This window comes from Macaca mulatta, chromosome 2, assembly GCF_049350105.2.
Source record: "Macaca mulatta isolate MMU2019108-1 chromosome 2, T2T-MMU8v2.0, whole genome shotgun sequence".
NCBI classification, from domain to species: domain Eukaryota; kingdom Metazoa; phylum Chordata; class Mammalia; order Primates; family Cercopithecidae; genus Macaca; species Macaca mulatta.
The window spans coordinates 29,943,676-30,015,764 of record NC_133407.1 but is presented as its reverse complement, the minus strand read 5'-3'; the positions used below and the strand labels follow the sequence as shown (position 1 = coordinate 30,015,764).

The 72,089-nt window shown below is 37.8% G+C and overlaps 1 protein-coding gene and 2 pseudogenes across 2 annotated transcripts in view; all 3 read left to right on the top strand.

Annotated features, from left to right (window-relative positions):
- The window catches only part of LOC106997133 (uncharacterized), a 74,096-nt gene extending 68,767 nt beyond the window's left edge, over positions 1 to 5,329 (top strand). The window contains exon 6 of the mRNA XM_077994091.1: positions 3,175 to 5,329. The gene's annotated coding sequence lies outside the window, so the exon portion shown is untranslated. The remainder of the gene's footprint in view (positions 1 to 3,174) is intronic.
- On the top strand, positions 4,075 to 15,112 carry LOC144339457 (uncharacterized; annotated as a pseudogene).
- Positions 15,113 to 26,127: 11,015 nt separating this feature from the next.
- On the top strand, positions 26,128 to 39,602 carry LOC144339506 (UV excision repair protein RAD23 homolog B pseudogene; annotated as a pseudogene). The gene is made up of 2 exons (XR_013414514.1): positions 26,128 to 26,390; positions 28,446 to 39,602. The product of XR_013414514.1 is annotated as a UV excision repair protein RAD23 homolog B pseudogene (transcript).
- The last annotated feature ends 32,487 nt before the right edge of the window (positions 39,603 to 72,089 follow it).

Below are 72,089 nucleotides of genomic sequence, written 5' to 3'. Positions count from 1 at the left end.
GGGATTATTCTATGGCCAGGAAAAGAGAAGACTGAGGAAATTTAATAATGATCTTCAAGTTTATGAAAGGATTTAACATAGATTGGCCAGCTGTGCTCGAATTTCTACATAGTGAATTTAAAAAGAAAACTATTTGCTGTTACAGTACGAGGATTTTAGGTTGGATTGAAGGAAGTGTTCCTTGGCCAAAAGGGCTATTGAGCACTACAGTGAAATCATATAAACTCAAATTAGAAAGAAAAGAGAAAAGAAAAGAAAAGATGTGAGCCCAGTCTGTCACGCTGTGCAAATGTATGAGATGTTACCTTGAACACAGCTGCTTCACACCTGCAACCTTCCACAGAGGGAGAACCGTAAATTAAAAAAATAAAGCAGCAAACTTCATTGTAGCTGAGGATGCCAGGAAACCTGAAGGCCTTCTAGAAACTATCATATTAATTGTTGTATCAGGGCAGAAATATGTCCTGGTCTAGTTTAGTAGTTTGCTAATGAGAACTCTCTTTTTCACTTTTGTCCTTTCTTCCCCAAAGACAAGCATTTCTAATGCCATTGTATATATGTAAAAGAACATTTTATGTAGAAGTACAAGAAAAAACATTTGGTGATGCAACTATGCGGCACAGAGTCAATGACTGTTCAGATAACAAAGGGAATGGACTTTGACAGTACCTTGTGAAGTGGCACATACCATTGAATAATCTGTTGTTTTGATGTCCTCTATGCACCCATAGACCCTGCCCCCGAAAATTTTCTGCATAATTCAATTTAGATTTATGTATGTGTGTGTGTATATATACATACATATATATATACACATAAATCTAAATTACAGTGATATTCTGCCCCCAAATAATTATATCTACACCAGGATTTCTATGGGGAAAACACATTTGTAAGTGACTTCAAAATAAATTTTTAGTATACACACCATTATAAAATAATGAGCCAGTTTAAAGTCTGGCTGCAGTACATACCATCTCAACACATCATTGAGCATGTTTATGTATGTATACCTATATATGTGTGTGTATATATATAGATATGTGTATATATGTGTATGTGTATGTATATATGTGTGTATATATGTATATATGTGTATATATGTATATATGTGTATATACATGTATATATGTGTATATATACACACATATATACACATATCTATATATACACACATACATATAGGTATACATACACAAACACGCTCAATGATGTGTTGAGATGGTATGTACTGCAGCCAGACTTTAAACTGGCTCATTATTTTATAATGGGGTGTACACTAAAAATTTATTTTGAAGTCACTTACAAATGTGTTTTCCCCATAGAAATCCTGGTGTAGATATAATTATTTGGGGGCAGAATATCATTGTAATCACACCAAATTTACCTGTGCAGTTACTATTTTTCAGCTACACTGTGGACTAAATTAAATGTTCTGAGTTGCTGGAGGAACTCGATCATCAGATCACTATTTCTCTGGAAAAAATGAATTCCATTTTGAATTTGGAATTCCAGAAATATTTCCATCCCAATGTGCCTCTCAGTAGAAGTTTGTTAGAGGATTTTCTACACACTGGGTAAAGCCAACTGTCCAAAGTCAGTTGCTCCTGGATATTGCTTTTCCTTTAACCAGAGTGGTGACTTGTGCTCTGTGAAAGATAATTTTCCATCCTTCCATTTTAATAGCAGGCTTTCGTTGGATTGAAGAATTTGTACAAGAGCAACAATTATTGTTACTCTGTATTGGACACTATATTATTCATTGTATGTATATTGTCTTATGTAGCCTCCATAACAACCTTGGGATGTTACATTATTATGACCATTCTACAGAATAGGAAACTGATGTAAACAAGTCAGTTTGCTGGAAGTCCTATAAATAATAAATGATAGAATTCCATTGTGCTGAGGTTTGAATGTCTCCTCCCAAATTAATGTTAAAATTTAATTGCCATTGTAACAATATTAAGAGGTAGGACTGGTAGGAGGTAGATTAGGCCATGAGAGTTTCACCCTCATGAATGGATTAATCCAGCTTTCACAGGAGTGAGATCATTATGGAAGGCCAAGTTTTGTCCTCTTTCTCTCTTGCCCTCCTGACTTCCACTATGGGATGATGCCACAAGAAGGCTCTAATCAGGTGCCAGCCCCTCAATCTTGGACTTAGTGTATGGGACTGTGATAAACATTTTTTTTCTTTTTTTTTAAATTTATTTTTTATTATTATTATACTTTAAGTTCTAGGGTACGTGTGCATAACGTGCAGGTTTGTTACATATGTATACTTGTGCCATGTTGCTGTGCTGCACCCATCAACTCGTCAGCACCCATCAACTTGTCATTTACATCAGGTATAACTCCCAATGCAATCCCTCCCCCCTCCCCCCTCCCCATGATAGGCCCCGGTGTATGATGTTCCCCTTCCCGAGTCCAAGTGATCTCATTGTTCAGTTCCCACCTATGAGTGAGAACATGCGGTGTTTGGTTTTCTGTTCTTGTGATAGTTTGCTAAGATTGATGGTTTCCAGCTGCATCCATGTCCCTACAAAGGACACAAACTCATCCTTTTTTATGGCTGCATAGTATTCCATGGTGTATATGTGCCACATTTTCTGAATCCAGTCTGTCACTGATGGACATTTGGGTTGATTCCAAGTCTTTGCTATTGTGAAAACATTTTTTTTCTTTAGAAATTACTCAGATACTGGTATTCTGTTATAGCAGCACAAAACAATCTAAGACAGGTTGTGAACTCTGGACTGTCTGAGCCTAAATTCAAAGCCTTTTCATGGATGTTGTGGTGGACATTTGTTGGTTGTGTGCCTGACATCCATTCTCCCTTACCATTATTTTCCTTTGGGAAATTTTATCTTCACTCCCTGTCCCCCATATCACACCACATCACAGACATTTAGTTTGTATGGAATTGACCCCACCGCCTGTCTTAGGAGAGAGCCCAGATTGACTTAGGCCAACCACTATATTATATTCCTCTCTCTCATTTCCCCCTCCCATACTGCCTGGCTCAAAGATAAGTAGATAGCTCAATCAGAGCCAATGAGATAGAAGGAGATATTTCCTTGTCACCTTGGAATGAGAAGCTGTCTTCTTTAACTGTCTTGCGAAAAAATGTGAGTTCTGAAATGGTGGAAACATTTTTTTTTTTACCTATAGGAGAGAGCCTGTTTCTGGTGTGGCGACCACTGTGTAGAGCCTCAGTTTGAAGTCACTGGGGCAGAAGACAGAGGGAATTCAGGGTCATAACAACAACTTTTGGACTACTGGATCAAGCCTTACCTGAAGTAAAACCTGCTTCTGGACTCAATTGTAAACATATTTGCTCAAACAACAACTTGTGGTTTGAGCTACTTTATGGGGTTCATGTCAATTTCAACATGGGAGTTGTAAGTAATATAAGGCACTCCCCAGGACTGGTCCTTCATTAAAAACATTTATATCTTCCAAATCTCTGGTATGATGAGACTTGACTTCCACAATCACACTCCTGAAACAATTCAGCAACTAATTAATCAAATAAGATTACGTTCAGGCTATTCTTCTTGCTAAGTGAGAAAAGTTGCCCACTTAAAATTTACAAAGATTCTGAACAATACAGAACAAAAACAAGAATGTTTTGGTTAATGATTTTAGGTTAGGCAGAAAAGAAAACTAATTAAATGATGCCTTTCTCTGATAATTCTAGTTAATTGAAGTTTTAATTCCAGTAGGAATAATAAAAACTGGGGTCTAAGTTTGATAAGTTTTCAAATTATTTATATATGCTTAATTTAGAAAAATGTATGTGCGCATTCATTTCCCTGTGAAACATTAAAATATGCTAACATAGATTAAGCAAAATATATTTTCCTTTATTGTGATAATTCCTTGTTATCTCCAGTCTTTCCCCTAAATGTGATAAGAACACATAGCTATGGTTTTCAAGGTGTCATATGTATCACATATAAATCCAGATCCCTATCAGTATATCCTGAGAAAATTGAGAAACTGAGGAATCACTGTAAAGAAAAAAGTAAACAGTACAGACAAAATAAGAAGGTGTAGGAAGAAGTAATAATGACTCGTTTCAAAGGTAATTTTACTGTGAAACTAAGAAAGATTAAGCTTTAAGATCCCTCCGTTGGAGGGGCGCTTCCAAGGCTTTGAGAGAGACCCTAGCAATGTGTTCATGTGGTTATATGATTTTTCACAAAGATGAAAAGCTAAATATTTTAACTGCAGTTGGTCAAGACTACTGTATTTTTCCCCACTCTAATCCTCCCCGGCCCATTATATTTTTGCTTGGTTTGGATAATAGGGGAATGATCGCAGAAATTTTTGGACTCTGGCTAAGGGAAAGTTCTATTGTGAATGCAATTAAAGTGGGGTATATTATGCATGTCATAGACACTCCCATATTTATTTAAGATATTGGTAGACATCTCAGTGTAGGATTGCCTTCTAGGAACACATATTCTTTCAACTGTGCCAACTCACCTGGCATCGTGACAAGAACCTGCTTGGTCAGAGATTTTATCAGGATATGAATGGATACTAAGGTGTCTAGCACTAGAAGTATATGTGTAGTGAGGAGAAACCTCTGGTGAAATGTAGAGACAGATGCTACTCTATGGAAATTGTTCCAATTATCAGAAATATAAAACTGCCAGCTGACGATTCAGTTCTGATCAATATGAAGTGAAAAAGGAAGTTTCCTGTCAGGAACATAACAAATAATACCGCATATACAATTATTGATGCTGTGTGTGTGTGTGTGTGTGTGTGTGTGTGTGTAAGAAAGAATGAATTATCTTTATATTTTCTTATAGACAATGTTATAAAAATCATCATCATATGAAAAGGTTATCAAAGAGTTTGCATTAAAAAGTGTTAAGAAGTAGATTAACAACTCATCCTCTGGAACCCTCCATTCTATTTTCTGCTTTTGAGTTCTTTAGTGGGTATAAAGTTATAGTTATACAAGATAAATACGTTTTAGAGATTTGCTGTACAGCATAGTGCCCACAGTTAATAATGTGGTATTGTGCACTTAAAAATTTGTGAAGAGGATAGATCTTACATGAAGCGTTCTTATCACTTGCAGAAAAGCAAAGGGACACAAGGAAACTATTGGAGATAGTGGATATGCTATATTACCTTGCTTGTGGTAATGGTATCATGGGTGTATGTGTATTTTCAAACTCTTCAAATTGTATATATTAAATATACAACTATTTTATAAGATGCAGTTATTTTTTATTCATTGTACTTCAATAAAGCTGTAAAACAGTGTATTAAGTGGTTAGGTAATAAAATATTATTTTATTTTTCATGAATTTTGTGTTATTTGTAGTTTTTGTTGGTCTTTTAATGTTTGAAAGATTTTCTGGTTTAATATTCTATATTAATCATCACTTTTGTACTCAATATCATATTTTTCATTTGGATATCTTTTCTTAAAGATGAACCCTGAAATAAACATTCAGGCTCCAGACACCTAGATACAACCTTACCTATTTTAGCTTTTGGTAAAGAGGAATTAGTTGTACTTCTAGATGAACCTTGTTTCCTCTCAGGGTTTCTGCCTGAGGATTATTTGTTGGGTCATCAAAGACACCACTTCAATCTTTATTCTTGTATAAAAGGAAGAATCAATTCTACTTATTTCATATTTAAACTTTTTATCAGCATTGTTGAGGAATAACTGCAATAACGTCAATAGTACATATTTGAAGTGTACAGTTTGCTAAGTTTTGACCTATGTTTACACCCACGAAATGTCAACATAATCAAGATAATGGAAATTTCCATTACCCCCAGAGCTTTCCTCATGCTCCTTTGTATCCTTTTCTTCTGTCTCTCCTCGTGGCTCCATCCCAGCCCCAGTCAATCACTGATCTGTTTTTTTCCCCAAAATCTTGTAAAGTTTTTATTTTTTATTTTTAAATTTTGCTGTAAGTTCTTGGATGCATGTGCAGAACGTACAGTTTGTTACATAGGTATACATGTGCCATGGTAGTTTCCTGCACCCATCAACCTGTCATCCAGGTTTCAAGCCCCGCATGCATTAGGTATTTGTCCTAATGCTCTCCCTCCCCTTGCCCCTTGACAGGCCCCAGTATGTGATGCTCCCCTCCCTGAGTCCATGTGTTCTCATTGTTCAACTCCCACTTATGAGTGAGAACATGCAGTGTTTCGTTTTCTGTTCTTGTGTTAGTTTGCTGAAGATGATGACTTCCAGCTTCATCCATGTCCCTGCAAAAGGTATGAACTCATTCTTTTTTATGGCTGCATAATATACCATGGTGTATATGTGTCACATTTTCTTTATCCAGTCTATCATTGATGGACAATCGGCTTGGTTCCAAGTCTTTGCTATTGTAAATAGTGCTGCAATAAAACTATGTGTGCACGTGTCTTTATAGTAGAATGATTTATAATCCTTTGGGTGTATATCCAGTAATGGGATGATTGCTGGATCAAATGGTATTTCTGGTTCTAGATCCTTCAGGAATCACCACACTGTCTTCCACAATGGCTGAACTAAGGAGGCTGGGAGGTCTGGCCTGGGTGCAGCAAAGCAGCTGTGGTCAGACTGGTTCTCTAGATTCCTCCTCACTGGGCAGAGCATCTCTGAAGGAAAGGTAACAGCCCATCAGGGGTTTACAGACAAAACCCCCATCTCCCTGGGACAGAGTTCCTGGGGGAAGGGGTGGCTGTGGGCTTCAGCAGATTTAATCATTCCTGCCTGCCAGCTCTGAGGAGAGCAGCTGATCCTGACGAGAGATTCTCACAGCACAGCGCACCAGCTCTGCTAATGGAAAGACTGCCTCAAGTGGGTTCCTGACCCCTGTGCCTCCTGACTGGGAGAAACCTCCTAACAGGGGTCAACAGACACCTCATACAGGAGAACTCCGGCTGGCATCAGGCTGGTGCCCCTCTGAGACAAAGCTTCTGGAGGAAGGAGCAGGCAGCAATCCTTCCTGTTCTGCAGCCTCCACTGGTGATACCCAGGTGAATAGGGTCTGGAGTGGACCTCCAGCAAACCGCAGCAGACCTGCAGAAGAGGGGCCTGACTGTTAGAAGAAAAACTAGCAAACAGAAAGCAACAACATCCACATCAATATAAAGGACTCCCCTACAGAAACCCCATCCAAAGGTCTTTAGCCTCCAACATCAAAGACCAAAGGCAGATAAATCAACAAAGATGAGGAAAAAACAGTGAAAAAACGCTGAAAATTCCAAAAACCAGAATGCCTCTTCTCCTCCACGTGATCGCAACTCCTGTCCAGCAAGGGCACAAAACTGGACGGAGAATGAGTTTGATGAATTGACAGAAGTAGGCTTCAGAAGGTGGGTAATAACAAACTCCTTTGAGCTAAAGGTGCATGTTCTAACCCAATGCAAGGAAGCTAAGAACCTTGATAAAATGTTACAGGAACTGCTAAATAGAATATCCAATTTAGAGAAGAATATAAATGACTGATGGAGCTTAAAGACACAGCACGAGAACTTCTTGAAGTATATACCAGTATCAATAGCTGAATTTATCAAGCAGACGAAATGATATCAGAGATTGAAGATCAATTTACTGAAATAAGACGTGAAGACAAGATTAGAAAAAAAAGAATGAAAAGGAACAAACAAAGCCTCGAAGAGATATGGAAAAGATCATATGTGAAAGACCAAACCTGTGATTGATTGGTATATGTGAAAGTGACAGGGAGAATGGAACCAAGCTGGTAAACACACTTCAGGTTATTATCCAGGAGAACTTCGCCAACCTAGCAAGACAGGCCAACATTCAAATTCAGGAAATACAGAGAACATCACTAAGATACTCCTTGAGAATAGCAACCCCATGACACATAGTCATCAGATTCTCCAAGGTTGAAATGAAAGTAAAAATGTTAAGGGCAGCCAGAGAGAAAGGTCAGGTTACCCAAAAAGGGAAGCTCATCAGACTAACAGCAGTCTCCCTGCAGAAACCCTACAAGCCAGAAGACAGTGGGGCCAATATTAAACATTCTTTTTTTTTTTCTTTTTTTTTTTTTTTGAGATGGAGTCTCACTCTGTCGCTCAGTCTGGAGTGCAGTAGTGCCATCTCAGCTCACTACAAGCTCTGCCTCCTGGGTTCACGCTATTCTCCTGCCTCAGCCTCCTGAGTAGCTGGGACTACAGGTGCCCCCAACACGCCTGGCTAACATATATATATTTTTTGTATTTTTAGTAGAGACGGTATTTCACCATATTAATCAGGGTGCTCTCGCTCTCCTGACCTCATGATCTGCCCACCTTGGCCTCCCAAAGTGCTGGGATTACATGCGTGAGCCATCGCGCCTGGCCACAACATTCTTAAAAGAATTTTCAACCCAGAATTTCATATCCAGCCAAACTAAACTTCATAAGCGAGGGAGAAATAAAATCCTTTCCAGACAAGCAAATGCTGAGGGATTTTGTCACCACCAGGCCTGCCTTACAAGAGCTCCTGAAGGAAGCACTAAATATGAAAAGGAAAAACTGTCACCAGCCACTGCAAAAACACCCAAAAATGTAAAGACCAATGATACAATGAAGAAACTGAATCAACTAATATGCAAAATAACCAGCTAGTATCATGATGACAGGATCAAATTCACCCATAACAATATTAACCTTAAATGTAAATGGGCTAAATGCCCCAATTAAAAGACACAGACTGGCAAATTGAATAGAGTCAAGACCCATCGGTGTGCTGTATTCAGGAGACCCATTTCACATGCAGAGACACACTTAGGCTCAAAATAAAGGGATGGAGGAATATTTACCAAGAAAATAAAAAGCAAAAAAATGCAGGGGTTGCAATCCTAGCATCTAGTAAAGCAGACTTTGAACCAACAAAGATCAAAAAAGACAAAGAAGGGCATTACATAATGGTAAAGGGATCAATGCAACAAGAAGAGCTAACGATCCTAAATATATATACTCCCAATACAGGAGCACCCAGATTCATAAAACAAGTTCTTAGAGACCTACAAAGAGACTTAGATTCCCACACAATAATAGTGGGAGACTTTAACACCCCACTGTTGATATTAGACAGATCAATGAGACAGAAATTTTTTTAAATCACAGTATGCTAGTTTGTGTTTTCTAGAAACATATGAATGGAATCTAACAGTATGTATTTTTGGAGGGCAGGAGAGTCTGGCATGTTTCAGCAGCATAATTATTTTGAGACTCATCTATGTTGTCGCTTGTATCATTAGTTCATTCTTTTACCATTGATGGGTATTATTCCACTGTGAGGCTATATGACAATTTGTTTTTCCATTTTCCTATGCTGAACACTGTGCTGTTTACAGTTATGGGATTTGTGATGGTTAATAGTAAGTGTCAACTTGATCGGATTGAAGAATGCAAAGTATTGATCCTGCATATGTCTGTGAAGGTGTTGCCAAAGGAGATTAACATTTGAGTCAGTGGACTGGGAAAGGAAGACCCACTGTTAATCTGGGTGGGCACCATCTAATCAGCTGCCAGCAAATATAAAGCAGGCAGAAAAATATGAAAAGGCTACACTGGCCTAGCCTCTCAGCCCACACCTTTCTCCTGTGCTGGATGCTTCCTGACCTCAAACGTCAGACTCCAAGTTCTTCAATTTTGGAACTCAGACTGGCTCTCCTTGCTCTTCAGCTTGCAGATGGCCTATTGTGGGACCCTGTGAGTTAATACTTAATAATCTCCCCTTAATATATATATATCCTATTAGCTCTGTCCCTCTGGAGAACTCTGACTAATACAGATTTTGGTACCAGGAGTGGTTTTAGAGGAACCTTAAGGATGGAGTTACTTTGTTAGTTTTGGCGTTTCTGGAGTTGGCTTCTTAATATGATTAGACCCCAAAATGCTAAGGACTCTACTTCTAATAGTGTAGAGAACACTGATAGTCCTTAGCATAAACTATTTAGAGAGTTATGCAAAATAAATGCGTTTGATACTCCTAATTCACTGCTCATGAGAGGGAAGGAGTTTATTGACTCTATACATAATACCTTTGACCATATGTGGAGAACCAAGGAACATAATGAAGCTGGTTTTTTCCTTGTAAGTTCAGTGGACAAAGTGATGAAAGAAGATGATGTACTCAGGGATTCCAACTCCCGGCCTCAGAAGCAGATACTGAGCCTCATATCTGCTAAGATTTCCCTGAGCGAGAGTCTTATCTCCTGTAGAGAAAGGGCTGAAATTGTGGAAAAACAGACACAGACTCTTATCATGAGAGTGGTTGATCTGCAATGAAAGGTACATGCACAGCTTTGCCAGGTGTCTACTGTTAAAGTGAGGGCATTGATTAGAAAAGATTGAGATCCTGCAACTTGGAATGGGGATGTGTGGGAGGACCCTGATGAAGCTGGGGACACTGAGTTTGTAAACTCTGATGAACCTTTTTTGCCAGAAGAAACAGCTTCCCCATTCCCAGTAGTGGCAATATCCCCTCCCTGACCCATGCAGCCATTAGCCTTTCCACCTTTGTCTGAGGAGATAAACCCTGCGCTGCCTGAAGCAACAGTGATGGCCTCCCCTGAGGCAGTTTCCCTGTAAGATAATGTTTATTCTCCTCAGGAGCCACCCCCAACACCCCTGTTTGCTTCTAGACCTATAACTAGACTAAAGTCCTGGTGGTCTCTTAGAGGTGAGGTTGAGGGTGGGACCCATGAGGAGGTGCGCTACACTGAAAAAGAACTACTTGAGTTTTCTAATTTATATAAGTGGAAATCTGGAGAACAGGCATGGGAATGGATATTAAGTGTGTGGGATAATGGTGGAAGGAACATAGAGTTGGACCAGGCTGAATTTTTTTATTTGGGCCCAATAGGTAGGGATTCTGCATTAAATGTTGCAGTTCAGGGAGTTAAAAAAGGTTCTAATCGTATATTTGCTTGGTTAGCTGAAATATGGATCAAAAGATGGCCCACTGTGAGCAAGCTGGAAATGCCTGATCTCCCCTAGTTTAATGTAGAGAAAGGGATCCAAAGGCTTAGGGAGATTGGGATGATGGAGAGGATTAGTCATTTTAGGCCTACTCATCCCAGCTGGGAGGGTCCAGAAGGTATACCCTTGACCAATGCCTTGCGAAATAGGTTTGTGAGGGCAGCACCTGCATCTTTGAAGAGCCCTGTAATTGCTCTTCTCTGTATGTCAGATCTAACAGTGGGAGCTTCAGTTGCTCAACTACAAAATTTAAATAGAGTGGGAATAATTGGATCACGAGGTGGCAGGGGCCACGTGATAGCACTCCACCATCAAAGGCAAGGTGGGCATAGCTACTTTAATAGACAGTAGGGGGAAAGCAGCAATCAGTATAGTCTGACTCGTGTAGACTCCAGCATTGGTTAATTAATCATGGTGTTCTTAGATGTAAAATTGATAGGAAGCCTACTGCATTCCTACTTAATTTATATAAGCAGAAAACTTCTAGGTCGAGTGGACAAAAGACTAATTTGAATTATAAAAACAGAGAATCATGGCCCCTCAATCAATTTCCAGACTTGAGCCAGTTTACAGACCCAGAGACATTGAATGAAGTTCCCTTGAGGAAGGACCTCACTACACTACTGATAATTTATGCTGTTAGTCTTTCTCCCATCCTTCCCCAAGGAGACCTCCAGCCTTTTAGTAGGGTAACTGCACTGGGGAAAAGGAAATGATCAGACATTTCAGAGACTACTGGATACTGGCTCTGGGTTGACATTGATTCCAGGGGACCCAAAATGTTATTGTGGTCCTCTAGTTAAACGAGGGGCTTACAGAGGTTAGGTAATTAATGGAGTTTTAGCTCAGGTCTGAATTACAGCATGTCCCTGGACTCAACCTGTGGTTGCCAGAATGCATAATTGGCATAGGCATACTTAGCAGCTAGAACCCCCACATTGGTTCCCTGACTGGTAAGGTGGAGGCTGTTATGGTGGGAAAGACCAAATGGAAACAATTAGAGTTGCCTCTACCTAGAAAAATAGTAAACCAAAAACAACATCACATCCCTGGAGGGACTGTGGAGATTACTGCCACCATCAAGGACTTGAAGGACGCAGTGGTGGTGATTCCCACCACATCCCCATTCAACTCTCCTCTCTGGCCAATGCAGAAGACAGATGGATCTTGGAGAATGACAGTGGATTATTGTAAGCTTAACCAAGTGGTGACTTGAATTGCAGCTAGTGTACCAGATGTGGTTTCATGGCTTGAGCAAATTAACACATCTCTTGGTACCTGGTATACAGCCATTGATTTGGCAAATGCCTTTTTCTCTATTCCTGTCCATAAGGCCCACCAGAAGCAATTTGCCTTCACCTGGCAAGGCCAGCAATATACCTTTACTGTCATACCTCAGGGGTATATCAATTCTCTGGCTTTGTGTCATAATCTTATTTGGAGAGATCTTGGTCGCTTTTTGGTTCCACAAGATATCACACTGGTCCATTACACTGATGACATTATGATGCTTGTATCCAATGAGCAAGAAGTAGCAAACACACTGGACTTATTTGTGAGACATTTGCATACCAGAGGACAGCAAATAAGTCTGACTAAAATTCAGGGACCTTCTACCTCGGCAAAATTTCTAGTGGTACAGTGGTGTGGGGCCTGTTAAGATATTCCTTCTAAGGTGAAGGATAAGTTGCTGCATTTGGCCCCTCCTACAACCAAGAAAGAGGAATGCCTAGTGGGCCTATTTAGATTTGGGAGGCAACACCTTCCTCATTTAGGTGTGTTACTCCATCCCATTTATCCAGTGACCTGAAGCCAGTTTTGAGTGGGGTCCAGAACAGGAGAAGGTTCTGCAACAGGTTCAGGCTGCTGTGCAAGCTGCTCTACCACTTGTGCCATATGACCCAACAGATCTAATGGTGCTTGAGGTGTCAGTGGTGGATAAGGATGCTGTTTGGAGGCTTTGGCAGGCCCTCATAGGTGAATCACAGTGGAGGTCTCTAGGATTTTGGAGCAAGGCCCTGCCGTCTTCTGCAGATAACTGCTCTCCTTTTGAGAGACGGCTGTTGGACTGTTACTGGGCTTTGGTGGAAACTGAACGTTTAACTATGGGAAATGAAGTCACCATGAGACCTGAACTCCCTGTCATGAACTGAGTGCTTTCTGATCCATCTAGCCATAAAGTGGGTCATGCGCAGCAGCATTCCATCATCAAATGGAAGTGGTATATACATGATTGGGCTTGAGCAGGTCCTGAAGGCACAAGTAAGTTACATGCAGGTCCTGAAGGCACAAGTAAGTTACATGCCTACATGCATTTGAGGAGGTGGCTCAAATGCCCGTGGTCTCCACTTCTGCCACCCTGCCTTCTCTCCCTCAGCCTACACCGATGGTCTCATAGGGAGTTCCCTACGATCAGTTGACAGAGGAAGGGAGGACTAGGGCCTGGTTCACAGATGGTTCTGCATGATATGCAGGCACCACCCAAAAGTGGAGAGGCGCAGCACTACAACCCCTTACTAGGACATCCCTGAAGGACAGCGGTAAAGGAAAATCTCCCTAGTGGGCAGAACTTTGAGCAGTGCACCTGGTTGTGCACTTTGCATGGAAGGAGAAATGGCCAGATGTGCGATTATATACTGAGTCATGGACTGTAGCCAATGGTTTGGCTGGATGGTCAGGGACGTGGAAGAAGCATGATTGGAAAAATGGTGACAAAGAAATTTGGGAAACAGGTATGCGGATGAACCTCTCTGAGTGGTCAAAAACTGTGAAGATACTTGTATCACTTGTGAGTGCTCACCAACGTGTGACCACAGCAGAGGAAGATTTTAATAATCAAGTGGCTAGAGTGACCCATTCTATGGACACCAACCAGCCTCTTTCCCCAGCCATCCCTGTCATTGCCCAACAGGCCCATGAACAAATTGGCCGTGGTGGCAAGGCTGGAGGTTATGCATGGGATTAGCAACATGGACTTCCACTCACCAAGGCTAACCTGGCTATGGTCACTGCTGAGTGCCCAATTTGCCAGCAGCAGAGACCAACTCTGAGCCCTTGACATGGCAACATTCCTTGGGGTGATCAGCCAGCCACCCGGTGGCAGGTTGATTATATTGGACCTCTTCCATGATGGAAAGCACAGAAGTTTGTCCTTACTGGAATATACACTTACTCCAGATATAAGTTTGCCTATCCTGCATGCAATGCTTCTGCCAAGACTACCATCTGTGGACTCACAGAATGCCTTATCCAGTGTCACGGTATTCCACACAGCTTTGTCTCTGACCAAGGCACTTACTTTACAGCTAAATAAGTGTGTCAGTGGGCTCATGCTCATGGAATTCACTGGTCTTCCTATGTTCCACATCATCCTGAAGAAGATGGGTTGATAGAACGGTAGAATAGCTTTTTGAAGTCACAATTACAATGCCAACTAAGCGACAGTACTTTGCAGGGCTGGGGCAAAGTTCTCCAGAAGGCTGTGTATGCTCTGAATCGGCATCCAATGTATGGTACTCTTTCTCCCATAGCCAGGAATCAAAGGGTGGAAGTGGAAGTGGCATCCCTTGATCATCAGCATTCACCATCACCCCTAGGGATCCACTAGCAACATTTTTGCTTCCTGTTCCCGCAACATTACGTTCTGCTGCCTAGAGGTCTTAGTTCCAGAGGGAAGAACACTGCCACCTGGAGACACAACAATTCCATTAAACTGGAGGTTAATATTGCCACCTGGACACTTTGGGTTCCTCCTACCTTTAAGTCAACAGGCTAAGAAGGGAGTTACAGTGTTGGCTGGGGTGATTTACCTGGACTATCCCAAGATGAAATCATTCTACTATTCCACAACAGAAGCAAGGAAGAGTATGCATGGAATACAGGAGACCCATTAGGGCATCTCTTAGTATTACCATGCCTGTGATTAAAGTCAATGGGAAACTACAGCAGCCCAATCCAGGCAGGACTACAGATGGCCCAGACTCTTCAGGAATGAAGATTTGGGTCACTCCACCAGGAAAAAAATCTATGACATGTTAAGGTGCTTGCTGAAGGCAAAGAGCATACAGAATGGGTAGTAGAAGAAGGTAGTCATCAATACCAGCTACGACTACGTGACCAGTTGCAAAAACGAGGACTATAATTGTCATGAATATTTCCTCTTGATTTTGTTAAAACCATGTTTATGCATGTACACTTTGTACTAAGAAAAACCTTCACTTTCTTTTTCCTTTATTATGTGACATAAGATTTTGACTTCCTATCAGCATTTAAGTGTTGTTAACTTTAGGTAATAGGATCTGGGTTGAGGATTGGTGCATTTCTGGCTTTATGAATGGTAGTACTATGAAGGATAGTTGTATTATCTTGAGCATAATTATGACCTATTTCAGTATCGTTATTTGAAGAGTATGTATGATCTCAGGAGATGTGTGTGGGTCAAGTTGACAGGGTGGACTTGTGATTGTTAATACTGAGTGTCAACTTGATTGCATTGAAGGATGCAAAGTATTGATCCTGGGTATCTGTGAGGGTGTTGTCAAAGGAGATTAACATTTGAGTCAGTGAACTGGGAAAGGCAGACCCACTCTTAACCTGGGTGGGCACCGTCTAATCAGCTGCCAGCAAATATAAAGGAGGCAGAAAAATGTGAAAAGGCTAGATGGCCCAGCCTCCCAGCCTTTCTCCTGTGCTGGATGCTTCCTGATCTCGAACATCGGACTCCAACTTCTTCAATTTTGGAACTCGGACTGGCTCTCCTTGTTCCTTAGCCTGCAAACGGCCTATTGTGGTACCTTGTGATTGTGTGAGTTAAGACTTAATAAACTCCCCTTTATATATATATCCTATTAGTTCTGTCCCGCTGGAGGCCCCTGGGTAACCCAGGATGTTACATATAAGTTTACTATGAACATTTGTGTACAAATCTTTATATTGACAGATACTTTAATTATCTTGGGGGAAATACTTGGAAGTAGGTTGCATGGATTATATGTATGTGTATGTTTTGCTTTTTAAGAAACTGTAAAATGGTTTTCCAAAGTAGTTGAATCATTTTACATTTCTATCATCAGTGTATGAGAGTTTCAGTTGCTCAGAATTCTTGCTAAAACCAGATATGGTGTATTTTTTTTAAATTAGCCATTCTGATAGGTCTATAATGCTATCTCATTGTGATTTTAACTTAATGGTGTTGAGAATCTTTTCATGTTTATTGTTTTCTTTGATGAAGTGTCTATTCAAATCTTTTGTCCATTGTTTTATTATTACTGAATTTTAAGAATTTTAAATATATATATAAATATATTTTGGATATAAGTCTTAAATCAGATATGTGGTTTGCAGGTATTTTCTCCCAAATATCTGGTTTGTCTTTTCATTTTGCTGGCAGTGTATTTCAAAAGGTAGAAGTTTTAAAATTATGATAATGTCCAATTTATCTATATTTTCTTTTACAGATTATGATATTGGTATCATATCTAAGGAATCTTTACCTAATCAAAGTTGCAGAAGTTTTCTCCTAAAAGTTTTATAGGTTTAAGTTTTACATTTAGGTCTATGATTCATGTTGAGTTAATTTTATGGTGCAAGATATAGATCAAAGTTTATTTTTTTTCTTGCATATATATATATATATATCCAATTATTCCAGCACCATTTGTTGAAAAGACTAATCTTTCTCTACTGAATTGCCTTTGAAACTTTGTCAAAATCATTTGTCTGTATATGTGTGGGTCTATTTCTGGACTCTCTTCTGTTCCATTTGTCTATTTGTCTATCTTTACACCAGTACCAAACTGTCTTGATTATTGTAGCTTCATAATAAGTGTTAGTTCTCTAAATTTGTTCATCTTTTTTTTTTTTTTTCAGAGTTGTTTTGGCTATTCTGGGTCCTTTGAATTTTTATATCAATTTTAGAATCAGTTAATTTCTACAAAAACCCTGCTAGAATTTTAATTGGGATTGGTTTAAATGTATGGATTGGTTTGGGAAGAGTGCTTTCTTAGCATTATTGTGTCTTTTGACTAATGAACACAACATAGGTAGAACATTACTAATCTGAATATCTGAAATTTGAAATGCTCTAAAATCTGAAACTTTTTGAGTAATGACATGATGCCACAAGTGGAAAATTACACATCTGACACCTTTGCTTTCTTATGGTTCAATGTACACAAACTTTGTTTTTTGCACAAAAGTATAAAAAATTTTGTATAAAATTACCTTTAGGCTGTGTACATAAGGTGTATATAAAACAAATGCATTTTGTGTTTATATTTGAGTCCCATTCCCAAGATATCTCATTATGCATATGCAAATATTCCAAATCCAAAAAAATGTACAATCCCAAACACTTCTGGTTCCAAGCAGTTTGGATGAGGAATACACAACCTGTATATCTCACCATTTATTTAGATGATATTTAATTACTTTCAGCAATGTTTTATAGTTTTCAGTGCACAGGTCTTTTACAATCTTTTGACATTTTTATTTCTAATTATTTCATATTTTTGAGGCCATTTTTAATGGCATTGTTTTCAAAATATTAACTTCTGGTAGTTTATTGCTAATATATAAAACAAAATAGATTTTTATGTATTGATCTTTTTATCCTGCAGCATTGCCTCAACTCATTTAATAATTCTAGTAGCTTATTTCAAAAATATAGATTCCATTGGATTTTCTACATGAATAATTGTGTCATTTGTGAATAAAGAGTTTTATTTATTTCTTTTCAACTTGGATATCTTTTATTTCTTTTTCTTGCTTTATTGCATTGACAAGAAATTCCAACATAATGTGAAAGACAAGTGGTGAGAGTGGATATCTTACTTTGTTCCTGATCTGAGCTATTCCTTATTTTTTTAAGCTATGTTTTTGTAGAAGCCCTTCATTAAGTTGAGAAAGTGCCTTTTTTAAAGCAGTAAAATTCATTTTTTAAAGCAAATAAAGAATGTACATTGATATTTGTCAAATGCTTTCTTCTACATCTATTGAGATGATCATATAGTTTATAAATTTCTTTTGTTTTTTATTATTGTGGATTACATTCATTGATTTTCTATTGTTAAACCAACCTTGCACACTTGGTCATGATATATTATCCTTTAACCTGGCGTTGGATTTAATTTGCTCAAATTTCAGTAACAACTTTTTCATCAATGTTCATGAGGGATGTTGGCCTGCAGTTTTCTTTTCCTGTAATATCTTTATCTGTTTTGGACATCTAATTCTGGCCTCATAGAGTGAGTTGAAGAATGTCCTCTCCTTTTCAATTTTATGCAATAATTTGTGTAGAATGGACACTATCTCTTCCTTGAAACTTTGGTAGAATTATCAAGTGAAGCCATCTGGACCTCAGCATTTCTTTGTGGGAAATTGTGTAACTACTGATTTAATTTCTTTAATAGTGGAGGGCTGTTTATATTACCTAATTTTTTTCTTGAGTAAGCTTTGGTAGTTTGTATCTTTCAAAGAATTTGTCCGCTGTATCTAAGTTGTAGAGTTTATTCGAATAAGGTTGTATATAATATTCCCTTAGTATCATTTTGATATTTGTAAAATTTACCCTGGTTTCACTTCTGTCATGCCTACTACTGACAATTTGTATCTTCCTTCTTTTGCTCTGACTAGTTGGGCTAGAGATTTATTAATTTCATCAATTTTCTCAAAGAGACTGACATATTATTTTGCTTTTATATGTCTCAAGTCTTTATTTTGCTTTCAGTTTTGAAATTTTTTTTTCAGTGGGTATAGAATTCTAGAATAGTTTTATCCTCCCAATACTTTTAAGATATTGCCCTACTGTTTTTTACTTTTACATTGTTTGTAACAGAAATTTACTGTGGCCCTTATTTCTGTTTCTGTATATATATTTTTTCCTTCTACTGCTTATAAGATTTCCTATTTATCACCCATTTTGATAAATTTTATTATTCTGTGCCTTAGTATTCTTTTCTTTATGTTTCTTTTGCTTAGGGTTTGCTAAGCTTCTTATATGTACGGGTTTGTCATTTTTGTCAAGTTTGGAAAATTTTCATCCATAATATCTTCAAATATTTCCCCTCCATTATGACTTCAGTTACTCATATATTAGGCTGTTTGAGTTGTCCCACGCCTAACACTTTGTCCAGTTTTTAACAGTTATGTCTTCTATGTTTCATTTTGAGTTGCTTTTATTTCCATGCCTTCAAGTTCACTAATCTTTTCTTCCTCCATGTCTAATCTACTGTTAATTCTGGAAAGTATATTTTTCATCTTACACATTTTAGTTTTAATCATTAAAAGTTTGATTTGGATCTTTTTATGCTTTTCATGTTTTTGCTTAACTTTTTGAACATATGGAATACAATTATAATAACCATTTTAATATCCTTCTCTGCTAACTCTAACATCTGTGGTTAGTTCTTAATCAGATTCAATTGATTGATTTATCTCCTCATTATGTATCATATTTTTCTGTTTTTTTGTGTGTGTCTGGAAATTTTTGATTGGATGCCAGACATTGTAAATTATACCTTGTGGGATGCTGTATATTTTTGTGTTCCTATAAATATTCTTGAGCTTTGTTCTGGGACACAGTTAAGTTACTTGGAAACAGTTTGATCTTTTCTACCCTTGTTTTTAGGAATTACTAGCTAGACCAGAGTAGTTTTAGTCATGGGCTAATTATTTATTACTACTGAAGCAAGACCCTTCTGAATACTATACTCAATGCCATGTAAATCTTGAGGTTTTCCAGTCTTCATGGTGAATGGCAGCCACTATTCTCTCCAGTGAGTGCTCACTAGGTACCATTTTGGGTGGTCCTTTCTCTGGTTGTAGGTAGTATCTCTACATGAATGCATTTACCCATACTCAGAATGAGTATTTTTCAGAGATCTGAAGTTCTCTCTCTGCCCAGCTCTTTCCTTTCTGGTACTCTGTTCTGTGAACTCAAGCTGTTTTGGTCTCCTCAGACCCTCCATTTCATTTCCTCAGCTCATGGAGTCTTCTACACTCCACCTGGGTTCCCCTCCCTGTTCTGTGGCCTAGAAATTCCCTTAAGGTAGTAAGGTAGAGGAATCCTAGGGTCCCCATCACTTGTTTCACATATCTGAGGGCTCAGTATCCTGCATTGCCTGGTGACTCAGTGTCTTAAAAACTATCGTTTATATGTTTTGTCTATTTTTTGTTGTTTCAAGTGGAAGAGTAAACTGTTCCTGTTTCTCCATCTTGACAGGAAGTGGAAGTTCTCCTTAGCTGATTTTTCTTCTTGCCTTATACTGGGTTCTTTAAGACCAGAACAAAAATAAATAAAAGAATATTCCAGAAATTCACGAAGAGACTTCAGGTTTGCAGCATAGGTTTTTGACAACTAAGTAGAGCAGTGGGCCAGTCTTTATTTGTTTCATTAATCTGGTAAAAAAAAAAAAAAAAAAAAAAAAGGATTTGCATGAAATTCATGATTAAGATTGCCATATTAGCTACTAAGTCAGAAGACTTGAGAGCTGAGCCTTGGAGAAACAAAATCCTTGACAGTTGTTGATGTTTTTGTAATAAGAGACTTTATTATTTTAGCAAACAGAAAGACTGCGTGAAAATGTCAGAAAGAAACTACTTTTGGAGAAAAAAATAGAAACTGACTCACTAAAGGGACCTATTGGGGATAATTACCCAGAGCCTGTGGTAGATCAGGATGGCTGATTTAAAGCTATTGTTTTTGCAAATTCTGCAAAAAACAAAAAACAAACAAAGATTTTTTTTTTTCCTGGCTTTAGCAGCAGCAGAAAAATTTCTTCCACAGCTGTAATCTCATGTAAACTGCAAAAGTGGATTTTATTCTCTGAGTTTCTCAAGCCTCCTTTTCTTTAATACAGAGTAATATTGGCTTATGATAAAACACTACAAACTATAATCTGAAATAGTGTTTCAATTTTCAATTTGCAGTCTGGGAATAGATCACAGGAATTTTAGTTTGTTGGTTTCCTGCTGCCTTAGGTCAGGAAAGCCTGAACTTTCTCATCCAACACCTGTTCAAGTCGGAGGATGCTGATTAATTCATGATGGAAAGGTATCAATTTTCACAGACCAGACCTCTACATTCTTGAAATGCTCTTCTCATGGGAAACATTAAATAAGCTTTGAATTAACTGTAAGTAAATAAATATTCAATTATTTGCATGGCACTATATTCTGTTTCATTAAAAATATTTCTTGAATTTTCTCACCAATAAAAGTATTCAAAAATGTTTAATTCAGTCATCATCACATCAAAAATTACTATATTATCTCTGAATTACATAAGTGATTTTTTAGTCATATACATACTAGTTGTTCTTACTCTATATAAACATACTTTTTGTTAAAATATAACCATTTAGTTTAAAATTGAGACACCCTTGTTAGAGGAGAATTTCAAATTTATTTAACAACAACAATAAAAAGGTTAAATATTAATAGCAAATGTGAGTAAGCATGGGATAATTGAATGGCTTTTTATATTTTTAGAAGTCAATTCCATCTTCATAGACTTTAATTCTTCCAGGTTTTAATTCACATTAAGTTCTAATGGCTGACACCATTTTCCTCCTCCGTATCTTCTTCGGAATATGGACATCTTGGGTTGTTGTGAGAATGGAGTTACCAAAGTTGTAATCAGATAAACACTAAGCAAAGTGTTATGGCAAAGTGTGGTCAAGTGCGTTTCCTATCAAATGGTCAACACCTTAAGTGCTCAAGGTTGATAAGAATTGTTTTCATCTCTGTTGATAGGAAGAACCAATGGTGTGATCCCTGGATACTGACAATTGTTGCCCAGGAAACCCCCTCCCCTTGCCATGGGACTGCTGGGCACCCAAATAATGCACCCTAATAATTTGATAGCTCTTGTTACACAGCTCTTCTTGGACTAAAAGGCCCTCAGCATTCCTGGCAATTTCTACACTCCTGGAGCTTCATCTGGTAATTCCCTGACTTATGCAGCACCACCCCACTCCTAGAGTGTCTTTAGAGGTGTTTGCTTTCTTCTTAAAGCTATTATCCTCTTGTTCTTGGAGGGCTTATTCTTGGGGGACTTGGAGGGCTTATTAAGCCCTAAGACTCAATCATTAGCAACCAAAAAATTAACTTCTACTCTCCCAAGGTCAGGGACAGCATAATCTTAAAATACAGTGGTTAGGGAAAATATTTGCATAATGTATTTTTAGGAATGTACAGGAAGAGAAGGCAAATATAGAGGAGGAAGGTGATTTAAGAGAGTAGAGCAGAAAATATAAAGCTGCCACAAAAATTTGGAATTGCAGAATCAGCTAAAGGTAAGTGTTTGTTCTGCTTACTAACAAAGCATACACCAAATAAAATTATTTGGAAGCCTATAATTTTTTAGGGTAACATTTTTTAGGTGTTCTTCTAGTCTTACCCCATTATTTTAGAGGTGTAAAAACTGAATCCCAAAGAGGAGAAGTGACTTGGTTAAGCTCACACAGAAACTAGAATCCTGTATCTTTTGTATTGTATCAGATGCTTTTATGATTACCGCATGTTGCCCTTTTAAGGCCTGTGATCTCCAGAGAGAGGTTTCAGCTTTTTGATATGCCAAACTAAGGAATTCTTAGTTGGCCTTTTTTTTTTTCTTGAGTTTGTGCTTGCTTAACCTAATGAGTAGGTAATAACCCTATGTTTCTAAATTTCTTAAATCAGACTTTTTGGGGTATGAAATTTTGTTAATGATTCTGTTAAGAAAAAATGTCTTTTACACTTTTTCATCTGAAAGGCAAGGGGATGCGGGATGGAGGTTAGAAATACACAGCTGCCATAGTCTAATTCTTGTATAGATATTATTGAGTGATTAATGATTGAGAAAATTGCCTACTGCTTCTCTTTACTTTTCTGTATTAGCAGATGACCTTTTCTTTTTGATCCATAATGAGAATACGAGAGAAAATGAAAGGAAAGTGCAACATCACAATAGGCTAAGAATCTACATAATTAATGCCCAAACACTTTATCATTCAAGATCCTTCATGATCTTGCCAATCTATTTTCCCAATGATATCCCATATTATCTCCCTTTGCATATAGTTTAATCCATACACCAAATAACTTGCTATTCTTTAAATGCTTTGTTTTTCTACCTCCACATCTATTTTCATACTGCTTTCTCTACCTGACATTCTCTGTCCCCAAACTGTTGCTATTTAAATTTGACTTAGCTTGGGTTACCTGAGATGTAGACACTGAGACAAGCTTTTAAGGTTGAGTAATTTATTAGAGAGTAAAGGTAGGAGAATGATTAAGTGAAAGAATGAAAGAAAGGTTATTTTGGAAGAGCGTGTTATCAAGACAGCTTTCAGTTCCAGGAAGCAACTGAAGCATAGTCCCACAGGGAAAGCTCTTGAAGCCCAGACAAGCTATTCTGCCTTAAAGTTACATTACCCAAGGGGTAAGGTAACTGAGTATTTATACACCAACACTCCTCAGATATTGCTTGAGAGTTGTTCCTAGAGACATTAATTCCAGAAGCTTCCAACCTGTTGAACACCTAGGTGGCAGAGTGAGTTTCACCAGTGAGAGGACACCCTTAACAAAGAACTACTGGTGCTAGGAGTTGGAAGTTGGGCCAAAGGCAAACAGATGCTAACAGGGAGGTAATATGAGAGGCACTAACAGCATCTGCTACAAAACTGTCCCCCAAAGAAAAGATGGGATACAGCTGGCTATGCTGCAGTTAAAAAGCAACCAAGTATTAATGGCTTAATACCACGAAAGTTTATTTTTCACTTCTTGTTATCAGGAGACCCCTGTCGATTCTATAATTCAAAGAACCAGGCTGATGGCTGGTGGAATAGCTACCATCTCAAACATGGCGTGATGCTGCATCAGAGGGAAAAATAAGCTCTTGCATTGGCAATGAAATGTTTACCCTGTAGTGACTTGTGCTACTTCCACTCACAAATGATTGCCCAGAGCTACTTATCTGGCTCCAATCTACCACTGGTTGTGTACATGCAATCTACTATGTACCTAGAAGATGAGAGAAACAAATGATTAATGATGACCACTTCCCAAGACTAACAATAATTGCAGATTAATCAATGACTTAAACAAAAATGTGGCCATTGAAGGAATAGAAAACATAGTGAGTTTAGTGTAAATTTAAAAGTGATTTATAAGTAACATACCAAATCCAGAAACTATAAGAAAAGAGATTGACAAACATAAATACATAAAGCTTTAAAAAAATTTAATGTAACAAAAATGGCATAAAAAGAGTCAAAAGCTTTTTAAAAATATGTTAATGCAGTAGATTAGGTGCTACTTTTCTTAATGTACTATTAACTTAATAAGATAAATTTTGTATCTAGAAGAAAATGAACATGGAAATAGGCAATTCACAGATAATGGCATTCGTCTGGACAATAAAAATGTGTGACATTCAGAATAAAATGAAAATGAAATACTGTTTTTCAGCCATCACTTGAGCAAAACTACAAAGATACAGTGAGACTCAGGCATTCCCATATACTGTGGATGAGAGGGCAAAGACCTTTAACCTCTAATTTTATTTCTATTTTTAAACATGTGTGTTAAAATTTTAAATACTGATGTCCTCTTGACCCGGTAATTTTATGTCTAAGATTTGAATCTGGAGATAAACTTGAATAAATGCATCCAGATTTGTGTATAAGTATTAATATAGTTTAGATGTGTGTTCCCACCCAAATCTCATATTGAAATGTAATCCTAAGTGTTGGAGGTGGGTCCTGGTGTGAGGTGATTGGATCATGGGGGTGCATTTCTCAGGAATGGTTTAGCATCATCCCCCATGGCCCTGTCCTTGCATAGTGAGGTGAGTTCTGAGATCTGGTCATTTAAAGTGTGCAGCACCTTCCTGCTTCACTCTCTCTTGCTCCTGCTTTTGCTATGTGAGGTGTGAGATACTGCTGTGCCTTCCACCATGATTTGAAGCTCCCTGAGGCCTCCCCAGAAGGAGATGCTACCATGCTTCCTGTACAGCCTGTAGAACTATGAGCCAATTAAACCTCGTTTCTTTATAAATTACCCAGTCTCACGTATTTCTTTATGGCAACGCAAGAACAGACTAATACTAACATGTTCAGTGAAACATTATTTGTCATTATAACACCTCCACCCCCCAATGTCCATAAATAGGAGTTTAGCTGAATGATTTATAGTATATACTTATAATGAAGTATTATACAGCCATTGAAAAGCCTGAAATAGATTTTTGTGGGCTGAAACATAAAGCCTAGGATAGAATATTGATGAAAAATGAAATAACAAAAAGCAATCTATAGTGTGATTCCACTTGCGTGTGTGTCTTGCAGATGCATAGACAATTTGTGAGAGAACACGAGAGAGTGTTAAGAGTGGCAGCCTGTAGGGAGGGCTAATAGGAGTTCAGGGAGATACAGCGGGGCTGTAGAGGATGTTAATTATTTTTTGGCCATGCTCACTTATCATTCCTTGTCTTTATAAACAAATCCCCTTCTCACTCACATAGCATGCTTTGAAGAAGGTGCTTCATTACTTCAACTCCAGAGAGGGAAGATGAGACCCAAGCCTGGTAAAAAAGCCTACCCAATTTCACTAGCCACATTGACTCCTCAAGGGTGTTATTTATGAGTTGAAAGTTGGTCAATCTTGAGAGAGTTTTGGGACTGGTATGTGAGCCCCTGGGAATGTAGAAAACTCTTTTCTTCTGAGTGTGAGTCTGGAGGATGTATGCTTGAACTGCTCCAACCTATGAATGTTATGAAAGAGGAAACAAAACAATGAGGAAGAAGCATAGCTGATATGTCCAGAACAGATCTTTGGACATTTCAGTTACAAAAACAACAATAAATAAATATATAAATAAACAAACAAGCAGGCAATTTTTCCCTTTTTGGCAACTTTGAATTAGGACCTACCTAGATGAGTTCTTTTCCTTTAATTTAATATTATGTTCAGTTTGAATAAATGTATGTAGTTTTGTAGTAAAAAGTATTTTGTAAATAAGAATATTCTATCCACTTTGTGATTATACTTTTAAAAAGATGTACAAAAGAAAGCTTGGATATAGAAACTGAGATATTTCTAAATGTAATACAAGACAGCCATTAAAAAATAATGAGGTTGATTTATGTGTATTCATGTGGAAAGATACTCTAAAAGAATGAGAAAATATCAGGTTCCAGAAAATCACATAGAATACATTTTCATTTATATAAAAAAAGATGTTTATATGTATATTACAATCCAAAAAGCTATACAGCAGATTAATCAGTTCCCAAGTATGGGATTATGAGTGGGGGACTTCACTTCCTATTTTATACACTAATGTATGTGAATATTTTATCCCCATTCTTAGGTGATAAAGACCTCAAGTATGAGTTTCATCTCATCTTTGAATTCTTCAGATCACCTGCTTATATTAGGTAACAAATATGTGTTTGTGGGGTGAATGAGTATGGAAAAAAGAAAATATAAAATTAATTAAGAGGAGGATTTTACCTCATAGAATAAGGAAAATCCAGCACTTTTGTGTGTGTTAAAGGCAAATGTCAAATATTAGCAGATCCATAGGCTTTGAAAAAATAATCAGTTCACAAGACCCACATCCCCACCACAATTCTAGTTGGTCATTTGCAGCTAGAGTTACTCAGAGAATAAGAAACATTTTATGTTTTTGTCTTTTTACTGGAGATTTTTTTCATAGAGGTGGTAGTAGTTAGGATAAATCACGGTTATGCTACAGTAGCCCAAATCTCAGTGGTTTCATTTCTTATGTTTGAAACCACTGAGATTTCATGCCACATTTCCAAAGCAAAGTAGCAGTAGTACTGTTCATTCTAGTCACCCAAGAACTCAGTAGATGAAGTCTCTGTCTCAAAATGTGCACCCACAATCACACTGGAAAGGAAAAGTCATGGCAAATTCTACAGTGGTTCTTCAAATTGTCATCTGGAAGTGACATACACCCTTAGATTTCATTGGCCCATGGAAGTCACATGAACACATCTCACTTCAAGGAGGTAGGGAAGTGCCATCTTACCACATGCATTTCCGGAGGAATGATAGATGAGATTTACTTCCATGCAACATTACCTATATTTACATACTTTTCAACATTCCAATTTGGTGTCCCTTCCTTGAAGTCTATTTTAAAATGCTTGTATCATGACCACTTGCCCACAAATTACTTCCCAGAACACATGATTTTACCTATTAGCAGTGTGTTAACAATTTTGTGTAAAATAAAAATTATTTTGACTTGTTAATTGCCATTTTCAGCAAATACAAAGCAAACTGAAGCGCACTGCCATGTTCCCTAGGGTGAGTGGGAGGCTCAGTAAATACTAAGGGGTGAGAATATTTGCCTTGATTAAAATGATAAAGTAAATACTTATATTTGAAAATGTTGATCTGAGTAATAAGAGCTCTAATTTTTTTTTTTAGTCATCATGCATGATATAAAATATGTAATTTATTGTTACATAAACTGCCCTAAATAGGCCAAATGTTGTCATCTTTACTGGCTAATTTGAACTCTAGCATATATAAACTTCCTGCTCGTTTTTGGTATTATCCTAACATTCTTTATTTTAAAAACATATTTTTTATTTGTTTTGTTTATAGCAGAGATGTTATTCTATGTATTTTCTGTTCAAGTTTCACTTATTTATAAATACAGTCATTTAAAGTTCCATTGCCAAATCCACACGTTTAATAGAAATAAATTTGAAGCAACCTTGATAAGCACAAATGAAAGTAAGAGAACACAGAGTATTATAGTTTCCAAGAATAAATTTTACATTGTGTATATCAATCAGAAATAACAGGCCATATTCAACCACCACAAAAATGACTAAGACTTTACTTGAATAGTCTGCGAATCTTTTGCAACGTTATTGAGTATAATTTTACTTAGTATAGCACCGAGGCACTAAGTGCTGTCTAGTGTTTCCATGCAGAAGCCCCTGTGATGTATCTTATGAGGAAAATAACAAACTTATGTGTGTAAAAAAGCCTCATTCATGTAACACGAATATCAGGCATGCGTTGTAGTGCTTTTGGCTTTGAGTTCCATATTAATGAATCAACTATATATATGTTAAATAATTGCAAGAAATATGTTTGGCATCATGGGAATGAGTAATTAAATTATGTCATTATAAAACAGAATATTATGATATTTGTTAAAAATTTAAATTATCAATAGTGGAAAAGAAAAAATGCGTAAGTTGTCTACTGGAACTATTTAGAACAATATGCATAGGAGGGAAATACAGCAAATTATAAAGAGGATTATCTCTGTGTGCTGGGATTAGAGGGATTTTTATTATTTTGTATTATTCTCTTCCTTGTAAATTTACCATTTCAAGTATTTTAGGGCAATAAAATTTATTAGTTTTATAATTAGAAAAATTTATACTTTTTTTGTCTTAATACCAAGGTAATATATTGTGGGTCATTGGTTTTATCTGCACTAGGTCAGATGTTTGCTGAATTCAGTTCTGAGCTTTTGAACCAAAAGCAGATCTTCAGAACAAGAAAGAAGATAATAAAAGAGAAACACGAAGAAACTGAAGATGATTGGAGAAATACAAATCAAGATGATTAGACCTAGCAGAGGGCTGGCTGGATGGCATTTATGTTGACGATGGACTCCTACACAGAGAATGATCATGGTCTAGGACGTAATAGTGATGCAATCATCATTTCTTAAATGAGTTTTTAAAACAAGTGAATGAATGACCAATTACATATCTTCCCTGAGCCAATAAAATATATTAAAAGTATAGGCCTGGGCACAGCGGCTCATGCCTGTAATCCAAGCACTTTGGGAGGCTGAGGTGGGCAGATCATGAGCTCAGGAGTTCAAGACCAGCCTGGCCAACATGGTGAAACCCCGTCTCTACTAAAAATACAAAAATTAGCTGGGCATGGTGGCGAGTGCCTGTAATCCCAGCTACTTGGGAGGCTGAGGCAGGAGAATCGCTTGGACCAGGGAATCAGAGGTTGCAGTGAGCCAAGGTCGCACCACTGCACTCCAGCCTGGTGACAGAGTGAGACTCCATCTCAAAAAACCAAACAAACAACAACAACAACAACAAAAATACCCAGAAAACAAACAAACAAAAAAATGAAAATCAGCTGGAGAATTGCTTGAATCCAGGAGGCGGAGGGTGAGTGAGCAGAGATTGCGCCATTGCACACCAGCTTGAGTAACAGAGCAAGACTCCGTCTAAAAAAAGTATAGAAAGAGTTTTATATTTGATAAAAATTTACATAAGTTCATTTAAAATATGGATGGTATTGTATTGGCTTTTTCCAGAAGGAGTTGGGGAAGAAATAGAAAGTGAAAGGATAAATCAGGGTGCTAAGTATGATATAACAAGGAATCTTATAGTCTTAAATTGGGAGGTTCCCTAAGGAATGGCCACAAAGACCCAACTCCAAGCAATAAGCTTTCTAAGCCTGGCAAACAGGACATATAACAATAGGTGACTGGTTTCCGAATTCTGGGGTATTCGTGTTTTAGAGAAAATTGTTTCACAAAGGTAACATCAACTATGCAAAGTACTTTATCTAGTCTAGGGAAAGTCTGAGGTTAAATGATTATTTATAGGTTATTAACACACTTCCGGAGAGAAACAGCCTTAGTTAAATTCCTTTTATCTACCAATATCGAATTTAGAAAATACTGATTGTTCAATATAAGGTATCCATACATAACTATTTTTATGTAAAGGTATGTCAGCAATATTTGCATCTTCAAGGAGCACACTATCCACTACACACACACAACACTCACACACATGTACAGTCAAGCCTTATTTGTGGATTGCATATTTGGATTGCGTATTGCCTACTCACTGAAATTTACCTGTAACTCCAAAATCAGTACTTGTTGCACTTTCACTGCCATTTGAGGACATGCAGTTTCTTGCACCCAACCTCATCCCAGCTGAGGTTGGACAGGAAAAAACCCTGCCTACTTGTTCAGTTCTCGTTCCCTAAACAAGCATTCTTTTTATTGTCTATTTAGTGCCACATCTTTTTATTTTTGCATTTTTGTGCTTTTGGTGATTTCTCTGTTTTAAATGGCCCCAAGTATAGTGCTGAGGCACTGAAGTGCTATCTAGTATTTCCAAGCAGAAGAAGTCTGTAATGTACCTTATGAAGAAAATGACATAATTACACGTGTTAAATAAGCTTTATTTATCTAACATGAATATCAGGCATGAGTTACAGTGCTGTTGACTGTGAGTTCAATGTTATTGAATCAACTCTATGTATTAAATAGGATTTCCTTAAATAGAAACACACATAAAACAAAGTTATATGTTGATTACTTAATGAAAATGTGACCAAAGGTTCACAGGAACCCAGCTCTGTATTTCCCACAGGGAAATTAGTGAATGGCTTAGTATTCACTAATTCAGTGTTTATGGAGACTTTATAGAAAATAAGTACCAGAAAAAAATATAATATATATTATAATTAATATAATAATGTATACACACACAAAAACACACATACACACAGCTATGATCTCTCATTTTAAATATATTCATAAAAATACTTGATATTAAATAGAAGTCTTTAATGATGTATATTTTTACACTATATATGTACCAATGTCAGGCTTATGTTCATTACTTTTATAAAAGCCGTTAACATTTCCACTGCAGAGGAATTCTCTCTAAACCATAAAACTATATCAAGTTGGCCGGGCACGGTGGCTCACGCATGTAATCCCAGCACTTTGGGAGGCTGAGACGGGTGGATCACGAGGTTAGGAGATCAAAACCATCCTGGCTAACACGGTGAAACCCCATCTCCCCTAAAAATACAAAAAATTAGCCAGATGAGGTGGCGGGCACCCGTAGTCCCAGCTTCCCAGGAGGCTGAGGCAGGAGGATGGCATGGACCCAGGAGGCGGAGCTTGCAGTGAGCTGAGATCACGCAACTGCACTCCAGCCTGGGCAACAGAGCGAGACTCCGTCTCAAACAACAAAAACAAGAACAACAACAAAAAACTATATCAAGTTGTTGTTTTAGAGTCATAATTGAAAGCTTGCTTTTTCATTTTTTTTTTGTTTTTAAGCAGAACCAAAGACAAAAACTACATATGATTATCTCAATAGATGCAGAAAAGACCTTTGACAAAATTCAACAGCCCTTCATGCTAAAAACTCTCAATAAACTAGGTATTGATGGGACGTATCTCAAAATAATAGGAATTCTTTAGGACAAACCCACAGCGAATATCATACTGAGTGGGCAAAAACTGGAAGCATTCCCTTTGAAAACTGGCAGAAGAATGGCAATCATTAAAAAGTCAGGAAACAACAGGTGCTGGAGAGGATGTGGAGAAATAGGAACACTTTAACACGGTTGGTGGGACTGTAAACTAGTTCAACCATATTGTGGAAGACAGTGTGGCAATTCCTCAAGGATCCAGAACTAGAAATACCATTTGACCCAGCCATTCCATTACTGGGTATATACCCAAGGGATTATAAATCATGCTGCTATAAAGACACATGCACACATGTGTTTATTGCAGCACTATCCACAATAGCAGAGACTTGGAACCAACCCAATGTCCATCAATGATAGACTGGATTAAAAAAATGTGGCACATATACACCATTGAATACTATGCAGCCATCAAAAAGGATGAGTTCATGTCCTTTGTAGGGACATGGATGAAGCTGGAAACCATCATTCTCAGCAAACTATTGCAAGGACAAAAACCAAACACTGCATGTTCTCACTCATTGGTGGGAATTGGACAACGAGAACACTTGGACACAGGAAGGGGAACATCACACACCGGGGCCTGTCATGGGGTGAGGGGACGGGGGAGGGATAGCATTAGGAGATATACCTGATGTAAATGATGAGTTAATGGGTGCAGCACACCAACATGGCACATGTATACATATGTAACAAACTTGCACATTGTGCACGTGTACCCTAGAACTTAAAGTATAATAATTAAAAAAAAGAAAACAAAAACTATATCAAGTTGTTGTTTTAGAGTCTTAATTGAAATCTTTTTTTTTTTTTTTTTTCTTAAATAGAGTCTCCCTCTCTTTCCCAGGCCGGAGTGCAATGGTGCAATTTTGGTTCACTACGACTTCGGCCTCCTGGGTTAAGTGATTCTCCTGCCTCAGCTTCCCGAGTAGCTGGGATTACAGGCACACGCCACTGGGCTCGGCTAATTTTTATATTTTTAGTAGAGATGGGGTTCCACCATGTTGGCTAGGCTAGTCTCAAACTCCTGACCTCAAGGGATCTGCCTGCCTTGGCCTCCCAAAGTGCTGGGATTACAGAAATATTCTTTTATTACACATTTTTCTAATATATATGTCATGATCACTACCAAATACACATGAAACTCAAAGATGTACAGTTTTTTTTAAGCAAGGACATCTGAATAGGTGGAAACATGTTGTTATGATGTGGGTGAATTTTCACACAGAAAATACAAATATGCAGAAGTCAAATGTATTTTTAGTAAACAATTTGAATTTCCATCCTTACCTACAAACTGCTTGTTGGGCAACAGCTTAATATTGCTATTCTTAAGTAAATTCAGTCACTTCAGGACATAAACTTGGTAGATTTAGAATTTAAGCTTTGTCAACTTAAGAAAAGCATAGTTTTATTCTTCTTTTGCTCTCTAAGATTATATCTAAGTTCTGTGAGGACATGGCATCAGTCTGAAGGCGGATTTTTGTTCTCTGTAATATTGTCACACCCCAAGTCATTAATCAGATCACTACTTCTCCATATTTTTGTGCTGCTGTTCACTACTAACATTTGTAGTCCAACCGTGATCTCTGGCTGCATCCTTATCCTGTGCATCCTTATCTTCTAAATCCTACAGTCCTTTTGGTTTTGTTGTGCCCTTTCAGCTCTTGGGTACAGAAAGCTTTGGCTATTTTCTTTGCCCCAGGCTCGACTATATGGGCCTCATCAAGCTGCTATGCAAACGCATTTGCAGATCAGTTCTTGTTATTCTGTAAGGCCTAAGTGTCCCTGAATTCTGCTCTAGTTATGCAGACACTAGCCTGCCATGACGTCTATAAGAAATAGATTGGCATAAATAACAAAGAATGATAATACCAAGTGTCAGTAAAGATGTGAAATAACTAGAATTCTCACACTTTCCTGGTGGGAATGCAAAATGACTCAGCCCCATTGGAAACATTTTGGCAGTTTCTTATTAAAATAACTATACATTTATTATACAACTCATCATTTGCATATCTAAGGATTATTCCAAGAGAAATGAAAAGTTATCTAACGAGGCCACAGACCCGCCCCCCACCAACCAGCAGCCAGCACCCGGCGCAGGCCCCGCAGCCGAGCTACGCAGTGGCCCCATGCAGGTCACCCTGAAGACCCTCCAGCCGCAGAGCTTCAAGATAGACATTGACCCGGAGGAGACAGTGAAAGCACTGAAAGAGAAGATAGAATCTGAAAAGGCGAAAGAGGCCTCTCCGGTAGCAGGTCAAAAATTAATTTATGCAGGCGAAATCCTCAATGATGATGCTGCTCTCAAAGAATATAAAATTGATGAGAAAATCTTTGTGGTGGTTATGGTTATGGTGACCAAACCCAAAGCAGTGTCAACACCAGCACCAGCTACAACTCAGCAGTCAGCTCCTGCCAGCACTACAGCAGTTAACTTCCTCCACAGCAACAACTGTGGCTCAGGCTCCAACCCCTGTCCTTGCTTTGGCTACCACTTTCACACCCGCATTTATCACTCCAGTATCAGTGACAGTGTCTTCTGAACCTGCACCTGCTAGTGCAACTAAACAAAAGAAAGCTGCAGAAAAGCCAGCAGAGACACCAGTGGCTACTAGGCTGACATCAACTGATTGTACATTGTGAGATTCTTCTTGGTCAAACCTTTTCGAAGATGCAACGAGTGCACTTGTGACAGGTCAGCCTTATGAGAATATGGTAACTGAGATCACGCCAATGGGCTATGAATGAGAGCAAGTAATTGCAGCCCCGAGAGCCAGTTTCAAGAACCTTGACAGGGCAGTGGAGTGTCTTGTAATGGGAATCCCTGGAGTTAAAATCAGGTTGTGGTTGACCCCCACCAAGCAGCTAGTACTGGGGTTCCTCAGTCTTCAACACTGGCTGCAGTTGCAGCAACTACGACAGCAACGACAACAACAAGTTCTGGAACATCCCCTTGAATTTTTATGGAATCAGCCTCAGTTTCAACAGATGAGACAAATTATTCAACAGAATACTTCCCTACTTCCAGCGTTACTACAGTAGATAGGTGGAGAGAATCCTCAATTACTTCAGCAAATTAGCCAACACAAGGAGCATTTTATTCAGATGTTAAATGAACCAGTCTGAGAAGCTGATGGTCGAGGAGGAGGTGGAGGTGGCAGTGGAGGAATTGCAGAACCTGGAAATGGTCCTATGAACTACATTCAAGTAACACCTCAGGAAAAAGAAGCTATAGAAAGGTAGGAATTCCTGAAGGACTTGTGATACAAGCATATTTTGCTTGTGAGAAGAATAAGAATTTGGCTGCCGATTTTCTTCTACAGCAGACCTTTGATGAAGATTGAAAGGGAGTTTTTTATATCTCACACTTCACACCAGTGCATTACACCCAACTTGTTCACTGATGTATCCATGCTGAGAAGAGTGAATTACACCAAGAGAAAAGGTGTAATATGTCAGACACACAAAAAAATAGCCTATATAGGGGCATGGAGATTTGCTAATTCATTCAAGGAATATTTAGTGAACCACTATCGTGTGCTAAGTACTGTTGTGGGAGCAGAAGACTGAAGATGACTAAGAAAATAATCCCTGTCATAAATTTTATATGCTAATGGAGGAGGCAGATAAATTTTAAAAATACCCGCTTAATTTAGAATTGTGCTGAAAATAGAGAAATAAAGGTAGTAAAGAGAAAATAAAGCAGAGTATTGGCCATAGAAAGTGATGGGGGAGGTGGGTGTTCTATTTTATGTAAGATTGTCACAGAAGGAATCTGAAGGAAGTTAAAGAGTGAGCCATGTGCATCCGGAGGGGAAGAGCTTTTAAGGCAGAGAGAACAGCCTGTGACAAAGCCATGATTGAGGGCTTGCATGGCATGCTCAAGGAGAAGTAGGGAGGCCTGTGTGGCTGGAGAAGAGTGAGCAAAAGGGACAGAGGAGAGATGAAATATGATGTTCGTGGTGGTAGATGGTGAATCATTGTAAAGAATTTGGATGATACTTAAGAGAAATGAGAAAACACTGGATAAGAAACATGATATGACTGCCATTTAAAAATATTGCTCTGGGCTGGGCATGGTGGCTCACACCTGTAATCCCAGAAATTTGGAAGGCCAAGGCCTTGAACTCCTGGCCTCATGATATCCTTCTGCTTCAGCCTCTGAAAGTTCTGGGATTACAGGTGTGGACCACCATGCCTGGCTTCGGACAACTCTTCTATGTTGACATTTGTGTAGTTCTTCGGCCATCATTGGGGCTTTAAAGTCATAATTAGTACACTGTACAACTGGAAATAATGATTTTGGAGTTTCCAGCAAACGGTTGAGAGTGCTGAAAATCTGGGAAAAACCAGAAGGGGAAAAATAGAGGTAAGGTTGAAATCTGGAAAACACCAGTATTTGAGAGCCAGGCAGAGCAGGAAGAGTTCATGAAGGAGATTAAGATGGAATGGTCAGAAAGAGAAGAGAAGAATCACAGGGAGAGTGGCAATATGTACTACAAAGTCCAATGAAAGCTGATCCCTCTCTGCTTTCCTAGGACCTTCTATCACTCCCTCTCTAGATCATTCAGACTAAGAAACACTGGTCTCCTTGACAAAAAGCATGACTGATCCTATGTCTGAGCCTTTGCATTTGCAGTTCCCTTTTGTGTTCAGATCATTACAAGATGATCATTATATGATTCATTATAATCCTTCAAGTCTCAGCTCACAAGACATCTCTTCAGAGTAGCCTTTCCTGATATCCCTAAATTAAAATAGGCTTTACATATTATCCTGCTATAGTATAGCATTTTATTTTACTCTCTTCCTAGCACCAGTCACAATCTGAACTTGTTTAATTCATATATTCTTTTTTAAAAATTAAATTTCTGCACTGGATTGTAGACTCAATGCGAGCCAAAACTTTGTCTTTCTTCTTTACATAATTTTTCTCAGGGCCTAGGACCTTACGTCCCACATAGTGGGTGGTCAGTAATTATTTACTGAATGTTTCAAGTCAAGGAGCAAAGTGCAAAGAGAGCTATAGGAAGAATAAATGGAAACAATATCAATACAGGAGAAAAGTCTAACGAAATTAAGAGGTTTCCATTGAATTTGACACAGTCCCTGTCCTCAAACAGCTTTGGTTGATGGCAGTAAGCATAGATCCTGGAAATATACAAGGCATTTCAAAGCAGCATACTGCAATATGATGTAAATATTACGCAAGTGTGGAGGTAGCAAATGAGTGACATTATAAATGCTTTTTAATTTACTTCCAGCATAATAGCTCAGAGGTTTACTCTGCTCTGGTCTTAAGTCATCCACTCATTGCTCTGGGAGTAAGGAAAATGGCACTATAACTGAGCCTTGTTTGAAGCCATGCCATTGGTGCCTGTTGGCTTGCAAATATTTCAGTCCTGTCTTTGTTTTTAAGAGGGTGAAGTGCAACAGTTTCAGATTTTATTACTCTAAGGTTTGTGTTGGCTATTGATCATATTTGTCAGTTGTAAAATTTTGATCAGCTTCATTTTAGAAAGAGATCACTCACAGAAATTTGTGATCATCAATATGAAAGAAAAGTTTTTGCATTAGAAACAGTCACTTGAACATTATTATTCATCTGAATAATAGATTTTGATTACCTATACCTGTCAGTTTTTTTTTTTTTTTTGAGACTGAGTCTCGCTCTGTCGCCCAGGCTGGAGTGCTGTGGCCGGATCTCAGCTCACTGCAAGCTCCGCCTCCCAGGTTCCCGCCATTCTCCTGCCTCAGCCTCCCGAGTAGCTGGGACTACAGGCGCCCGCCACCTCGCCCGGCTAGTTTTTTGTATTTTTTAGTAGAGACGGAGTTTCACCGTGTTAGCCCGGATGGTCTCGATCTCCTGACCTCGTGATCCGCCCGTCTCGGCCTCCCAAAGTGCTGGGATTACAGGCTTGAGCCACCGCGCCCGGCCTACCTGTCAGTTTTTTATAGAGCTTAACAGATATACCATCTGTCTTTATAAATGATTTAATGTTAAGATTTTGCATATGGTTGACTCTGCATGGGCAGAGGTGGCAGTAGGCAAATCTGGTCTTCAACGTCTTTTGCCCTTATAGGTGTCTTTGAAGACATCCATTGCCTTATCCACAGTGATCTCTGTTCGCAATGGCTGTGACGTTGTCCCATCTGGACTGCAGCTATTAGTCCACTTGAGTCACCATGGAGATATGCCTTATTCCAGTAAGCACAATCACTTTGGGTTCAGTGGTTCTCTTGCTATGTCTGAGCCACACTTAACAAAAGTCAATTTTGTTTTCCTCTGCCACCCTGAGAAGAGGGAAGTTCTGATATTGTCGAAGGCTCTATCTGCCTAAATGCACATAGCAGTCGTTTTTTTTCTCTTAGGTTTTGCCTCCTTTGGTTCAACCTAGATTCCATAAACTTCTCAGGCAATTGGCCCTTGCCTTGAACTTGGCCTAGAAGCATGGACAATGCCCCTCCCTTGGAGACTCACCGAGGTCTAGGTTTGCGTTGCTTTTTTTTTTGGCTTTGACTTCTATCAACATGCAGGGAATACTGTTTTCTAAAGTGGCCATGGAAACCTAGGGAAAGCTGTGCACTTCATCATATTTTATCCTAAATTGTTTGCTATATTATGAATCTTATATAGAAGACTCCTTTCTACTCTTTTGCCTCATTGTTTAGACTTCTGAATTCAAAACCCAAGAAATGATTACTTTTTTTCTGTTTTATGTTGTCAAATCCCTTTTCTGAAACAATCAGATGAGAACAGCTTAGCTGACTAAGCAGAGAGTAAACCAAAGACATGGTAAGAGGCCATTCTGGGTGTGCGGGTGGGGATCACATTGGCTAGCATTTTAACCTTATTATTCCATCTCTCAATTAAATGTCAACTTTTTATTTAAAAATAAGAGTTATAAGTAGCCAAATCATGTAATTTCCATTTCAGTGCCTCATGTTCTCCTATCCATGCATTAACAGAAAGGTTAATAAGAATTGAAAAGGAAAATTAAGGAAGTAAGGCAGCAGAATAGACACTAGGGAACGTTTAATTATTGGATTTTCTCTGATTCCATTACTGAGATATTCTTTGTGTTCTTGGTACGTATTTGCAGTACTAATCTAATCTACCCCTCCCCTTCCCCACAAGAAGAAGTGATGAAGGAGTACGTAAAGTAAATAAGGACCCATATTTGGTAAATTTCGTTCCTAGTCTTTCCAGGTACCTCTCCCCGCTCCAGAGTCTGAAATCTTAACCCTCAATGCATACACATACACACACATACACAGATAAATGTACACATAAACACAGATGCACATATGCTTGGGAGTCATTTTGATTAAGAGACTACTCTTTTGGAGTACAAAAGCTAGTCTTCATCCAATAGTAGTTTGTTTTCAAAAAAGTCTGGATTTGGAGGTTTAAGGGAAGAAGAAAACAAGAAGATAAAGAAGAAAGAAATGGATTTTGTCAACGTGAATCCAATTCTACATTCCTGTGGTCATTGTTTCACTTCCTCCTGTATCTTTAACACAAGAACTAGATTATACTACACTTGGAAAACTTTGGAAACTGAACTGTAAACAGTATAGAGAATTGATAGAGAGTTAGAAAATGAAGAAAAGTTAAAGGATACCAATTAGAGAATGATGAAAAATTGTAGAATGATGGAGAACTGGAGAATTATGAAAAGTTGTTAGGATTTATTTTTTAGAAGGTGATCTGTTTCTACATGGAAGTGCTGGAATTTGTGGTAGAGTTGGGAAAACACCCCCCAATCCTACAGATCCAGTGTTTAAACACCAACCTCTGAAATTTAAGTTGGTAGCCCTTGAGAGTCATGGAAGAAATTGAGCTATTAGAGTAAATTGGTAATTACCATGCTACCTATTCAGACCTTAATACTGAGGTATTGTTTTTATTATTATGTTATGGCATGTTGCTTTATAATGCACTTAAATCATCTCTACCATCAGTGTTTTATGTCTTTAACTGTAAGCTCCTTGAGGGCAGTGGTTGTACTATTTATTTCTTAGGATTCTTCTACAATGTTTCATGTTTGGCTCACATAAAACACTTGAAGCATGTTAATTAATATTCCTTTAGAGTGAAACTTATGAGCTTTCTTCTCTCCAAGTTATTTCAAATATACTTACTATGTCTTTCTGACTAGTTTGTAAACTTACTGGAGGCGGGGACAAAGCCTTCCACTTAGTTTCATTTTCTCATGCCTAGAAGAGTGATAGACACGGATGGGCTCATTAAATACTTGTTGATGGATTGAATGACTGACTAGAAATTTGCTTGAGGTTCTAGTTCTGGGAAATTAAAGCCTTAGTTTGTCTGAACAAACAATCAAATAAACAAAGAAAAATAGAATAGTAAAGTATCTCTAGATGTCCTATTAGTTCTGATAATTTCACTAATACAGGATCTTATATTTATTAGAACTTGTTTGGTTTCTGATAGCAGAATTTCTATTCAAAATTGCTTTCCTCAAATAAATGAATGAATGAACAAATGTAACAAAATTAAATTTACCCGGTTACGTAACTGACAAGCCTATGAGCACAAGACCAGTTTCATCTGTCTTCTTTGCTAGTATCTGCTTTTCTCCTCATTGCCTTTTTAGTAACACAGACTTTTCTCTCATTTGTGGCTCAGGTTTCCTTCTTACTACGCTAGAAAGTATCAGGGCTGACTTCTGATCACTCCCATGGCTTGACTCAGATCATCTTCATGGGTTTGAATCACTATTCTGGCCAAAGGGTTGTAATATTGACATTATCCAGGTCTGAGTCACATGTTCATCTCAGAATCAGATGGTATGTTCAATTAGACTCAGACTGACATTGGGGAAGGGATATTTCCCCATTACAAAATTGAGGTATTGTTTTCAAAAGAAGGAGAATGGATGTTGTATAGGCAAAAGCCACAGCTATCTCAGAGATTCTCTTTTTAGTTTTTCCCAAAATGGAGTCAATGGTTAAACTGTTGTACTAAAAATATTTTCTTATGTAATAATTCATTTCTTCATTTTATGTTCATCAGCTGTCTTTCACAATACACTATTGATCCAATGTAACTACAGATCAACCATCTGTTGATATTGGAACCTGGATATTGTACATTGCATGTATAATTCTCTTGGACTTTCTGATAAATTGGAAATAGCTTTGGGCCCTTCAATCTTGTCCCTACTTTCTCTATCATCTTAGAAGCCTGGGCTGGAAAAAGCTACTAACGTTTGCTTTAATATAGTGTTTTTTAAACCTAACTATGCATCAGAATCACCAGCTGTTATTAGAAAATACTGATATCCAGGCTCCATGCCCAGAGGTTCTTATTTCATTAACCTGTAGAAAGAATCAGACATTTGAATATTTTTGAAAACACTCTAGTGAGTCTCATATGCAGACATGGTTGGGAACCTCTGTAAGACTTGCTCCCTTTGCAGTGACTTTAAGGGGCTCTGTGAATCAGGAAATACAAACAATGAACACAATTATACCTAACATAGTTTCAGTCTGCAACTATTGACAGCTGCGCAGTTCCCTCCAGGTGTACATTTCCCCCTGTCCATCACACCTTTGCAAAACCCAACAAACAACTGTAATCACAACAGAGAAGTTCACGGAAAGGTTGACACCAAAGATGTGTTTTTCCTTTTGCTCATGTGCTAATTTTCTTTTCACATTTATAACCACTGAGTGGTTTATATTTTTGGCCGGGTTGTGCTTCTGAGTTAATATGCATTGTGAGTGCCAGTTAAGCAAAGTTTTCCTAAGAATTTACCATTGTTTGTGGTTTAGAGGTCACTCATAATGGCTTAAAGAGTCTACCTGGAGTTTTGATCTTGCATTTTTTGCTTTTGCTACAGAATGCTACTATTTTTTCTTAATTAATTAAATATCTTTCTTTAGGAACGTACAGGGTGTACCATGAACAGTTCTGACATATGATTTAATCTATGTGTGACTACATTTTAAATAAATTTGGGAAGGATCAAACAATGAAGCAGAGCCCATCAATATTGGTACTGAAAATGAGACAGTAAGTTGATACAGAGTAAAATCTACAGAAAATTTAGGAAACCACAGAATGCATGCGATACCTAAGCTTAGATATCACATGTTATGTTTAATTATCTCCCAAATCATTAAAATATTGTGAGAATTTAATTATTCTGGAATTTAAAAATACATATTAAATTGTTTTCCTCTCAGTTGTACTTCAAATCATTATTTTAGGTTTGGAAAATCACAATAACACAAAAATAGAGCAAATAAGGCGTGTAGAGAAGTAAAATTCAAGAGTGATTCTCTGTTTTCACTTCAAAGAGATCATTGTGCTGTTATAGATTGTGAGAGGATTACAGGAAATTAAAGTTCTAGAGTAAATAAAACCATGTTTGAATTTTCCCAATGTCACAGTTCAAACCCCACAACCTAGCACAGTTGACATTCTAATTGAGTCTATAAATTGAGTCAGCTTTTGGAATTGATGTATAAACTGAAAGATAACTCATGAATTGCTAATTGTGTTTGATTTGAATTTTATTACTTTTGACCAAAGGCATTACAAGATTTACATGGTAAGAAGGAGATACAGTATGGCCTCCAAAATGATTTATGAAAATTAAAATAGAACAAAGATAATGAGGTATTGAATGTATTAATTGGTAGTTATAGAGATAATATCTTAAAATAACTTGCCAGGCCAATAACAATTGTGTCTTTCCTGATGTAGAGACCATTTGATATTTAGCTAGGTTATACACAATAATCTAGCCATGGAAATTAGCAAAATCTGAAGGTATAATGAGAAAAGGACTAAATATGAACATTAATTAAACCTCAGGCCCTGACTTAAAGGAATAATTCTTCACTTGTTTAAGATACCAATGTGAGATGAATCATTCCACTAAAAATACACACCGTCTGAGAGTTCCAGTTGCTCCACATAGTCACTAGCTTTGGTATTATCAATCTTTGTAATTGTAGACATTTTAGTAGAAGTGTAATGATATTTCATCATCATTCTAATTTGCGTTTTCCTGATGACTAATGATATTGAGCATTTATTCATATGCATGTTTATCTTCTTTGAAGAAATATCTGTTCAAATCTTTTGCCTTGTTTTTATTGGATGTTTGAGTTCTTACCATTGACTCGTAAAAGTTATTTATGTATTCAAATGCAAATTCTTTTTCACATATATGTATTGTAAATATTTTCTGCCAGTCTGCTGCTTGTCTTTTTGTTTCCTTAGTGCTGTCTTTAGAAGGACAGAAATTTTTAACTTTGATGATGTCCTATATATAAATTTTTTCTTTTATGGCTTGTGCTTTTTGCATCCCCTCTAAAAAATTTTCGCCTATTCTAAGGTTGAAAAGATTTTCGCTTGTGAAAGTTTTTATTTTTTTTTTTTTTAATTTAAACCTTAAGTTAAATATGCACTTACCATACAGCATAGGAATTCCACTGGTAGAATGCAAGGCATACCTCTTGGGTCCTTTCATTCTTTTAGCTTTTAGCACCAAAGAGGATGCAGAGGCATAAGAATTATACAACGGTCTTTGGGGACTTGGAGGAAAGAGTGGGTGTGGTGGGGGGGGGTGAGGAATAAAATACAACATATATGGTGCAGTGTATACTGCTTGGGTATCTCACAAGTCACCACTAAAGAACTTACTCATGTAACCAAATACCACCTGTACCCCAATAGCTTATGGAAAAATAAAATAAAAAAAAAGAAATGAAAACATATGTCCACAGAATGATTTGAACACAAATGTCCAAAACATCTTTCCAAATGAAAACAACCTAAATGAGCATGAACAAATGAATAGATCAACATATATGGTACATACACACAATGTGGCATAGGCATACACATCAATACAAAGGAACAAACTACTGATACATGCAACAAGGTGGATTGACCTCAAAACATGATGCCGAGTGAATGGGGCCAGAGAGAAAAGAATAAAAACTGTACAATTCCACTTACATAAAATTCTAGAACAGGAACAGTGAGTAATCATAGTAATAGAAAACAGATCAGTTGTTTCCTGTTCAAGAAGTGGGGGAAGATTTGACTGGGAAGGGGCATAAAGAAACTTTTGGGAATGATGGACATGTCCTCTATCTCGATTGTGGTGTGGTTACATGGGTATGTACAATTGTCGAAATTCATCAAACTGTCCACATTTTGATGCACTTTAACATATGTAAAAACTGGGAAAATTTGATTAAAATGTTATTAAAAATACTACAGGGTTTGCCAGTAATGGGGTACTTGTTAAAAATCCATGTGAATGGATTTTTAAAATGTCATTATTGGTAGAATTTCAAGCTCTTAAATCTCCAAATTCCTACATTATTATTTTTTAAAATAAGATATTTTTCTCAAAGGAAATTTAAAAAATACAGAAAAATTAAAATAATAAAAAAATCACTCCTGTATCAACACTGAAACCCAAGTTTTTCTCTATGCATTGTATTTTTCTTTTTACAGCTTTAATCACATTATTTATATAATATTGTAGTCTACTTTCTTCATTTAACATTGTATTTTAAGGATTTTTCCAAAGAATGAAATTCTTATGGTTTGTGCACAGTTTTTACTATGTGATTTTAACTCTACACAATATTCAGAGAATAAATACCATAAATTATTCACAATTATCTCCTACTTTTGAACACTTTTTTTTCTTGTTTGCTCTTGTATTTTTCCCCTATCTAATGCTGTGTTGATTAGCATACAACGTTTTCCACACTGAGGATTATTTACTTAGGATACATTCCCAAACACCTTGATCAAAGGGTAATACAGTCAACATTATTACTTGTAACAAAAAGATTAAAACTGCTTCTTCTGCATGGCTTTTCTGTTAGTTTTCTATTCTAGGAAATCTTTCATTCTTTTAGCTTTCCAACTAATTATTGTTTTTTTGAGGCAGGGAGCAAAAGAGAAAGAGGATTTTCACCTACTCTCTGAATGTACTGCATTGCCTGAATTAGCCTCATCTATCTGTCAAAGTGCCCAGAAACCATGATGATAGGAGCTGTGGAAATAGATATCTAGCATATGGGAACCTGCTTATAATTTCTTGCTCACAGCATTTATCCCACATACAGCATTTATCTTTAAAAGAGCAAGACTAATGAACCCGTATGTATTGTTTTCTACTTATAGCACATCCTCATTTGAAATACATCCCATGAAAAATAAAACTCTGCTAATGAGTAAGGAATTGCAATGTTTTATAGTGAGTAGTGTCATAATACCTTGGTGTAATTCTTGCTTTTGCCACTGACCTTATTGAGTTTTGAATTTTTTTTTTAAGTTAGAAAACTTATTGTCCGTAAAAGTCTTTGATCATCTCTGACCTAGAATACTATGTAACTACACCTTTCAATAAAAATTAATCATGCTTCAAGCATATTGAGATTGGACAAACAGATTACTGAGGAGGTGTCCATTTGGGGCAGTTATTTTTGCATTAACAAAGGATTTGCAGTAGTATTCCCAGAAATGTTGTGAATTGCAACTCTGGCATGGTTTGCAAAAAATTCAGATTGTGATAGACTCATTCAGGAATACATCTGTTACTAAGTGATGGGCAATATAAAATAGTGGTTAAGCTCTGTCATTTAAAATCTGTATATTTGGGGGCAAGTTCCATGGTCTCTCTAAATCTGAATTTCATCCTTTGTGAAATGGACAATGAGGCAACTTTCCTCACAGTTTGTTGTAAAGTTTAAATGAGATAATGCATATACAATACATGCCTCATACATTGTGGATACTCAATAGGAGACATGATTATGGCTGTGTTTACAGAAAATGCAGTAACTAGGAATAATTCCATCATACCTCACAATTCTACTTGTTCTTTCCTCATTCTACATTCTTTGAACTCTTATCCCTGGACAACTTTGGCACAGCCATCCACTTCCCTCATTTTCAAATCTTGACCTCTCTTTTGGGAGATAAATAGCACTACAGCCTCATATTCTCCAATAAAATGTACACCACATGGACTAAAACCTGGATGTCCTCTGAGGACCTCATTACTCGGCAACCCTTTCACTCTCTCTTCTTTTCTTAGCACATTCTACCCTTCACAACTGGGAGGAGACATTGTGTCCCCCTCTACACTATGCTTTCTTTAGATCAAAGTTTCCCTTCTTCCTCCTACGCTGCATCTTTGAGGCTCAATCCTTCTAGATAGGTCATCGTCTTTTTCCCATGGTGATCATTTACAGATATTTTCCTAGCCACTTTCCACCTTTCACTAACTTTTGGCCTCTGTATTTTTTATTTATTTATTTTTTTTTTGAGATGGAGTCTGGATGTGTCGCCCAGGCTGGAATGCAGTGGCGCGATCTCAGTTCACTGCAACCTCTGCCTCCCAGGTTCAAGCAATTCTCCTGCCTCAGCTTCCCAAGTATCTGGGATTATAGGTGCACGACAACATGCCCAGCTAATTTTTGTATTTTTAGTAGAGATGGGGTTTCACCATGTTGGCCAGGCTCGTCTCAAACTCCTGACCTTAGGTGATCTGCCTGCCTGGCAGATCCCAAGTGCTGGGATTACAGCCACCGTGCCTGGCCTGGCCTCGGTATCTTTATTTCCTGTCATCATTCTTGGGAACTTGGCTTCTCAGCTTCTTCACTTCTCTTTGCACTGACCTTTCCATCTCCACCCACTCCAAAATCTCAAATGCATATATTCTTCTCTCCAACCACAACTTCCCATAATTCTGGTACTTCCTACTTCATGGCTGTAAATCCATTGATCCTGTTGCTTACTCATAATCCTTCAACTCATTTATCTTATCACTTTCCTTCCTTTCTAGCTTAGATTTCATGATTCATTAACTTAATTTCTCCCTACCAAATATTCAAATGCTCTTGCCCTGTATCATTCTGCTGTATAAACTTTGTAAAATTCTAATCTTGGTTTGACTTTTCTTGCCCTTTCCATATCTGCTCATGAAGAAGGGAGCAGATATAGCTTATTCCTCATAGCTGAGGAATAAACCAAAACATCAGAGACCTTAAATGGCATCTGAACATTACTCCATAATTCTACATTTAAAAATTAATCAGTATTTTAAAATTTGTTTTACTCTCATTTCTTTCCCTCTCATTTTAGCTAATAATCTAGTGTCGTTATGAACATAGAAACTAAAAGATGGAAACTTTGTTACTTTCTTCATCACCAAAATTGGTGATCCAAAGCTGTCTGCAAGGGTACTTATCTCTTTCCTTCTTTCTTACTATTAAAATGAAGGAAATATCCCTTCCCCTTTCAAATGTTGGTAGCTGCACACATACTCCAGATCTCATCCCTTATCACTTCTCACTTTCTTAAAGTCTTTGCTCAGTTGCTCATTCTCTGTCCCCACTTCATCATCAATCTTTATCTTCCTAAATGATCTTTCCCGTAACACAAAAATGCTTTATTATCTCCCATCTCCACAATTCCTTGACTCTGGAACTCCTGCTATTACCCCATTGTCCCCACCTTTTCACAGCCTGGCTTCCCAAGAGTGGCTTGCAAATGCTACTTTTACATTTTTACGGAATTCACTCTTCAGCAAGTTCTAGAATGACTTCTACTCCTGCCACTTCACAAAAACTGCTTTTGTAAGACCATCAACAACCTTCACGGTACCAATTTCAAAGGTCAATTTTCTGACCTTATCTTTATTGGCCATCTAATGGCATCTAGTGATATCTTTAAGAAAATAAGAGCCAATTCTCTAAAATTGGCCGATACAAAGAATCTCCAAATGGGAGAGAGGTGGTTGTGCCTGTAAACTTCTCTCCATTTCCAAGATGCATATTTATTTCCCTTGGGAGACCTCCCAGTAACCATATGCCACACAGAAGCCCCTGTTCCTTCTCTTCTCTAACTTCTAGTTCAAATGTGATGGACTTATCTCTCAGTACTCTTAATTCAGATGTAGACGTAGGCTCTTCTTTAAGATCTCTCAGCACAGTGGGAACAAGTAAACAAACTTACCTAAAAGCTCAAGAATAACAAAAGAAAATAAATCCGGAAAGAATTTAGCAAGCCAATATTCTGGTCTACAGGCATGGCTCATTCATCTGCAGTGTAGGGCTCCCAAAGTGCTCATCCTTAAAGAATGGTCTGTGGTCTGTTACACATGAGGGGTCTCCTTTGGGCAGAAAATGACCCTCAAAACACAAATTCTTTTTTTAATTCTCAGGGGTAAACAATGTGTCATTTAATAAACTTTCATGTTTATATGTGATCAAGAACTATTTACAAATAACCTATTGAGTTATTAAATGTTAGATCAACTAACTTGGTTGGGTTGTTCATTTGGTATTGAATAAAATTAATTATAAGTTTATATTCATAAAATAAAATGACTGGATTCCGTCAAGGGATTTATTCTACGAATAAGTCTGTGGGTCGTACATTGGGCAGCACTGCAAAACTCCATCTGATAATTACAATACTATCATTGTAATAATAATTATTAAATAATTACAGTACTATTATTAAATGTACATAAATGTACACAGAAGAGAAAGGGGAATTTGGCTTGCCTATGAGGATATCTGTGCAAAGCAGTAGAGAGCCGCTCTGCCATTTCTGTCTAATTTTAATAGATATCACCTCAGCAGCACCTCCCAGAAACTAATTTTCTCTCAAAGCTAGATTAAAAGGATCGTCCTCAGAATAAAAGCTTCAACTTGATAGTTCGATGTTAGAGTGAAAGGGAACTCCTATATTTTTGAGGGGAAACCTTGTTGTTTGGGGCTAATACTTTAAGAACTCTGGATATGCTTGAGGTCATGTTCTCCATACTGACAGAGGAAAGATAGCCTCTGGAGGAAAGGTTAAGGCAGAATGGAAACAGGAAGGGCTTTACCAGTTTGTTGTGGTGTTTCCCAGACTTTTGGGTTTCTGGGCTGAGTAAAATTTTAAAAGTGGAAGAGTAACACAGAATGATTAACTTTGTATTTTACCAAACAAAGACATCAAAAGAAAAAATATAATCTACTATTAAAAGAGAGGAGTATTTATGATAATAAAAGTAAGGATACACTCTTAGAATAAATAAGTATAATTTACAATATATATTATAATTGAGTATGAAAATCTCACTGTATCTTTTTTCTTTCCATTTTGCTGCACTGTGCACCAATGAAAAGTCCATCAGGGATTTGCTCTGCCATATGGGAATCAATGCTCCATCAGACAGCTTTACAAAGCTGCCATGTGTGATTCAGATTCACAAACTGTATATTATTTTTATTGTCTATTTTTTTCTAATTTTTTTCATCCCTGAATCCTTGGTAAAGTTTGGTTTACATATTCTTTCATCACCTCAGTAAAAAAAGAAATACAAATACAATAGACCCTTTGAAACCAGAGTGGTGGTAACTGCGATAATATTTCAGAGATTTCCAGGAAAATGTAAATCTCAGGGAAGAGAATTTAAGATAAATGTCCAGATGCTTATTACAAGTAGAGAGGTTTCATTGTCCTATCTGTTGGAGGTTTGTGGTTCAATTTATTTAAGGAATCTGATGGTTTTCTAATAGACCTTCCCCACATTTCTGGAATTGTCTTTTTAGGATCCCTGAAAATGGAAAGGAATTCCCTAGATATCCCAGTTTATTCCCACACCCTAACACTGCAGAGGAGTCCCTGAAATACGAAACATTTCAGCCTCTCCTCATTTCTTTCAAGGGTAGATTGAAAGATACCAGCTTCAGCAGATAAGATGTGAAGCAGGCTTCATTGGTGGGGGTGGAGGGGTTCTCCTTGACGTTGACCTCACTGTACTCCTTGGCCATCTTTCCTCCAAATCCCCTGGGGCCATGCCTATCTCAGATGTAAAGTCAACAGTCGGTAGGCAATCAACCAGGTGAGAAGATGGCAGAAGTACCCTCTGGGGAGAAAATGGTGTGTTAGAAAGCAACAGTTTAAAGGAGCAAGGCCGCAGGAACTCAATGACTCAGTGAAGGTGAAAAACCAAGGAGGTGAACCATAGCTCCTCAGTATTAATCAGGCAGTCACCATGTTCATGTGTCAAGGTGTGTGATTGTTTCTAGTGTTAGAAAGGTCAACTCTTTCTTTCCTAGACCTCTGGTAATTTAGCTGAAAGGTAAGGTATTACTGTTAGTCGGGGCCTGCTTTGTTCATCACATTTCCTATGTTGGTGGATGGAATTATTGAGGCTGCCCACCAGACAAGTTCAATGTGGATACATTAAGAAAACCCTAAATACAGGTCTGTATCCAGAAGCAGTATTTAAGAGTCTATTGAGATTAGTGCTGTAAAATTGAGCAAATAAACAAATAAAAAAAAGATAAAAATAACAAGGGAAAAGGCAAGTAAGGCTCTGGGAAGTACAACTAATTTGTGGATCAGTCATCCTGTTTCTACCACACAGTGCAGTGTGATCAGACAAGGCTGAGCAAATGTGGTTTTGGCTTTGCACAGCTGAGGCGTTTAACTGCATCATGCTGAGGTGGACTGAAACTTCAAGGGCATCCAGTGACTTATGTGTTTCGTCACCAGTCTGCCCACTCCAGCATTTATCAGCAAGGCAATGCTGTGTGTGTGTGTGTGTGTGTGTGTATGTATTTTATATATATATATAAAATATATATAAATATATATATATATATTTAACTTCACACCATGGTGTCTGATTTATAATTTCCCGAGGGCAATATTTTTTTACAGTGACTGGCAGAATTTTTTGTTCTTCATTAGGCCTTTTATTAACCCACTGCCAGAGCTCTGTATCCAACCACTCCCAGTGTTTCAGTGATCATATTATCAGTAATAGCATATTTCCTCTGGGAGATATGAATACAGTCTATTGCAGGTGGAATGCTGGGAGGAGGCGGGATAGAGTGGAGTGTTCACATTTCTATCTGCACTCTGCCTTCAGACTCTTCCCACTAAACTTGCAGATGTTGCTGACTAGTTACTTTGATGGTTCCTTAACTTCATTATTATGTATAAGAGCACAAACTTTATTCAGAAAGTTTTGTAAAGCTATGATACCTTCCTCTGTAAAAAGTAGATTTGACCACACATTTGGGGTTCAAATTCCTGAGGTTTCCATAAGTTGTTTGCTGTTACCAATAAACAAAGTCTAGATGGTTAATGGAAGTCTAGATGGTTAATGGACATGGACCAGTTTGAAAAAAACCATATCATGCTAAGCGGGTGGGTCCTTCCTGTCCGGCTGAAGAACTCAGATGAAAGGAAATATGAAAGCCTAAAGCTTAATTATTATCATCACTGTGCTTCCATTTAGAGAGAAAGAAATGGTCCCAATTACAGGGCTAGCAGAATACTTATGAGGCCTTCTGGGCTCTTTGCTTGCCTTTAGTCAGGACCACATATAAAAACACTTAAACCCCTGAGTTAGAAGAGAATTGTTGGTTTCTAAAAAGATTTTCAGGAAAGGAAGTTCCATAAACTTCCTTGGCATTACATTTAAGCCCCTAACACCACAAACTTATCGCAGTATGATCATTTACTAGCAGAGTATACTTGAACAAGTAACTTAATCTTTTGGAATCTCATTTATCAAATGCAAATTCTAATAAGAACTTATAAAACATATTTTATTGGTGTGAAGATCAAACCAAGCAACCCACTTAAAAAAGATTTTTCAACTGTGAAATACTACACAATGGTAAACTCCTGTGATATTAAGTACAATTCCCATTCATGTAGTATCTCTCAAAATTAAATACAATTAACAAAATACATAGAGCACCTTAATAGAGATGGAAAACCAACGGACCTTCTCCCTCACTCATATTACCTACAATATATTGAAATAAAAGTGAATATATTGTAGGAAGAGGGTAAAATAACACGTGTACTGTCATTAATACTCGAAATATTGAGATCCCTACACTTGGTTATTCATTTTATGCCTTGACTCTGGTTTCTATGCCATCTGAATTATATTCCAAGTGGATAAGAAAAGTAGTAACCTTACCCCATTACCTGAGACTTTGGCTATTATAACGGCTGAATCCATCTTCCTAAGATCTTCTTTCAGTGAGTTAACTGGATAACTCACTGTTGAGTTATCCAACAATTGAGTTATCCAACAGTATTGAGTTATCTCAATACTGTTGAGAAGCATCTCCTTGAGTATCTGTTGACTTCCAATAATGACATGAGATTTCAACCCCATCACCTACATATTTATGTTTACTTATTTTTGTAATTGAGATACTGCCCAGACAGTGGTGGGGGAATCACTCAGTATGGAAGCCTATTATTGGGTTTGGATAATATTTTTCTCTAACTTTTTTTTTCTTCAACAGATTGTCCATTGTATTTTTTTGTCTTCAACAGATTGTCCATTGTAGAGTCAAAGGGTTTGTGGTAGGGGCAAAGTTCTCGGATATATCCAGAAGATCAGCACTTTAAAATTACTCATTCACAGTTAAAATAAAGAGAAATAAGTAAGAGAGAGGAAATGGGAAAGGAATATTTGACTCACTAGTTGTGGGTTAGCTGGGCTTTAGATGCAGTCATTCTGTGTGATCTGGAGTGACTAACAATTTTCATCTGAATGGACATGGTGTTAGGTGCCTGAAACTGGTCAACAGATCTGTTTTCTCTGGCTAATATTTCCTGATGCTTTAAGATATCTAGCTTGGACAAAAATGGCCGAGTGAAGACAAAGAAAAAGGGGAGTTTTCAAAGCCTACCTTGACACAAGCGGACATCATCTTCATAAATGGTGAGAAGCTAGAAATAGCTTCTACTCAACTAAGCTAACAATCATACAACTCGTAGTCTGACTTGATAGCATTTTAAAAAGGATTCTGTCCCTTTCCTTGAAAGACAATCTACCATCAGCTCCTTAACAATACAAAAAAGCATGATTCTAACTTCAAAGAAGAAATTGTAAGAAATCCCCAAAGAAGTTTGACAACAATGTTTACATGTTACCTACTTAAAAATTTTTTGAGTCCATTCTTCGTGCCAGACATTATGCCAATTTCTTCTTATGCATTATCTCATTTAGTTCCTACAACAAACCTATGAGTTGGGTACCATTACCATTTTCATTTTTCAGAGACTCAAGAGGCTGAATAATTTCTTTAAGTTTATGTATCCAGTATAAGGCTACATTTATATGATAGAAGGAGAGTCGGGATTTGACTAGTCAGGATTTAGCTCATTTCTGTTGCTCTCCGAAGCTTTCTCTCTTAATCACTACAATAATATCATCTCTCTAAAGAGTTCAGTTATAGAAGACAAACGGAGTAGCAGAAGCAAGTTGTGCTGTACAATTGCTTATTCTCTTGGGGCGTCTCACAGAATCACCACCACACCCTTCCCAGAGAGTGTCCTTAAAATACTGTTTTGTCAGCCAATAATAAAATGGCTTTTGCCTCTGGCTGTTGTTCTCCACACATGCCACAAGGTGGCTCAGTGTAGAGTGACCTCCCTTCTGAGTGTGAATTCCCAGAGGGTAGAAAAGGTGCAGGAACAAATTGCTGTTTCCTGTCCTATTGGATTTCACTGGCACTAGCTTATCTGCCCAACTGAATGTCACTAGCACGAACTCATCTCTGTCTTAAAGAACAAAGGGCCACACCTTGGCTGAAAGCTTAAAGTTGTACTTACTGGACTCAAAAGGAGACTCATTTGAAAATGACCTCAGATTTCCAATTGGAGTCTTTGTAAGCACCTTTAGCTTCAAGAGACCAGATGCTTATTGGTAATTATTTCTTCAAGTACACAAAACAAATCCAGGAAGAGCTTATAAAATTCCCAGCAGAGAAGTTTGTAGCTTGATTAAAAAGCATCACACAGACACACACACACACACACACACACACCCCACATCACACACCCCTCTCCCCTGCCAAAACTGGCTGCTAGTAGAGAACACCTGGGCGGATGAGAAGCTCCATGAGCAGTAGACAACGGAATTTGTAAGGAAGGTCAAGGTTTACTAGGTTGTGATCGAGCTCAGCCCCACCCTCAACCCCTTATACTTCTACCTTCAACCTTTGGAAGATGAATCTTTTCAGAAAGAAAATTCTGTTCAGACTGTGGAAGGGTACCATGGGGTTTGCCTGTCGCTGAAGCTGAAATGAACTTTTTCACCCCTTTTAAATATTTAAAAACAGAAAAATCTCCTGATAGTGGCATATAGGTCATAAAGTACCAAAAAATATATCTGAGAATACGTCTGCCTTTGAGATCAGGACTCCTGATCATGCTTTGTCCATTTTGATTTGCTTTACTGTTCAAATGTGAGTCACCAAAATCCTAGTACAAGAAATAACTCAGATATCCAATGCCTCAGGAAAGCGAGATCTCTTTAGGGTAGATGAAATTAATGTTCTGTCATTCAAATGGGTGTATTTAGGCTTAATGTGGTCATCTTTTCCCATGGAATAAGGGACAGATCAACTTAGCCCATACATACTGGCTACAAATGACTAATAATAGAGACCCTGCTCGTTGAAAAGAATAGGGATAAGCACATAGATCCAGCTGGGATGTAAGAGCTTGGAAAGAAATTAAGGAGAATCAGATACTTTTCATCCATTTGATAATCATGACTTGGGCGGACCCTGTGCTGAGACCAGATCCTGTCCATCTATTTTATTTTCCTTCTAAGAAAGAACAAGATGTGGACCATTACAGTTCCTTGCTATAAGGCTACATTTTACATGATTTGTTGTGACATATCTCTGATCAGGAAGAGAGGATTTGAGGTAGAAAGAGACCCTTGAAAGCATGTGATTGAAACTTTAAATTCATAACTATCCCCACACAGAATTACCTTCTATCGTTCATATGGGCCCCTGACTTCTAGATGACCAATATGTATCCATATTGATTGTATCATAGGTAACAACCAACCCAAGACAGACTTGGAATTTAGTCTCAGTGTGTGGAACTCGTATGTATTAGTTGGTTGGGATTGGTGGTTGGGGCAGCCATTTCCTGTCTTTAAACTGAGAAACAGGGAGAGAAAGTCCCGAGAGAGAGAGAGAGACAGAGAGAGAGAGAGAGACAGAGAGAGAGAGAGAGAGAGAGATAACGAGAGAGATCATGAGAAGGAGTGCAGTGATGAGAGAGGTGGAGTGTTGTGACGAATTTCTAATTCCCCTTCTCTGTGTCTTTGTAAGGCTGCAGAACTCTATGGGATATCATCACTGTAGCCTCAGAAAAAAATTTTGTTGATTTGCTTGCATTTACTCAGTTTCTGCTACTTGCAGTTAAATGTTTTTTAACTAACACCAGTTTTTATGTATCTCTTTTATTCCAAAATTGGCAAGAGACTTTCTAGATTACTTTGTGTAGAAGAATAAATGGACCACAAAGAATGAAGGGATAATTATCAATCATCCAAATATCTAACAACTTCCATTGTATACCTCTCCAATTAATCTACAGTGGTCCCCAGATAAAGCTGTTCTGTAAACCCACTCATAGTGTTTCTCCAAGTTTGATCCAAAGACCCCCTTTTCCTATGAATCTGCTTGTTAGAAGAGAGGTTCCAAAGTCCCGCTCCCTGTTGAATTAGGCTCTCTGAAGGTAGATCCAGGAATCTGCATTTTAGACAATGCTTCAGATAATTCTTAAACTCCATAGAATTTGGAAACCAATGGATTAAGGAATTGATAATATTCAAAATTCTGCAATTGGTCCTGGGAAAATGAATATGCTCCATTCATATTTCTGATTCTGTGATCACATTCCCTCAATCTTTATTAGCTGGGGTACCTAAGAAAATGTCTTTCTCTTCATGCCTTCTTGACTCAACTATTACAGGCTCACTACTTAGGCTTTTTTTTTCTTCCCTTCTCAATTTGGGTTCTTAATTAGATAGATTTAGCAGGTTTTTGCATCCAAAACTCTGTATTTTCCTCTGGCAGGATTCAACTGTGCAACTATACTTGTGACTACAGAGAAAGTTAGTTTGTAGGTTCCCTGGCAGCCATTGGCAAGATTTGGTATAAGTTTTGTTTAAGCTCTTTAAAGCATCTTTGGCACAGGACCAAGAAACAGGCGCTTAAGAAGGGGGAAAAAAATCAATGGGCCAATCAATATGATGAATATATGGCTCCATTAGCTACTTCCCGGTCTTTAGGATCTGGATGATGGTTTCTGCATTTTCTTTGTTTCAGGTTTTTGATAGAAAATTAGATTAGGGGAAACTGTTACTGCCTGTTTTAAAGCTGCCTCATCTTATCTCAATGGCTAGTTTTGGACATTTTCACTCTTGAGGCATGAGAGATTTAAAGAGCCTGTTGGATCAACAAGTCTGTTTTCCTTCCCTAGCCTTCCCAAGAGTTTAAGACTTCTCCAGAGATGAAATTCAATTGCCTCTAACCTACTCATTACCTGGTGACTTCATTCAGTGAATTCTTTTCTTTGCCAGGCTGACTTGAATACTGACCCTGAATTTGTTTCCTCAAGTGCCTTGTTTAGCCACATTTTACAGCTCTACTCTTGACTGAGGCATACAGGTCAAATTGTTATAAAGGAAGAAAGGTTCACAAAGTGAATACTCCTCTTCAAGTGATTCTGGAAACTTGAGAGGAAATGATTAGGGGATACAGAGGGGCACAAGCTAGTTAGTTTTTTGAGCTTCCATATTGAAAAATAATGGCTCTACATAGAACACAAGCACTCTTCAAAGATGTTTCTACAAAACATACTTATTCTAGTAGAAGCAGTGCTACTGAGGAAGGTTTTCTGGTGCAGGGTTACAGTAAGAACTTCCTAAACTTTTAGTAAACTGAAAAGGGGCTTTTCAGAAATGTCCTCTTCTTTCAGAGAGAGGTTAGATACATACAATGAGTACTGAGTCAACGTTTGTTTTTTGCTAAGCACTCAGTGAATTCTAGCTGAGATCTTATACTAAACTGTAGTCCTAACAATGAAAGTGGGACCTGTTTAGCAGTTTAAGTTTCTATTGTATGGAAGAATGACTTGCTAGCTTAAGTGACTAGGGCTTCATTAGAGGTTATTATGATAAAAAAGAATTTCAAGTCCTTAAGGGTTATAAAAGGGTAGTAATAGACTCTTCTTACCTCACTGTATTTCTGTCAGGAATACACATTGAACTCCATACAGATCACTAAATAAATCTAAGATATGAGACCTTATCTCCCTATAAGATACTGACATGAGAGAGGACCTCTAGGGGTCTATAACTGAGTCACCAAGTTGGACATAAAAAGGCAACTAAAGGAAATAGGCTAGCAGGTAAGACTCAGATAAGGTGTTTAAAGGAGGGCACTGTGCATATAAGGCCAATATTGAAGACAATTGAGATCACCAAAATGATGGAACTTAAAATTGTCTAGGACACAGTTAGCTTATGGCCATAACAGGAGATGTAATTAGAATGTTAGATCGGGGCAGAATGATTGGGGTAAAATGATAGGCATCTTTCATTTTGTCAATGAAAAGTTTGTATTTAATTTGGTAGGAAACTTCATGATGTTTACTTAAGTTTTAGTTCTGGATTTCCTGACTGTGAAAGCAAAAATAAAATTACAGTTTTTTTTCTATGGAAAAAGATGAATGTATGCCAGTTAATTAGATAGGACAGTTTGTTTCTACCCTTTTTTAAGGAATATTGACTAACACTATAGACAATATTTTCAATATTTTTTCCACATGAACTTGGTCTTAATTGTCCTCAGTGAAAGCCAAAGCCTTACTCTTGACATGTAACTTTGAGAGAGCTGTTCTGAAAGGTTCACATTAATGAGTTTCAAACATGGAACTTTCCTATTATTTAACTTGATAACAGAAACGGCATATCCGTTAACTTAAATTCCACAAACAATAGTTGTTTCACTAAATGTTTCAGGCTTCTAGTAATAATTCTATGGTAGGTTCTAGGAAGAAAATTTGTATTAATTACCCAAAAAGAGCCTGAAATGGGTCAGCCCATGGACCTAGCAATTCTGTGTCTAGAAATGTATCCTATCCATGTCAGTAATAATCTGGAACACCCAGAGGTGTTCATTGCAGTATTATCGATAACAGTTAAAAATAGAAAAGAACAAATGTGCAATTGTAGACACATTTGATATTACACATAATAAAATACCAAGCCATTGAACAGGTAATAAATAACATAAAGGCTTAAGGCTTATGATATAAGGTAAATATGCACGATAGCCTATGAAACCTAGAATAGTCTGACATATTAATGATTGCTTACTGGCATTAAATGTCATTAGCAATGACTATATACAATGTATGAAAAATGTGCATGGAAAAGATGGAAAATCAATATGTTAAAGTGTTAATTATCATAGCATTACTACTAGGAGTGATAATTAACATGGCATAACTATTAGGAGTAATTGTTCTGGTGTTTTGCAAATTTTCAACAAGGGATTATCACTTTAATAAGAAAAAAGGCTATAAAATTGTAAAGAAGAATTGTACTGTTAAAACTTAAACATAAAGAAGTTTAAGTTTGGTCTCCTCTTCTTTCAAGGAGGATTTAAGGGCAATGATATATTTGAATATCAAACATGCAGAAGGCAAAGGTATCTGAAGTAAGAGGAACTGCTTTGTAAGCTTTCACTCTTATGTAAGACCTATCCATCCTCAGATGAAAGATGGTAGTAGGGGGGCCTCAAGAAGATCCAAAACCATGCTGGAAAAAGTGAATCTCCTTAAGGGGGATGATAACATTAAGGCAATAAAAGCAATCTATTGTGGCCTGGAGTAAGACTGCCTGGGTTCAGGTTGTGGCTTCCGTATTTTCTTGTTGTTTGGGCAAGCCATTTAGCCCTCTGCTGCATCACTGCCTCATTCATGCAATGAGGAGAAGAGTACTTATCCTTATGGAGTTATTGTGAGGATTAAAATATGTAACTGTAAAGCACTTAGAATAGTGACTTATTCTTGGTAAGAACTCAGTAAATGTGAGCTATCACTAAGTCAAAGGCTCCACTTCTGAGGCTTGGTTTTAGTTCCTGCCCAGGACCCTGTGGCTCACTCTGTCCTAAGCTGCCGCTGGCCCCCATTACATTCTTCCAGTTGTTTCAGTAAGAAGACATGAGAAGTGCTATGTAAATGTCTTTGTAAACTCTTTCTAGAAAGAAAAAAACTCAAAACGCACAAACATCTTTTATAAACTATGGACATTTTACTTATACTGATGATTGGCTCAATAATAGGAAAGTAATGATGTAATTTGCTAATTATCTATCCTGGCTCTGTGAACAACTGGTCCTTCCTAAGGGTGTTGGTGCATTATTCACAGTTGCCAAAGGAATGACAAACGCCCTAGAAAAGGAAGACACCTAAGAGACAGGAAGTGTCAGAAAGCAATAAGTAATCTTATCTCAGATCTAGGTTTGGCCCAATATTATCAGTTACCAAGTGAAAAGAAGAGTGCAGAACCCTGCACCCCTGCATCCCCTGGGGAGCAACATAAGAGTCTATTGAGAAAAAATCCACATTTCTCACAAAGGCGTCCCAGAGCTTTGAATTGTTGAATAAAACTACATATTCACAAGTAATCACTAATACAAATAAAATGGAATTGTAAGACCACGTACTTCTCAAATTTTCATCAGTTAAACTTATACCAAAACATTTTCTTAAAAATATATCTGAGAGGGTTTAGAAATCAGGTCCCCAACCCTCCTGAAATGGAGCCTTTTTGAGAAGCCAGTCATACATTAATTCTATTGAAATAAATGCTTTACTCGTTAGTGAAACAAAACAGTTTGAATTCACTAAGGTCGCACTAAACCAGGCCTTTGCTCTGAAGTTAAAGGCTCTAAATAGATCAAAACATTCTTTGTAATGCCCTTGAGTGATCCATTTATTGCACTTAACTTTCTCATTACTTAAATGCAAAAGACTAAAGTTGAAGAAGCCAAAACATACATTTGGAAATTTCAGAAAACATAATAGACCGAGAGAGATAATGTAATACTTCTCCATGAAGAGGAGAGCTTGAATATCTTGATTACAGCTTCACTATCCATCCCTCACACATTCAAATCCAATATATGTGCTTTTATTAATGCGTGAGTGCAGAGATATGCATAAATGAATATTGATAAGGCAGGATACTGTATATTTATGAGGTTTTATATGTTTTCTCTTTATGTTTTATTTGTATTTATATCCAGTGCTGCATACTGTATATATGTGTTTATAAGTGCAGCAGCTACGAAAAGAAATAAGATTTTAATCGATTTCATAATATTTTGCAACCACATATACACTACCATCTATTTCACTGAATGTGCATTGGTATTGGGAGGGGTATGACACTTTCTATTGGTCTCGGTGAGAACTGGTAATAAATATCTTAGTGCTCAAGTGAGATTCTATAAACAACCTTGTGTTATAATGCAGCCATATCCTTGAAATTTTACATGCATAAAAGTCAGAAATTTGGAGTTGTCATAGTAACATTAATTCTGGCCCTTTCCAAAAGTGCAGTATTTTGTCATATAGCATAAAATGTTAATGCTTGTGCCTCTGTGACTCGGCAATGAGACTGAGTTACATTTGCCATGGAAATCATGAGTTTGGAGAGCTTTACTGTCGACATTTAAAATCAGAGGCATAACATGTTGCGCTAAATTTCCCTAATTAAAAAAAAATACAAGACACAGTAACAAACTGGACAAAAGGGTAAAGAACAATGATTATTATTTTTGAGGTGAATTGAACAAATGGAAGAAATAAACAGGAAGATGTTAAAACATTTGTTGGGAAGAACTTAGTGACCCAGACGTGTTTATTCAAATATAGTACACATTTGAACAAAGGCTCCTGTATCAAGTTTGGTGCATTTTGCCATGAAGATACAAGTCTCTGTTCATGATAAGCAACAACTGGATAAAATCCTGCAGCAAACAAATAAGGCAGAATGTCATGTTTCTGCACCTAGGGATCTGCAAGAAGGAAATAAATAGTTATCTTTGGGGGCAGGTTAAAAAGTACCTGTCTCAGACAGGTATCTGATTGGGAGTGGTTTTTAAAATGTCTTTTCTAGCTCTATTGTTCTACACTCTTTAATACAAGTGAATATTTTTCAGTGTGTATATAAAAACTGAAGCTATGAGCTGGATGCAATGCTGATGTTCGTTGCACAGATGAAGGTAAAGGAAGTCTTTGAGTTGTAGGACTCTCCGCTGGAAGCACAGGAAAGTCAGGAGTGGGGATGAGGTGGGAGAAGAGAGGTAAAAATGGCCTGTGTCTCCTCTGGCTGTCTCTCTGCCAGTTCCAAGGATGTTGGCAGCACCTTAGACAAAGGTACTTTGGCACTAGAACTCAAAAGTGAATTTACATGAAACCAGAGTTAACCTAAGCATATGTGGTCTTTCAAATGTGCTCATTGTCATTTTTGTTTCCTATGCTAGTCTCATCTCTTTTGAGACCAGTGATGACAGTATAATACTGTCTTCACTTTTTTTTTGGAACCCAAGTCAACCTACCCCTCTGCTTGTCTCATACTCTTTGTTCTTCTAAAACTATTACTTCTCTTGGCAACTTTCATACATCTTTTACTGTAGTTCCCATCTACACAAGAATGTTTAGCCAGAATTCTGTGAAAATCTGTGATAATATTGATTAGAATCTATCCATATAGCAAAGTTTCCTTCTTTGATAGAAAAAAAGCCATACATTTTAAAGAAAAACACTTTTCTTTTGTATGTACTATATTCTCTTGAATCTAGGAGGGCTGGCTATTTGAACTGGTATGTGCATGGTAAGTGGTAATTTTCCCCTTTCCCCTCCAGAGAAAACTGTTGCTACATTGATGGCACACTTTATAATTGGGGGCATGCTAGAATTCAGGACATAGAGCCATTTCAATATACTTCCTAGTCTGCTTTGCCTGATAACTTATGAATTAGACTACGCATAATTTGAAAAGGATGTATTCTGTTTATTTACATTCTGAAATACTTCTGGTGCATGATGCTATGAATGTGATTGTAATTGTTATTTTAATTTTAGTTCACTCTTAAACCCATTGTGATTTGATTCTTCACCTATTATACTCTAGTAGGTATCAAAGGTCACCAGTGACCACCTAATATCCACCATCCATGGAAATGTCCTCATCTTACACTTCCTTGTCTATTACATTTCTGCTGAAACTGTTAACCACACTTCCTTTCTAAAACTTTTATCCTTCTTAGATTTCCTTAAGTTACTTTTTTTTTGAGTTTTTTTTTGCCCACCTTTTCTCATGCTTTCCTTTATAGCTCCTCTGCCTCTTCCCACTCTTAAATTTCACCTCTTTCTGGAATTTTGTATGTACTTTTCCTATTACCTACTGAATTCTTTTACCACTCTCTCAGCTATAATTGTCATCTATATCTGTGCTGCTCAATAAAATAACCACTAGTCACATAAACATAATGGTTATTTAAATTTAAATTAATTAAAATCAAGTAAATTTAAAATTCAGTTTTTCAGTCAGACTAGCCACATTCCAAGTATTCACTAGCAGCCACATAGGCTAATGGCCTCCACATTGGCCAGCACTGATACAAAACGGTTTCGTCACTGCAGAGTGTTCTGTAGGAAAGCGTCACTTTATATGTTACTGATTCCCAAACTGCATCTGAAGTCCAAACTCCCTTGAGGAACACACTTACAGTTTGCAAGCCGAGAAGTAAGCTGGGAAAGAAGTTCAGCATTCACTTATTCAGATGTTTTTGCTAACATGAGATATTAAAAGTTCAAGTTTAGAAATAGTTGGCAGCAGTGACACTTAACATTCTCTACCAAGACATATAAGATGAATGACAACCATTTGAACCCAGATTTTGATAACATCCAAAAAACTTTTACTGGGAGGTAATGTACTATGATGATTCGAAACCGTGGCAAACTGTTCATGATATGAGAGCAATGGCCTTCAGGTTAAAGAAGATAGGTTATACCTGGTAAACTATTTTCAAAACCACTGCAACATCAAGTCTTTTGTGTGCTTACACCTCCTTGGTATGTCCAGATATTTTAGTCATCCTTCCTGAAATCCCTCTGAAACTATTCCTGAACTATCTCTGATCATGACATTAGCTTTTCTATGTCCTCTAGACTGGGAACCGCATAGTTAGCTTTGCTTCCTTCCTTTTTCTCATGCGTCATATTCATTTGCCCATTAGGTTTTGCTGGTTTAATTATTGTCCCTTGAATCACACCTTCCGTTCTCAGTCCCATGGCTACTTTAGAAAATCAAGCCTTTATCATAACTCAGCTGGATGACTATAACAGCTCCATCCCTTTTCTCACCAAATCCTCCAATTTTCCACTACTGCGTAGCAGCTGCAATCATTTTTTTCCCCATATTTAAAAATATTTCCTTGATTCCTCAGGGCCTACTGACTTCTTAGCCTGGCACTCCTCAATGCCAACATTAGACTCCTTAATCTGGCTCTCTTGTAACCTCAAATTACTTTTTCCTTTGCCATTCATTACCATTCCCATCACACTACCAACTCTTCCAAAACATTTCCCTTCATGGTTCTCATTAAAAACTATTTTCTCCAGGAAGCTTTTTTCTGAGTTCTTACTTTTCACACCCCAATTTGTTGTGATCTCTAGCTCTTTATCTATGTCTATATCTAGATCAGGAATCAGCAAACCATAGCACTCAAGCCAAATCTAGCCTACCTCCCATTTCTGTACTGCTTGTCAGCTGAGGATGATTGCTGTATTTTTAAATGGTTGAAAAAATAATCAAAAGAAAAATAGTGTATCATGTGAAAATTATAAGAAATTAAAAATTCAATGTCCATAAATAAAGTTTTATTGGAAAGCAGCTATACCCATTGATTTACATATTGTCTATGGGTGCTTTTGGCTACAACTGGTAGAGTCCAGTATAGCCCACAGAGACTAATTTACTTACAAACTGGCTTTTTATGGAAAAAGTTTGGCAAACCTTGATCTATATTCATCTTTACATCTATATCTACATATAGTTTTTGAAATACCCATGACACTTTGTTTACATCTCTATCATTGTCACTTAGCTAAATTTACTTAATAGTTGTTGTTTACTTTTTGACTACCTGATAAACTGTAAGCAACTTGAGAGCATATATATTAAATTTTTTATTAATCTTTATTTCCCTTGCTAGCTAGCACTTAGCACAAGACCTTGCACATATAAGACATTCACTAAATATCTTTATTGAAGTCATAACATATGATTTTTTATGCAAAATCACTTCAGTCTTAACTTTGGTGTGAATTATAGCACATTATGATATATACCTTTATATACACCCACAGACACACACAGTACACATATATGTATATAGTTATTTATAGCCAAATACAAATATTTATATGTGTACACAGTGTTTACAAACAGAAGCTTACAATTTCTATGAGATAAAATTGATAAGACAGCATGAAAATAGATTGCAGTGTTTGTCAGATATGGACACATATTATAAGTATTTTATATTTGAATTGTAACCTATGTTCCCAATCGAATTGTAATATTTTCCTTATGTGATAAATGCATAATCCTATTGTAAGTGGTGGAAACAATCACTCATTTGGGCTCTCATATTTTCAGCATATTCAAACTTGTCAAAGAGTGTGCCTCTGACTATCAGTTTACACATTTGTTAGATGAAGAAGTAAACAAACAGCAAAAGTGTGCCGGTTGCAGGATGGTTTAATGCCATATAATACTTGTTTTTGCAGTCCAGAAAAATGTCAGTGAACTACCTTTTATAGAGTACGTGCTTTGATTGTTGCCACATTGGCAAAAAAAGTGGAGCTAAATAATTTCTTTTGGGCTTCTTTGGCCAAATTGTACACATTTTTTTTTGAGAAGGTTGGCAGGAGTTAGAGCATGAGTCCATGGAACAGAGCCACACTGGTTGTTACCCAGAGAGCTTGGACCTAAATCCTTGGCCCCAGGAGTATTGTAGTCTAATTTTTGGAAAGCCAAATTAGAGTGGATGAATAAAGAGGCAAAAGTAGGGAAGGAGTTATAGTCAGCATCCTTTAATTTGTGGGTATAGGCTAAGAAGTTAAGGATCGAAGTAGTTCGGCATGTAAGTACAAAGTGTTTGGGGCAGTTGGTGGACTTTCAACATCTAGTTTGGAAATAGTCTGAGTATTCTGTAGCTTTTACTCTCAAATTTTGTTTTGCATAATGCTGTGGCTATATGATGAAAAGTGATTCCTATGAAGACGCTAGCTAGACTTTGACCTTGCCCTTATCATGGCCAGATGCCATCTTTGTATATCATCCCCTAAACCATCAATTTGTAGGTGGAGATGTCCCATTGTAAATTCTTTTCACCCAACTGGTGATGTATGAGTAATGGGTTGCCTCTTGGATAACATCAACTGTGGATGGTATGCACTTCCCCAGGCTAGTGGGAATTCTAGCTCCTGCTATCTTCCTCTACTCATGGGAACATGTTGGAATTCAATAAAGTAAAAAAAAAAAAGAAAGAAAAGAAAAAAAAAAACTTTGTTAAAGGGAATATGTTAAATTCACAAAGCATTTGCCAATTTTAGTGCCGTTTTACTTGTAATAAGAAAATGTTGATTTTTGGCTGGGCGCGGTGGCTAAAGCCTGTAATCCCAGCACTTTGGGAGGCTGAGACGGGCGGGTCACGAGGTCAGGAGATCGAGACCATCCTGGCAAACATGGTGAAACCCCGTCTCTACTAAAAAAAAATACAAAAAAACTAGCCGGGCCAGGTGGCGGGCGCCTGTAGTCCCAGTTACTCAGGGGGCTGAGGCAGGAGAATAGCGCGAACCCGGGAGGCGGAGCTTGCAGTGAGCCGAGATGGCGCCACTGTACTCCAGCCTGGGCGACAGAGCGAGACTCCGTCTCAAAAAAAAAAAAAAAGAATGTCTTCTTTTGAGAAATGTCTGTTCATATCCTTTGCCTACTTTTTGATGGGGTTGTTTGTTTTTTTCTTGTAAATTTGTTTGAGTTCTTTGTAGGTTCTGGATATTAGCCCTTTGTCAGATGAGTAGATTGCAAAAATTTTCTCCCATTCTGTAGGTTGCCTGTTCACTCTGATGGTAGTTTCTTTTGCTGTGCAGAAGCTCTTTAGTTTAATTAGATCCCATTTGTCAATTTTGGCTTTTGCTGCTGTTGCTTTTGGTGTTTTAGACATGAAGTATTTGCCCATGCCTATGTCCTGAATGGTACTACCTAGGTTTTCTTCTAGGATTTTTATGGTATTAGGTCTAACATTTAAGTCTCTAATCCATCTTGAATTAATTTTCGTATAAGGAGTAAGGAAAGGATCCAGTTTCAGCTTTCTACTTATGGCTAGCCAATTTTCCCAGCACCATTTATTAAATAGGGAATGCTTTCCCCATTTCTTGTTTCTCTCAGGTTTGTCAAAGATCAGATGGCTGTAGATGTGTGGTATTATTTCTGAGGACTCTGTTCTGTTCCATTGGTCTATATCTCTGTTTTGGTACCAGTACCATGCTATTTTGGTTACTGTAGCCTTGCAGTATAGTTTGAAGTCAGGTAGCGTGATGCCTCCAGCTTTGTTCTTTTGACTTAGGATTGTCTTGGAGATGCGGGCTCTTTTTTGGTTCCATATGAACTTTAAAGCAGTTTTTTCCAATTCTGTGAAGAAACTCATTGGTAGCTTGATGGGGATGGCATTGAATCTATAAATAACCTTGGTCAGTATGGCCATTTTCACGATATTGATTCTTCCTATCCATGAGCATGGTATGTTCTTCCATTTGTTTGTGTCCTCTTTTATTTCACTGAGCAGTGGTTTGTAGTTCTCCTTGCAGAGGTCCTTTACATCCCTTGTAAGTTGGATTCCTAGATATTTTATTCTCTTTGAAGCAATTGTGAATGGAAGTTCATTCATGATTTGGCTCTCTGTTTGTCTGTTACTGGTGTATACATTCATACAGCCAACAGACACATGAAAAAATGCTCATCATCACTGGCCATCAGAGAAATGCAAATCAAAACCACAATGAGATACCATCTCACACCAGTTAGAATGGCAATCATTAAAAAGTCAGGAAACAACAGGTGCTGGAGAGGATGTGGAGAAATAGGAACACTTTTACACTGTTGGTGGGATTGTAAACTAGTTCAACCATTATGGAAAACAGTATGGTGATTCCTCAAAGATCTAGAACTAGATGTACCATATGATCCAGCCATCCCATTACTGGGTATATACCCAAAGGATTATAAATCATGCTGCTATAAAGACACATGCACACGTATGTTCATTGCGGCACTATTCACAATAGCAAAGACTTGGAATCAACCCAAATGTCCATCAGTGACAGACTGGATTAAGAAAATGTGGCACATATACACCATGGAATACTATGCAGCCATCAAAAAGGATGAGTTTGTGTCCTTTGTAGGGACATGGATGCAGCTGGAAACCATCATTCTTAGTAAACTATCACAAGAACAGAAAACCAAACACCGCATGTTCTCACTCCTAGGTGGGAACTGAACAATGAGATCACTTGGACTCGGGAAGGGGAACATCACACACTGGGGCCTATCATGGGGAGGGGGGAGGGGGGAGGGATTGCATTGGGAGTTATACCTGATGTAAATGACGAGTTGATGGGTGCTGACGAGTTGATGGGTGCAGCACAGCAACATGGCACAAGTATACATATGTAACAAACCTGCACGTTATGCACATGTACCCTAGAACTTAAAGTATAATAATAATAATAAAAAAAAGAAAAAAAAGAAAATGTTGGTTTTTTATAACTAATCCCAAATTTGTATCTGCCTATACAATGTAGTCGAGATTTGCTGATCTATAAAATCATTTTATCTTATTGTCACAATTTTCAATACCTTTAAAAAAAACCCTGTTTTAATTACACAAATAATATGTTATTAATTCAGAAACATGAAAAATAAATTAAAAACACTTGCATCCTATTGCACTAGCCAGATGCTGTCATTGCAAATATTTTCCAGCTTGAGAAAGAAAAGTGTATCTCATTGTTATTGACTTTTACATTTCTACATTATTCTTGGGGTTAAACAATTTTTGTGTTGTGACTACTTAGTTTTCTTTTTGGCAAATTGTATAGTAGAGTACAGTATAGGCTTTGGAATTAGGATGTGTGAGTCCAGTTTTGGTTCTGGTATTTACTAGCTCTGTGGACTCACACCCTGTATTTCAGCTTCTTCATTTATAAAATGTAGAAACCAAGAAGATCTTCTGCACCAGTTTGCTATGAGGAAGAAATGAGATGTTTTATGTAAAATACCTTAATACAGTTCCTGGTACGTAAGTCTATAGATGCTCAAGAAGCTCAAGTGAGGGTACAACTATAGCTTGTCTTAAAACCATACCAGAGGTTCAGTAGAACCCTGGTATGAGGTGGGCCCAATTTCATATTTTCATATTGTATATCAGAGATTAAACAAAAAATAAATTTTTAAAGAATGTCATATGACTTCCTTTCATCTGTCCCTATGACACTCACCCATACCTGAATTGAATCCTGCTGTTTCAGAAAGAAATCTTGGCCATAGAAGAAATTGCATTTAAAGAAAGCAAAACACTGCTACAGCCAGAATTCTACTTGAATGATAGGAGTCTACAAGCTTGCGGGCAAAGAGGCTTAAGTCTCAACCTTGCCAATGGACACAGAGCCCATGTGGCCATGGGTATTTTAAAGACATTTTCTAATCCTGTGAGAACTTTTCATCCATCTGTGTGATTTTTGATTTAAGTGACCAGCTGCTTTAAAATAGACTAAGCATACGACATGGGCAGTCAGTACATCTTGAGAAGCAGGAGGGATTTTATTCATTTAAAATTGCATTTCCCTCATTCCTGCATGACTCACCCCTGTATTATCTTTCATCAGAGCATCAAATGTTACTAAGAAAGACTGTTTCCACTCCACTCTTAATCCAAATAAACAGCACCTTTTCATCTCTGAGCTGGCTTCTTCAGGCTGCTTATAGTTGCCTTCCTAGTGCCGTTTAAATCTGGGTTGGTTTTCACGAGAGCTGCAGGAGGATAACAGAGCAAGAAGTTTCAAAGCAGATGTATCATGGCTCACAATGCAGGTGAGCAAGTACTTCAAGAGGTTTTGAACCTGGCTTTACCTCCGTTTTCTAGTGCTGACTGAAAAGCAATCAATGAGCCAGGCTAGTTAAGAAATGAGTAATTTCAGAGATTCAGGAACACTTCATACTGGATTAGGTTATTTAGCACAGGTGTTTTAATGATTATAATATATTGAAAAACCTCACACTGCTGGGCGGCCCTCAGACTCACAGTGGTTGCCTCCTGGTTGGGCCCAGTTCTGCCCTTGAAGACAAGGGGAATTGTGAGCCTGCAGGAATTTTAAAGCCATGCCTCAGACTGAAATCAGATAGTATTTGAGTTCTGGCAGCTGCTACACCTTTGTCTGGGTTGAGCTTGAAAGCCTGTGCTTTCTGAAGGCATTTCTTTGTATCTGCATTTACAATTAGTATGTTGAAAAAGAAGGATGGAAGGGAGACCTGTACACAATATGGGAATCAGAGAAACTCTGAAATGCCACTCATTGCATTTTTTCCCAAGGAGTCACAGGAACACACGAAGCACAGGTGGTAACGTGATGGTGATGGAGGGGAGGGTGAGTGTAAGGGGGGGTGATAATTGATGGGGGCCCGGAGTCCAGACTGCAGCTGTCCCCAGGTGCACCCAACTGCATCTGTTCTTCTGCAATGTACTACACAGTAGCAGATTTTGGATTATTTAAGCAGGGGAAAACAAATCAGGAAAGTTAACAAAGCTCTTGGAGGAGGAAGGTGAGGAGGTGTGATTACCACATATGAGGAAGGAAGCCTTCAGGAAGGGAATAAATTGGATCAGGGGTTTTGGCACCCAGCACCAGAGACACCTCCCATCATATCACCTGTGAACTCTGTGGTTCTGAGAAGGGTGAGCAGGTGGAGAACTCATTGGCTCCAGACAGTCCCACTCTTGTGCAAGTTTGGATTTTATCATGTGGTGGATTTGTGTGAACACATGGAGGGGAATTATAAAACTGAGATAAAGTTGTACTCGTTCTATCTTCTTCTTTTTTCATCTTTATTAAGACTACAGGAACACAATAGAACTATCTGCAGCTACCAGGAATGTTCTTCCAAGCCAGTGTTCCCCCAAGTCTCTCTAATGCAATGATATTGGTAAAAGAAATAAATTCATTTACTGGATGTGATACTTAATGCAGGCCTGAGGCTGGAGTCCCACTGTCTGTCCTGAGTCAGTGAGGAGGAAGGCCAAATAGACAACATTGGGATGATGGGAAATTCAAGCCATTTGTCATCCGCAATTCAGATCATATGATATATTTCAAGATTCCTCCTGACATAGTTATATTGGAAAAGTCTTGAAAGGTCTTCACAATGTAACAGTAAAATCTGACAGTGAGGGAAACTGGTTATTTCTTTTCTTTATTTTTTTTATATGACTTTTCAAAGGTGGTGTTAAAGATTTACCAGGTTTGATTTAGGGGACCATAAAGACATTGCAGGAGAAATAAGGTCAGGGTGTAATAAGGAGTTATCATACTGTCTAATGACGCTTCTTATGTTAAATAACTTTGGCAGATAATCCTTCCATGGAGTAGGTGGGGAGCAGGACAGGAGCAGTGCTGAAGGAGAGGGATGGCAGATCCATGTAAAGGGTATTCTCTGGACCTTAAGAGTGTATGATTATGATGCTAAGCGAGTTACTATAAAGAGCAAACGCTCTACCTGGAATTCTAACAATAGTTCATATAATACTGGAACTTGAATTGTAACTCCTGTGCTATTAAAATATATCAATTGGTGTATTTAGTATATTCAGTTTACTAAGCATACTTTTTTAGCTATATGGAGAAAAACATAAGGCTTCTATATCAAGAAAAATGACACTGAAGCAAAGAAAATCAGTCTATAGAATGCCTTGAAATAACTAGATTTACTTCAGGTCGAGAAACAACACTTTTGTATATAGTGGTATAACCCAGGTGGTACAAATGGTTAAAAAGTGTTCTTGATTGATTCTTTGGTAAACTCACTCAGTCCATCGGTTACCATGCTTTTGGCTGCAAGTAACTTAAAAATGAATTAAATAGTGGCTCATGCCTGTAATCCCAGCACTTTGGGAGACTGAGGCGGGCAGATCACAAGGTCAGGAGATCGAGACCATCCTGGCAAACACGGTGAAACCCCATCTCTATTAAAAATACAAAAAATTAGCCGGGCATGGTGGCAGGCACCTATAGTCCCAGCTACTCGGGAGGCTGAGGCAGGAGAATGGTGCGAACCCGGGAGGCGGAGCTTGCAGTGAGCCAAGATCGAGCAACTGCACTCCAGCCTGGGCGACAGAGCAAGACTCCATCTCAAAAAAAAAAAAAAAATAAAAATAAATAAATAATGAGAAGAATTTGTATGGTTACAAAACAGGAGCACTGGAAATAGACATTTCCAAGACTTGTTAATTCAGTGTCCAGAGATGATCCCAGTGATCCAGGTTCTTTCCCTGATCTGTTCTCTCATCCTCTGTTGGCATTTCCCCTCAGTTTGTTTCCTGGTGGACACAAAGTAATGGCTGTGACCCTAGGTGTCATGTCCTCACACAACCATATGGAGCGGCAGAAAAAAGGAAATTTCTCCTTAAACGTTTCTTTTTATCAGAGAAGGAACTTTTTAGGGAGAAATTCCTTAGGAGACTTCCCTGTAAATCTCGTTAGCCAGGGTTGTATCACAGGCCATTACCTTAGCCAATCTCTTGCACGATCAATCAAATTACCAAGAATAGCTTATACTAATTGAGTCATTGTGCATATTAAGGTTTTGAAGAAGACCCCCCCCCCAAATAAAACACAAAACCTATTTCATCCTGGGGACATTTCTATATGCAAAAACTGCATGGCCTAATCCTAAGAGAATTATTTTCACTTACAAAATTATTACCTGACAACAAAAAGGGTGATTAAAAAGTGGAATAAATTGCATAGTATCATGCACACAGAATACTATTGTTGCATTAAACTGTAAGCTTCATGAGAGTAGAAACTTTCTTTCTTGTGTGATATATCTCTAGTGTGGAGAATAAAGCCTGAAACGTAATGGAAGTACAATCAACATTTGTTGAAGATATGGATCCTTGTTTCTTAGCCATTGCACAGCCCCACTAAATGCCTCACTCCTGTCCTGCTTCTTTCATTCATGCACTTCCCTCCAGACCTGGTCTATCCCGGACCACCAGGATGTGTGTCCCAGGAATGTGTGCACCACCAGATTCCCCAGCCAATATCTGAGCCTCATTCCATTCCTCACTTCATCACTGACGTCTGTTTTTCCACCAACTCCAGTGGTAACCTCCCCTCCCTCGCCAAGGGGTTTTCTCATTATTTCCAAGAGTCTTTGACAATATCTCAGGGTACCCATGAACATGTCTCCCATATCTTAAACTCTGTCTCTCTCAGTGGTAGGTTACCTGGGAAGCATTTGAGAGGGCTATCTCAGTCGGACCACAGTGTCCCAAACCCACCCTGAGGTCATACTTACCTGTTGTGAGGGTGCTGCCTCCAGTGTCCTGAAATTCACATGCCTTCCCTCAGAATATCAAACAGTGCTGAATTCCCTGTGGTCCTCATAGCCTTGAGGACACATTGTGATCTGTACAGAAAAATCAAGAAAACTCCCCTTCCCATGGTGTCACAGCTTCTCACGTATCCATCAAATAGAACTTCTTATCTTTGTTGTCTACCAGAGTTTCTTGGTTTCTTCCCATGAGACATAGAGCTCTGGCAGGACTCTTTGAGATGGGGCTGGGGAGCAGACACCATA